The sequence below is a fragment of the Anser cygnoides genome, chromosome 17 (assembly GCF_040182565.1).
Source record: "Anser cygnoides isolate HZ-2024a breed goose chromosome 17, Taihu_goose_T2T_genome, whole genome shotgun sequence".
Taxonomy (NCBI): Eukaryota; Metazoa; Chordata; class Aves; order Anseriformes; family Anatidae; genus Anser; species Anser cygnoides.
Genome location: NC_089889.1, coordinates 14,437,308 through 14,507,407, shown reverse-complemented (window position 1 = coordinate 14,507,407; position 70,100 = coordinate 14,437,308). Strand labels below are relative to the sequence as shown.

General features: G+C 49.5%; 2 long non-coding RNA genes across 2 annotated transcripts in view; both read left to right on the top strand.

The window, feature by feature from the left end:
• The window catches only part of LOC136786552 (uncharacterized), a 15,651-nt gene extending 12,214 nt beyond the window's left edge, over positions 1–3,437 (top strand). Inside the window, exon 2 of the long non-coding RNA XR_010825527.1 lies at positions 2,312–3,437. This is a non-coding gene — a long non-coding RNA (uncharacterized lncRNA). The remainder of the gene's footprint in view (positions 1–2,311) is intronic.
• Positions 3,438–41,823: 38,386 nt separating this feature from the next.
• Positions 41,824–63,324, top strand: LOC136786556 (uncharacterized). The gene is made up of 2 exons (XR_010825543.1): positions 41,824–46,048; positions 56,937–63,324. It is a non-coding gene; the product is annotated as an uncharacterized lncRNA (long non-coding RNA).
• Positions 63,325–70,100: the final 6,776 nt, after the last annotated feature.

Below are 70,100 nucleotides of genomic sequence, written 5' to 3'. Positions count from 1 at the left end.
ACAGATGCAGCCAAATGGGAGAACCCTGAGGTCTTCATGACAAGGGATTGTCCTCTTTCTTGTGGGTCTATTCCACTGACCCGATAGGCAGGTAAAATGAATCTATGCCTCTAACCCAATAGGCAGTTAATATGTTTATTTAACGTATAAATGCTATCGCAGGTATTCCTCACCAAAGTGAAGGTGAAGGTGCAGAGCTTACCAAGGAGGTGTCCCTGTCTTGGTGGAGAAGGAGCACAGAACATCGACTGCCTCTTGTAGGTTTTCAATTTTTCTTCTCCCCCCCAACTCCCCAGCTCTCCCTTTTTTCCTCACTCTAGGGTTTTGCTGTCATTAACTTCTTTACCACTACCTCCTAACACTTTTATATCCTAAGCTTATCTGTCCCACCCTGGGATGACAATGAGCATATTTTGGGCAAAAAGTTGCGTATTATAGTCTTCTGTGTTTAGCATGTACTTCCTTAATCTCATTATCTCCTTAAGAGTTAACTTTAATGTTTATTTTATAAGGAGTGAAGAAAAAGGTTTCACTTTGGGCACCGCAGACTTCAAGATTCTGTTCTGATGCCCAAAGAGGGTTTGTCACAGCCTGGGTATGCTGCTTTTGTTCAGAACTAAGGCATGTAGGCCCAACTTTTCCAGTGTGCTCCAGGCACCTGTCAGGACCCCCTGGGGCAGGACAGCCCAGCCGTGAGCTTGAGAGAGCTGGGCCATGGACGTCCTGGCTGTGGAGCTTCTCAGGGGCACAGGTATGGTGGAACCAAAAGAGAGTGTTCAGCTCCAGGGGAAAGGGAGAGAAGTCCACCCTGTGGCACTTGGGGACTCCTGGACTCGCACATGCAGCACCTCGCTCAGGACCAAGCATGGGGACGCAGCTCCTTGGGAAGCCAAGGACAGGGACCGTGACCACATGGCAGCCCTGTGCTGTGAGGGGCAGTGCATATTGTGACCCGGAGTGGTGCTAGGCAACCGCCATGTCCCAGTGCAGGGCTGACAGGCACAGCCTCAGTCACCCCCAAGGCAGAGCTGGCCCCAGCCCAGACGTGCGGCTCCCAACAGGGTCCTGGGGCACCAGTGCAGGTGGGCTCGAGCTGGATGGTCTTTAAGGTCCCTTCCAACCCCAGGCATTGTAGGATTCTATGAGGGAGGCAGTGCACAGGGAAAATGGGGTGGGGTGCTGATGTCTGAAAAAAGCAAAGAAACAACAAAACTAAGAGGAGGATTCAAAGTAACAAAAGTGGTAGGATTGAAGGAAAGACCAAAGAAAGAAAAGGTCGTAATGCAAAGAAACACCCAAAGAAAACAAAAGGAAACAAACACTGTCTATTCCATTGTTGCAGGGTTGGGAACGTACACCGATGGACAAAAATGAACTAGAGCAACAGCCTTGGAGGAGTTTGAGGCAGCAAGCCGAGGTTTCAGCTGTGTTCGGAGAATGCCAAAAGGAAAGGCTCAAAGAGATGCTTGGAAAGAGCCTTAAGGGTCAAACAGGACCAGACCTCAACAAATGGAGAAAAAAGTGGGGAACCTCCGTGCAATTTGAGGTAATCCGTGAGAGCTACAGGACATGCAGACACAGGCAGGTAACAAATACCAGACAGGTAAACTGCTTTTCCAGAACTAACGCAGGTAAGGCAAAATTTTCACTAAGTACAATGTGGTGGAGGCAAAGTATGCTACCGGGCATGTACAAACGTCCAAAATAGCCAAAATTCTGTTACCTAGCCCAGGGGAATCCGAGTTTAGGATCCCCAAAGAAAAAATCTCTGCTGGAGGAAGCCAAATCTATTTTCTAGAAGCATGCCAAGGTGAGAAGGCAAGGGTAGCTACCAGGCATACACTTCCCTGTAAACTTGGCCAAACATGTGGTGTCCCTACCCTGAAGGGCTTTGCAGCTGGTCCCCAGAGCTAAATGTGTCTCAGGCTGAATCTCGAACATTTGCAGAAGCTTCCCTGCAGGAGGCAATGGTAGCTAGCAGGCATGCAGCTACGTCCAAAGTAGGGCCATAGTTGAGAGAGACGTAACGTGGAGGGGTCTTCAGCTGGTATTGACAAGCACTTGTTTATTTGGAGCAAGCCCAGAAGTTTTGGAAAACAAGATGAGGGAAGGGAAGTGAAGGTAACCAGGCGGGTACCTCGGTCGGAAATTGGGCAAAGTTCTCAGGTACCTAGCCTGAAGGGTTCTGTGGACCGAATTCACAAGTCCCTCTCTCTCTGGAAGAGGCCAAAACATTTCAGAAAGTATGCCTGGGAGGAGGAACGGATAGCTACTGGGCATGCACATAATTCCCAATTTGGCCAAAATTCAGGTAGCTACCCCAGACGGGTACGCTGCTTTTGTCCAGAACAGCCGCAGGGAGGCGAAACGTTTTCCTAAGTACAATCTGGCAGAGGCAAAGTATGCTACCGGGCATGTACCAACGTCCAAAGTAGCCCAAATTCTCTGTTACCTAGCCCAGGGGAATCCGAGTTTAGGATCCCCAAAGAAAAAATCTCTGTTGGAGAAAGCCAAATCTTTTGCAGAAGCATGCCGAGGTGAGAAGGCAAGGGTAGCTACGAGGCATACAGTTACGCATAAAGTTGGCCAAACTTCTGGTGTCCCTACCCTGAAGGGCTTTGCAGCTGGTCCCCAGAGCTAAATGTCTCCCAGGAATAATCCCAAACATTTTGAGAAGCTTTTGTGGAGGAAGCGATGGTTGCTAGGAGGCATGCAGCTACGTCCAAAGTAGGACCAAAGTTGAGAGAGACGTAACGTGGAGGGGTCTTCAGCTGGTATTGACAAGCATTTGTGTATTTGGAGCTAGCCCAGAAGTTTTGGAAAACAAGATGAGGGAAGGGAAGTGAAGGTACCCAGGCAGGTACTTCCGTCGGAAATTGGGCAAAGTTGTCAGGTACCTAGCCTGAAGCGATCTGAGGGCAGGATCCCAAAGTAAATCTGTATGTGGAGGTAGCCACAAGGTTTTGGCAAACCAGATCAGGCAGAGGCAAGTGAAGCCTCTTGTCATGCACCTCCGTCGAAAATTGGCCCAAGTTCTCTGGTACCTAGCCTGAAGGGTTCTGCGGTGAGAATCCACAAGTCCCTCTCTCTCTGGAAGAGGCCAAAACATTTCAGAAAGTATGCCTGGGAGGAGGAACGGGTAGCTACTGGGCATGCAGATAATTCCCAATTTGGCCAAAATTCCTGTAGCTACCCCTGACGGGTACGCTGCTTTCGTCCAGAACAGCCGCATGGAGGTGAAACGTTTTCCTAAGTACAATCTGGCGGAGGCAAAGTATGCTACCGGGCATGTACCAACCTCCAAAGTAGCCCAAATTCTGTGTTACCTAGCCCAGGGGAATCCGAGTTTAGGATCCCCAAAGAAAAAATCTCTGTTGGAGGAATCTAAATCTTTTTTCTAGAAGCATGCCGAGGTGAGAAGGCAAGGGTAGCTACCAGGCATACAGTTATGCATAAAGTTGGCCAAACTTGTGGTGTCCCTACCCTGAAGGGCTTTGCAGCTGGTCCCCAGAGCTAAATGTGTCTCAGGCAGAATCGCATACATTTTGAGAAACTTTTGTGGAGGAAGCAGAGGTAGCTAGCAGGCATGCAGCTACGTCCAAAGTAGGGCCAAAGTTGAGAGAGACGTAACGTGGAGGGGTCTTCAGCTGGTATTGACAAGCAGTTGTGTATTTGGAGCTAGCCCAGAAGTTTTGGAAAACAAGATGAGGGAAGGGAAGTGAAGGTACCCAGGCAGGTATCTCCGTCGGAAATTGGGCGAAGTTGTCAGGTACCTAGCCTGAAGCGATCTGAGGGCAGGATCCCAAAGTAAATCTGTATGTGGAGGTAGGCACAAGGTTTTGGCAAACCAGATCAGGCAGAGGGAAGAGAAGCCTCTTGGCATGCACCTCCGTCGCAAATTGGCCCAAGTTCTCAGGTACCTAGCCTGAAGGGTTCTGCGGACCGAACCCACAAGTCCCTCTCTCTCTGGAAGAGGCCAAAACATTTCAGAAAGTATGCCTGGGAGGAGGAACGGGTAGCTACTGGGCATGCACATAATTCCCAATTTGGCCAAAATTCCGGTAGCTTCCCCAGACGGGTACGGTGCTTTTATCCAGAACTGCTGCAGGGAGGCAAAACTTTTTCAAAAGTACAATGTGGCGGAGGCAAAGTATGCTACCGGGCATGTACCAACCTCCAAATTAGCCCAAATTCTCTGTTACCTAGCCCAGGGGAATCCGAGTTTAGGATCCCCAAAGAAAAAATCTCTGTTGGAGGTAGACAAAAATTTTGCAGAAGCATGCCAAGGTGAGAAGGCAAGGGTAGCTACCAGGCATACAGTCATGCATAAACTTGGCCAAACTTGTGGTGTCCCTACCCTGAAGGGCTTTGCAGCTGGTCCCCAGAGCTAAATGTGTCTCAGGCAGAATCGCATACATTTTGAGAACCTCTTGTGGAGGAAGCGATGGTTGCTAGCAGGCATGCAGCTACGTCCAAAGTAGGGCCAAAGTTGAGAGAGACGTAACGTGGAGGAGTCTTCAGCTGGTATTGACAAGCAGTTGTGTATTTGGAGCTAGCCCAGAAGTTTTGGAAAACAAGATGAGGGAAGGGAAATGAAGGTACCCAGGCAGGTACCTCCGTCGGAAATTGGGCAAAGTTGTCAGGTACCTAGCCTGAAGCGATCTGAGGGCAGGATCCCAAAGTAAATCTGTATGTGGAGGTAGCCACAAGGTTTTGGCAAACCAGATCAGGCAGAGGCAAGAGAAGCCTCTTGTCATGCACCTCCGTCGAAAATTGGCCCAAGATCTCAGGTACCTATCCTGAAGGGTTCTGCGGTGAGAATCCACAAGTCCCTCTCTCTCTGGAAGAGGCCAAAACATTTCAGAAAGTATGCCTGGGAGGAGGAACGGGTAGCTACTGGGCATGCAGATAATTCCCAATTTGGCCAAAATTCCTGTAGCTACCCCTGACGGGTACGCTGCTTTCGTCCAGAACAGCCGCATGGAGGTGAAACGTTTTCCTAAGTACAATCTGGCAGAGGCAAAGTATGCTACTGGGCATGTACCAACCTCCAAAGTAGCCCAAATTCTCTGTTACCTAGCCCAGGGGAATCCGAGTTTAGGATCCCCAAAGAAAAAATCTCTGTTGGAGGAATCCAAATCTTTTTTCTAGAAGCATGCCAAGGTGAGAAGGCAAGGGTAGCTACCAGGCATACAGTTATGCATAAAGTTGGCCAAACTTGTGGTGTCCCTACCCTGAAGGGCTTTGCAGCTGGTCCCCAGAGCTAAATGTGTCTCAGGCAGAATCGCATACATTTTGAGAAACTTTTGTGGAGGAAGCAGAGGTAGCTAGCAGGCATGCAGCTACGTCCAAAGTAGGGCCAAAGTTGAGAGAGACGTAACGTGGAGGGGTCTTCAGCTGGTATTGACAAGCAGTTGTGTATTTGGAGCTAGCCCAGAAGTTTTGGAAAACAAGATGAGGGAAGGGAAGTGAAGGTACCCAGGCAGGTACCTGCGTCGGAAATTGGGCAAAGTTGTCAGGTACCTAGCCTGAAGCGATCTGAGGGCAGGATCCCAAAGTAAATCTGTATGTGGAGGTAGCCACAAGGTTTTGGCAAACCAGATCAGGCAGAGGCAAGAGAAGCCTCTTGGCATGCACCTCCGTCGAAAATGGGCCCAAGTTCTCTGGTACCTAGCCTGAAGGGTTCTGCGGATCGAATCCACATGTCCCTCTCTCTCTGGAAGAGGCCCAAAACATTTCAGAAAGTATGCCTGGGAGGAGGAACGGTAGCTACTGGGAATGCACATAATTCCCAATTTGGCCAAAATTCCGGTAGCTACCCCAGACGGGTACGGTCCTTTTATCCAGAACTGCCGCAAGGGAGGCAAAACTTTTTCAAAAGTACAATGTGGCGGAGGCAAAGTATGCTACCGGGCATGTACCAACCTCCAAAGTAGCCCAAATTCTCTGTTACCTAGCCCAGGGGAATCCGAGTTTAGGATCCCCAAAGAAAAAATCTCTGTTGGAGGAAGCCAAATCTTTTTTGTAGAAGCATGCCGAGGTGAGAAGGCAAGGGTAGCTACCAGGCATACACTTCCCTGTAAACTTGGCCAAACTTGTGGTGTCCCTACCCTGAAGGGCTTTGCAGCTGGTTCCCAGAGCTAAATGTATCTCAGGCAGAATCCCATACATTTTGAGAAGCTTTTGTGGAGGAAGGAGAGGTATCTAGCAGGCATGCAGCTACGTCCAAAGTAGGACCAAAGTTGAGAGAGACGTAACGTGGAGGGGTCTTCAGCTGGTATTGACAAGCAGTTGTGTATTTGGAGCTAGCCCAAAAGTTTTGGAAAACGGGGGAAGGGAAGTGAAGGTACCCAGGCAGGTATCTCCGTCGGAAATTGGGCAAAGTTGTCAGGTACCTAGCCTGAAGCGATCTGAGGGCAGGATCCCAAAGTAAATCTGTATGTGGAGGTAGCCACAAGGTTTTGGCAAACCAGATCTGCCAGCTGTGTGGCATCCAGGGCAGCATTGATAGCACAGGCAGTTTGTATGTGGTCTTGGAGACTAGCTACGTGTGTCTTTATGCTGTCTGGGAGGCTACAGCTAAGGGGCAGTTAACCTTGCCAGATCAATCAGGGCTAGCTTTGGGGATCTCCGTGAGATCCTTCTCCTGCATCGCTTGTATGCAGGCTGGTTTTTGAACAGATGCAGCCAAATGGGAGAACCCTGAGGTCTTCATGAGAAGGGATTGTCCTCTTTCTTGTGGGTCTATTCCACTGACCCGATAGGCAGCTAAAATGAATCTATGCCCCTAACCCAATAGGCAGTTAATATGTTTATTTAACGTATAAATGCTATCGCAGGTATTCCTCACCAAAGTGAAGGTGAAGGTGCAGAGCTTACCAAGGAGGTGTCCCTGTCTTGGTGGAGAAGGAGCACAGAACATCGACTGCCTCTTGTAGGTTTTCAATTTTTCTTCTCCCCCCCAACTCCCCAGCTCTCCCATTTTTCCTCACTCTAGGGTTTTGCTGTCATTAACTTCTTTACCACTACCTCCTAACACTTTTATATCCTAAGCTTATCTGTCCCACCCTGGGATGACAATGAGCATATTTTGGGCAAAAAGTTGCGAATTATAGTCTTCTGTGTTTAGCATGTACTTCCTTAATCTCATTATCTCCTTAAGAGTTAACTTTAATGTTTATTTTATAAGGAGTGAAGAAAAAGGTTTCACTTTGGGCACCGCAGACTTCAAGATTCTGTTCTGATGCCCAGAGAGGGTTTGTCACAGCCTGGGTATGCTGCTTTTGTTCAGAACTAAGGCATGTAGGCCCAACTTTTCCAGTGTGCTCCAGGCACCTGTCAGGACCCCCTGGGGCAGGACAGCCCAGCCGTGAGCTTGAGAGAGCTGGGCCATGGACGTCCTGGCTGTGGAGCTTCTCAGGGGCACAGGTATGGTGGAACCAAAAGAGAGTGTTCAGCTCCAGGGGAAAGAGAGAGAAGTCCACCCTGTGGCACTTGGGGACTCCTGGACTCGCACATGCAGCACCTCGCTCAGGACCAAGCATGGGGACGCAGCTCCTTGGGAAGCCAAGGACAGGGACCGTGACCACATGGCAGCCCTGTGCTGTGAGGGGCAGTGCATATTGTGACCCAGAGTGGTGCTAGGCAACCGCCATGTCCCAGTGCAGGGCTGACAGGCACAGCCTCAGTCACCCCCAAGGCAGAGCTGGCCCCAGCCCAGACGTGCGGCTCCCAACAGGGTCCTGAGGCACCAGTGCAGGTGGGCTCGAGCTGGATGGTCTTTAAGGTCCCTTCCAACCCCAGGCATTGTAGGATTCTATGAGGGAGGCAGTGCACAGGGAAAATGGGGTGGGGTGCTGATGTCTGAAAAAAGCAAAGAAACAACAAAACTAAGTGGAGGATTCAAACTAACAAAAGTGGTAGGATTGAAGGAAAGACCAAAGAAAGAAAAGATCGTAATGCAAAGAAACACCCAAAGAAAACAAAAGGAAACAAACACTGTCTATTCCATTGTTGCAGGGTTGGGAACGTACACCGATGGACAAAAATGAACTAGAGCAACAGCCTTGGAGGAGTTTGAGGCAGCAAGCCGAGGTTTCAGCTGTGTTCAGAGAATGCCAAAAGGAAAGGCTCAAAGAGATGCTTGGAAAGAGCCTTAAGGGTCAAACAGGACCAGACCTCAACAAATGGAGAAAAAAGTGGGGAACCTCCGTGCAATTTGAGGTAATCCGTGAGAGCTACAGGACATGCAGACACAGGCAGGTAACAAATACCAGACAGGTAAGCTGCTTTTCCAGAAGTAATGCAGGTAAGGCAAAATTTTCCCTAAGTACAATGTGGTGGAGGCAAAGGTAGCTAGCGGGCATGTACCAACGTCCAAATTAGCCAGAATTCTCTGTTACCTAGCCTAGAGGGATCCGGGTTTAGGATCCTCAAAGACAAAATCTCTGTTGGAGGAAGCCAAATCTTTTTTCTAGAAGCATGCCGAGGTGAGAAGGCAAGGGTAGCTACCAGGCATAGACTTCCCTGTAAACTTGGCCAACCTTGTGGTGTCCCTACCCTGAAGGGCTTTGCAGCTGGTCCCCAGAGCTAAATGTGTCTCAGGCAGAATCCCGTACATTTTGAGAAGCTTTTGTGGAGGAAGCGATGGTTGCTAGCAGGCATGCAGCTACGTCCAAAGTAGGGCCAAAGTTGAGAGAGACGTAACGTGGAGGGGTCTTCAGCTGGTATTGACAAGCAGTTGTGTATTTGGAGCTAGCCCAAAAGTTTTGGAAAAGGAGGGAAGGGAAGTGAAGGTACCCAGGCAGGTACCTCCGTCGGAAATTGGGCAAAGTTGTCAGGTACCTAGCCTGAAGCGATCTGAGGGCAGGATCCCAAAGTAAATCTGTATGTGGAGGTAGCCACAAGGTTTTGGCAAACCAGATCAGGCAGAGGGAAGAGAAGCCTCTTGGCATGCACCTCCATCGCAAATTGGCCCAAGTTCTCAGGTACCTAGCCTGAAGGGTTCTGCGGACCGAATCCACAAGTCCCTCTCTCTCTGGAAGAGGCCAAAACATTTCAGAAAGTATGCCTGGGAGGAGGAACGGGTAGCTACTGGGCATGCACATAATTCCCAATTTGGCCAAAATTCAGGTAGCTACCCCAGACGGGTACGCTGCTTTTATCCAGAACTGCCGCAGGGAGGCAAAACTTTTTCAAAAGTACAGTCTGGCAGAGGCAAAGTATGCTACCGGGCATGTACCAACCTCCAAATTAGCCCAAATTCTCTGTTACCTAGCCCAGGGGAATCCAAGTTTAGGATCCCCAAAGAAAAAATCTCTGTTGGAGGTATACAAAAATTTTGCAGAAGCATGCCAAGGTGAGAAGGCAAGGGTAGCTACCAGGAATACAGTCATGCATAAACTTGGCCAAACTTGTGGTGTCCCTACCCTGAAGGGCTTTGCAGCTGGTACCCAGAGCTAAATGTGTCTCAGGCAGAATCCCATACATTTTGAGAACCTCTTGTGGAGGAAGCGATGGTTGCTAGCAGGCATGCAGCTACGTCCAAAGTAGGGCCAAAGTTGAGAGAGACGTAACGTGGAGGGGTCTTCAGCTGGTATTGACAAGCAGTTGTTTATTTGGAGCTAGCCCAGAAGTTTTGGAAAACAAGATGAGGGAAGGGAAGTGAAGGTACCCAGGCAGGTACCTCCGTCGGAAATTGGGCAAAGTTGTCAGGTACCTAGCCTGAAGCGATCTGAGGGCAGGATCCCAAAGTAAATCTGTATGTGGAGGTAGCCACAAGGTTTTGGCAAACCAGATGAGGCAGAGGCAAGAGAAGCTTCTTGGCATGCACCTCCATCGAAAATTGGCCCAAGTTCTTGGGTACCTAGCCTGAAGGGTTCTGCGGACCGAATCCACAAGTCCCTCTCTCTCTGGAAGAGGCCAAAACATTTCAGAAAGTATGCCTGGGAGGAGGAACGGGTAGCTACTGGGCATGCAGATAATTCCCAATTTGGCCAAAATTCCTGTAGCTACCCCTGACGGGTACGCTGCTTTTGTCCAGAACAGCCGCATGGAGGTGAAACGTTTTCCTAAGTACAATCTGGCGGAGGCAAAGTATGCTACCGGGCATGTACCAACCTCCAAAGTAGCCCAAATTCTCTGTTACCTAGCCCAGGGGAATCCGAGTTTAGGATCCCCAAAGAAAAAATCTCTGTTGGAGGAAGCCAAATCTTTTTTCTAGAAGCATGCCGAGGTGAGAAGGGAAGGGTAGCTACCAGGCATACAGTTATGCATAAACTTGGCCAAACTTGTGGTGTCCCTACCCTGAAGGGCTTTGCAGCTGGTACCCTGAGCTAAATGTGTCTCAGGCAGAATCCCATACATTTTGAGAACCTTTTCTCAGGAGGAAGCAGAGGTAGCTAGCAGGCATGCAGCTACGTCCAAAGTAGGGCCAAAGTTGAGAGAGACGTAACGTGGAGGGGTCTTCAGCTGGTATTGACAAGCAGTTGTGTATTTGGAGCTAGCCCAGAAGTTTTGGAAAACAAGATGAGGGAAGGGAAGTGAAGGTACCCAGGCAGGTATCTCCGTCGGAAATTGGGCAAAGTTGTCAGGTACCTAGCCTGAAGCGATCTGAGGGCAGGATCCCAAAGTAAATCTGTATGTGGAGGTAGCCACAAGGTTTTGGCAAACCAGATCTGCCAGCTGTGTGGCATCCAGGGCAGCATTGATAGCACAGGAAGTTTGTATGTGGTCTTGGAGACTAGCTACGTGTGTCTTTATGCTGTCTGGGAGGCTACAGCTAAGGGGCAGTTAACCTTGCCAGATCAATCAGGGCTAGCTTTGTGGATGTCCGTGAGATCCTTCTCCTGCATCGCTTGTATGCAGGCTGGTTTTTGAACAGATGCAGCCAAATGGGAGAACCCTGAGGTCTTCATGACAAGGGATTGTCCTCTTTCTTGTGGGTCTATTCCACTGACCCGATAGGCAGGTAAAATGAATCTATGCCTCTAACCCAATAGGCAGTTAATATGTTTATTTAACGTATAAATGCTATCGCAGGTATTCCTCAGCAAAGTGAAGGTGAAGGTGCAGAGCTTACCAAGGAGGTGTCCCTGTCTTGGTGGAGAAGGAGCACAGAACATCGACTGCCTCTTGTAGGTTTTCAATTTTTCTTCTCCCCCCCAACTCCCCAGCTCTCCCTTTTTTCCTCACTCTAGGGTTTTGCTGTCATTAACTTTTTTACCACTACTTCCTAACACTTTTATATCCTAAGCTTATCTGTCCCACCCTGGGATGACAATGAGCATATTTTGGGCAAAAAGTTGCGTATTATAGTCTTCTGTGTTTAGCATGTACTTCCTTAATCTCATTATCTCTTTAAGAGTTAACTTTAATGTTTATTTTATAAGGAGTGAAGAAAAAGGTTTCACTTTGGGCACGGCAGACTTCAAGATTCTGTTCTGATGCCCAAAGAGGGTTTGTCACAGCCTGGGTATGCTGCTTTTGTTCAGAACTAAGGCATGTAGGCCCAACTTTTCCAGTGTGCTCCAGGCACCTGTCAGGACCCCCTGGGGCAGGACAGCCCAGCCGTGAGCTTGAGAGAGCTGGGCCATGGACGTCCTGGCTGTGGAGCTTCTCAGGGGCACAGGTATGGTGGAACCAAAAGAGAGTGTTCAGCTCCAGGGGAAAGGGAGAGAAGTCCACCCTGTGGCACTTGGGGACTCCTGGACTCGCACATGCAGCACCTCGCTCAGGACCAAGCATGGGGACGCAGCTCCTTGGGAAGCCAAGGACAGGGACCGTGACCACATGGCAGCCCTGTGCTGTGAGTTGCAGTGCATATTGTGACCCGGAGTGGTGCTAGGCAACCGCCATGTCCCAGTGCAGGGCTGACAGGCACAGCCTCAGTCACCCCCAAGGCAGAGCTGGCCCCAGCCCAGACGTGCGGCTCCCAACAGGGTCCTGGGGCACCAGTGCAGGTGGGCTCGAGCTGGATGGTCTTTAAGGTCCCTTCCAACCCCAGGCATTGTAGGATTCTATGAGGGAGGCAGTGCACAGGGAAAATGGGGTGGGGTGCTGATGTCTGAAAAAAGCAAAGAAACAACAAAACTAAGAGGAGGATTCAAAGTAACAAAAGTGGTAGGATTGAAGGAAAGACCAAAGAAAGAAAAGGTCGTAATGCAAAGAAACACCCAAAGAAAACAAAAGGAAACAAACACTGTCTATTCCATTGTTGCAGGGTTGGGAACGTACACCGATGGACAAAAATGAACTAGAGCAACAGCCTTGGAGGAGTTTGAGGCAGCAAGCCGAGGTTTCAGCTGTGTTCGGAGAATGCCAAAAGGAAAGGCTCAAAGAGATGCTTGGAAAGAGCCTTAAGGGTCAAACAGGACCAGACCTCAACAAATGGAGAAAAAAGTGGGGAACCTCCGTGCAATTTGAGGTAATCCGTGAGAGCTACAGGACATGCAGACACAGGCAGGTAACAAATACCAGACAGGTAAACTGCTTTTCCAGAACTAACGCAGGTAAGGCAAAATTTTCACTAAGTACAATGTGGTGGAGGCAAAGTATGCTACCGGGCATGTACCAACGTCCAAAATAGCCAAAATTCTGTTACCTAGCCCAGGGGAATCCGAGTTTAGGATCCCCAAAGAAAAAATCTCTGCTGGAGGAAGCCAAATCTATTTTCTAGAAGCATGCCAAGGTGAGAAGGCAAGGGTAGCTACCAGGCATACACTTCCCTGTAAACTTGGCCAAACATGTGGTGTCCCTACCCTGAAGGGCTTTGCAGCTGGTCCCCAGAGCTAAATGTGTCTCAGGCTGAATCTCGAACATTTGCAGAAGCTTCCCTGCAGGAGGCAATGGTAGCTAGCAGGCATGCAGCTACGTCCAAAGTAGGGCCATAGTTGAGAGAGACGTAACGTGGAGGGGTCTTCAGCTGGTATTGACAAGCAGTTGTTTATTTGGAGCTAGCCCAGAAGTTTTGGAAAACAAGATGAGGGAAGGGAAGTGAAGGTAACCAGGCGGGTACCTCGGTCGGAAATTGGGCAAAGTTCTCAGGTACCTAGCCTGAAGGGTTCTGTGGACCGAATTCACAAGTCCCTCTCTCTCTGGAAGAGGCCAAAACATTTCAGAAAGTATGCCTGGGAGGAGGAACGGGTAGCTACTGGGCATGCACATAATTCCCAATTTGGCCAAAATTCAGGTAGCTACCCCAGACGGGTACGCTGCTTTTGTCCAGAACAGCCGCAGGGAGGCGAAACGTTTTCCTAAGTACAATCTGGCAGAGGCAAAGTATGCTACCGGGCATGTACCAACCTCCAAAGTAGCCCAAATTCTCTGTTACCTAGCCCAGGGGAATCCGAGTTTAGGATCCCCAAAGAAAAAATCTCTGTTGGAGAAAGCCAAATCTTTTGCAGAAGCATGCCGAGGTGAGAAGGCAAGGGTAGCTACGAGGCATACAGTTATGCATAAAGTTGGCCAAACTTGTGGTGTCCCTACCCTGAAGGGCTTTGCAGCTGGTCCCCAGAGCTAAATGTCTCCCAGGAATAATCCCAAACATTTTGAGAAGCTTTTGTGGAGGAAGCGATGGTTGCTAGCAGGCATGCAGCTACGTCCAAAGTAGGACCAAAGTTGAGAGAGACGTAACGTGGAGGGGTCTTCAGCTGGTATTGACAAGCATTTGTGTATTTGGAGCTAGCCCAGAAGTTTTGGAAAACAAGATGAGGGAAGGGAAGTGAAGGTACCCAGGCAGGTACTTCCGTCGGAAATTGGGCAAAGTTGTCAGGTACCTAGCCTGAAGCGATCTGAGGGCAGGATCCCAAAGTAAATCTGTATGTGGAGGTAGCCACAAGGTTTTGGCAAACCAGATCAGGCAGAGGCAAGTGAAGCCTCTTGGCATGCACCTCCGTCGAAAATTGGCCCAAGTTCTCTGGTACCTAGCCTGAAGGGTTCTGCGGTGAGAATCCACAAGTCCCTCTCTCTCTGGAAGAGGCCAAAACATTTCAGAAAGTATGCCTGGGAGGAGGAACGGGTAGCTACTGGGCATGCAGATAATTCCCAATTTGGCCAAAATTCCGGTAGCTACCCCTGACGGGTACGCTGCTTTCGTCCAGAACAGCCGCATGGAGGTGAAACGTTTTCCTAAGTACAATCTGGCGGAGGCAAAGTATGCTACCGGGCATGTACCAACCTCCAAAGTAGCCCAAATTCTGTGTTACCTAGCCCAGGGGAATCCGAGTTTAGGATCCCCAAAGAAAAAATCTCTGTTGGAGGAAGCCAAATCTTTTTTCTAGAAGCATGGCAAGGTGAGAAGGCAAGGGTAGCTACCAGGCATACAGTTATGCATAAAGTTGGCCAAACTTGTGGTGTCCCTACCCTGAAGGGCTTTGCAGCTGGTCCCCAGAGCTAAATGTGTCTCAGGCAGAATCGCATACATTTTGAGAAACTTTTGTGGAGGAAGCAGAGGTAGCTAGCAGGCATGCAGCTACGTCCAAAGTAGGGCCAAAGTTGAGAGAGACGTAACGTGGAGGGGTCTTCAGCTGGTATTGACAAGCAGTTGTGTATTTGGAGCTAGCCCAGAAGTTTTGGAAAACAAGATGAGGGAAGGGAAGTGAAGGTACCCAGGCAGGTATCTCCGTCGGAAATTGGGCAAAGTTGTCAGGTACCTAGCCTGAAGCGATCTGAGGGCAGGATCCCAAAGTAAATCTGTATGTGGAGGTAGCCACAAGGTTTTGGCAAACCAGATCAGGCAGAGGCAAGAGAAGCCTCTTGGGATGCACCTCCATCGAAAATTGGCCCAAGTTCTCGGGTACCTAGCCTGAAGGGTTCTGCGGAACGAATCCACAAGTCCCTCTCTCTCTGGAAGAGGCCCAAAACATTTCAGAAGGTATGCCTGGGAGGAGGAACGGGTAGCTACTGGGCATGCGCATAATTCCCAATTTGGCCAAAATTCCTGTAGCTACCCTAGACGGGTACGGTACTTTTATCAAGAACTGCTGCAGGGAGACGAAACTTTTTCAAAAGTACAATGTGGCGGAGGCAAAGGTAGCTAGCGGGCATGTACCAACGTCCAAACTAGCCCAAATTCTCTGTTACCTAGCCCAGGGGAATCCGAGTTTAGGATCCCCAAAGAAAAAATCTCTGTTGGAGGAAGCCAAATCTTTTTTCTAGAAGCATGGCAAGGTGAGAAGGCAAGGGTAGCTACCAGGCATACAGTTATGCATAAAGTTGGCCAAACTTGTGGTGTCCCTACCCTGAAGGGCTTTGCAGCTGGTACCCAGAGCTAAATGTGTCTCAGGCAGAATCCCATACATTTTGAGAAGCTTTTGTGGAGGAAGCGATGGTTGCTAGCAGGCATGCAGCTACGTCCAAAGTAGGGCCAAAGTTGAGAGAGACGTAACGTGGAGGGGTCTTCAGCTGGTATTGACAAGCACTTGTTTATTTGGAGCTAGCCCAGAAGTTTTGGAAAACAAGATGAGCGAAGGGAAGTGAAGGTACCCAGGCAGGTACCTGCGTCGGAAATTGGGCAAAGTTGTCAGGTACCTAGCCTGAAGCGATCTGAGGGCAGGATCCCAAAGTAAATCTGTATGTGGAGGTAGCCACAAAGTTTTGGCAACCAAGATAAGCGGGAGGCTAGAGAAGCCTTTTCGGATGCATCTCCATCCCAAATTGGGCAAAGTTCTTGGGTACCTAGCCTGAAGGGTTCTGCGGACCGAATCCACAAGTCCCTCTCTCTCTGGAAGAGGCCAAATCATTTCAGGAAGTATGCCTGGGAGGTGGAACGGGTAGCTACTGGGCATGCACATAATTCCCAATTTGGCCAAAATTCCGGTAGCTACCCCAGATGGGTACGCTGCTTTTGTCCAGAACTGCCGCAGGGAGGCGAAACGTTTTCCTAAGTACAATGTGGCGGAGGCAAAGTATTCTACTGGGCATGTACCAACCTCCAAAGTAGCCCAAATTCTCTGTTACCTAGCCCAGGGGATTATCCGAGTTTAGGATCCCCAAAGAAAAAATCTCTGTTGGAGGAAGCCAAATCTTTTTTCTAGAAGCATGCCGAGGTGAGAAGGCAAGGGTAGCTACCAGGCATACAGTTATGCATAAAGTTGGCCAAACTTGTGGTGTCCCTACCCTGAAGGGCTTTGCAGCTGGTCCCCAGAGCTAAATGTGTCTCAGGCAGAATCCCGTACATTTTGAGAAACTTTTGTGGAGGAAGCAGAGGTAGCTAGCAGGCATGCAGCTACGTCCAAAGTAGGGCCAAAGTTGAGAGAGACGTAACGTGGAGGGGTCTTCAGCTGGTATTGACAAGCAGTTGTGTATTTGGAGCTAGCCCAGAAGTTTTGGAAAACAAGATGAGGGAAGGGAAGTGAAGGTACCCAGGCAGGTACCTCCGTCGGAAATTGGGCAAAGTTGTCAGGTACCTAGCCTGAAGCGATCTGAGGGCAGGATCCCAAAGTAAATCTGTATGTGGAGGTAGCCACAAGGTTTTGGCAAACCAGATCTGCCAGCTGTGTGGCATCCAGGGCAGCATTGATAGCACAGGCAGTTTGTATGTGGTCTTGGAGACTAGCTACGTGTGTCTTTATGCTGTCTGGGAGGCTACAGCTAAGGGGCAGTTAACCTTGCCAGATCAATCAGGGCTAGCTTTGGGGATCTCCGTGAGATCCTTCTCCTGCATCGCTTGTATGCAGGCTGGTTTTTGAACAGATGCAGCCAAATGGGAGAACCCTGAGGTCTTCATGAGAAGGGATTGTCCTCTTTCTTGTGGGTCTATTCCACTGACCCGATAGGCAGCTAAAATGAATCTATGCCCCTAACCCAATAGGCAGTTAATATGTTTATTTAACGTATAAATGCTATCGCAGGTATTCCTCACCAAAGTGAAGGTGAAGGTGCAGAGCTTACCAAGGAGGTGTCCCTGTCTTGGTGGAGAAGGAGCACAGAACATCGACTGCCTCTTGTAGGTTTTCAATTTTTCTTCTCCCCCCCAACTCCCCAGCTCTCCCATTTTTCCTCACTCTAGGGTTTTGCTGTCATTAACTTCTTTACCACTACCTCCTAACACTTTTATATCCTAAGCTTATCTGTCCCACCCTGGGATGACAATGAGCATATTTTGGGCAAAAATTTGCGAATTATAGTCTTCTATGTTTAGCATGTACTTCCTTAATCTCATTATCTCCTTAAGAGTTAACTTTAATGTTTATTTTATAAGGAGTGAAGAAAAAGGTTTCACTTTGGGCACGGCAGACTTCAAGATTCTGTTCTGATGCCCAGAGAGGGTTTGTCACAGCCTGGGTATGCTGCTTTTGTTCAGAACTAAGGCATGTAGGCCCAACTTTTCCAGTGTGCTCCAGGCACCTGTCAGGACCCCCTGGGGCAGGACAGCCCAGCCGTGAGCTTGAGAGAGCTGGGCCATGGACGTCCTGGCTGCGGAGCTTCTCAGGGGCACAGGTATGGTGGAACCAAAAGAGAGTGTTCAGCTCCAGGGGAAAGAGAGAGAAGTCCACCCTGTGGCACTTGGGGACTCCTGGACTCGCACATGCAGCACCTCGCTCAGGACCAAGCATGGGGACGCAGCTCCTTGGGAAGCCAAGGACAGGGACCGTGACCACATGGCAGCCCTGTGCTGTGAGGGGCAGTGCATATTGTGACCCAGAGTGGTGCTAGGCAACCGCCATGTCCCAGTGCAGGGCTGACAGGCACAGCCTCAGTCACCCCCAAGGCAGAGCTGGCCCCAGCCCAGACGTGCGGCTCCCAACAGGGTCCTGAGGCACCAGTGCAGGTGGGCTCGAGCTGGATGGTCTTTAAGGTCCCTTCCAACCCCAGGCATTGTAGGATTCTGTGAGGGAGGCAGTGCACAGGGAAAATGGGGTGGGGTGCTGATGTCTGAAAAAAGCAAAGAAACAACAAAACTAAGTGGAGGATTCAAACTAACAAAAGTGGTAGGATTGAAGGAAAGACCAAAGAAAGAAAAGATCGTAATGCAAAGAAACACCCAAAGAAAACAAAAGGAAACAAACACTGTCTATTCCATTGTTGCAGGGTTGGGAACGTACACCGATGGACAAAAATGAACTAGAGCAACAGCCTTGGAGGAGTTTGAGGCAGCAAGCCGAGGTTTCAGCTGTGTTCAGAGAATGCCAAAAGGAAAGGCTCAAAGAGATGCTTGGAAAGAGCCTTAAGGGTCAAACAGGACCAGACCTCAACAAATGGAGAAAAAAGTGGGGAACCTCCGTGCAATTTGAGGTAATCCGTGAGAGCTACAGGACATGCAGACACAAGGCAGGTAACAAATACCAGACAGGTAAACTGCTTTTCCAGAACTAACGCAGGTAAGGCAAAATTTTCACTAAGTACAATGTGGTGGAGGCAAAGTATGCTACCGGGCATGTACCAACGTCCAAAATAGCCAAAATTCTGTTACCTAGCCCAGGGGAATCCGAGTTTAGGATCCCCAAAGAAAAAATCTCTGTTGGAGGAAGCCAAATCTATTTTCTAGAAGCATGCCAAGGTGAGAAGGCAAGGGTAGCTACCAGGCATACACTTCCCTGTAAACTTGGCCAAACATGTGGTGTCCCTACCCTGAAGGGCTTTGCAGCTGGTCCCCAGAGCTAAATGTGTCTCAGGCTGAATCTCGAACATTTGCAGAAGCTTCCCTGCAGGAGGCAATGGTAGCTAGCAGGCATGCAGCTACGTCCAAAGTAGGGCCATAGTTGAGAGAGACGTAACGTGGAGGGGTCTTCAGCTGGTATTGACAAGCACTTGTTTATTTGGAGCAAGCCCAGAAGTTTTGGAAAACAAGATGAGGGAAGGGAAGTGAAGGTAACCAGGCGGGTACCTCGGTCGGAAATTGGGCAAAGTTGTCAGGTACCTAGCCTGAAGGGTTCTGTGGACCGAATTCACAAGTCCCTCTCTCTCTGGAAGAGGCCAAAACATTTCAGAAAGTATGCCTGGGAGGAGGAACGGGTAGCTACTGGGCATGCACATAATTCCCAATTTGGCCAAAATTCAGGTAGCTACCCCAGACGGGTACGCTGCTTTTGTCCAGAACAGCCGCAGGGAGGCGAAACGTTTTCCTAAGTACAATCTGGCAGAGGCAAAGTATGCTACCGGGCATGTACCAACCTCCAAAGTAGCCCAAATTCTCTGTTACCTAGCCCAGGGGAATCCGAGTTTAGGATCCCCAAAGAAAAAATCTCTGTTGGAGAAAGCCAAATCTTTTGCAGAAGCATGCCGAGGTGAGAAGGCAAGGGTAGCTACGAGGCATACAGTTATGCATAACGTTGGCCAAACTTGTGGTGTCCCTACCCTGAAGGGCTTTGCAGCTGGTACCCAGAGGTAAATGTCTCCCAGGAATAATCCCAAACATTTTGAGAAGCTTTTGTGGAGGAAGCGATGGTTGCTAGGAGGCATGCAGCTACGTCCAAAGTAGGACCAAAGTTGAGAGAGACCTAACGTGGAGGGGTCTTCAGCTGGTATTGACAAGCATTTGTGTATTTGGAGCTAGCCCAGAAGTTTTGGAAAAAAAGATGAGGGAAGGGAAGTGAAGGTACCCAGGCAGGTACTTCCGTCGGAAATTGGGCAAAGTTGTCAGGTACCTAGCCTGAAGCGATCTGAGGGCAGGATCCCAAAGTAAATCTGTATGTGGAGGTAGCCACAAGGTTTTGGCAAACCAGATCAGGCAGAGGCAAGTGAAGCCTCTTGGCATGCACCTCCGTCGAAAATTGGCCCAAGTTCTCTGGTACCTAGCCTGAAGGGTTCTGCGGTGAGAATCCACAAGTCCCTCTCTCTCTGGAAGAGGCCAAAAGATTTGAGAAAGTATGCCTGGGAGGAGGAACGGGTAGCTACTGGGCATGCAGATAATTCCCAATTTGGCCAAAATTCCGGTAGCTACCCCTGACGGGTACGCTGCTTTCGTCCAGAACAGCCGCATGGAGGTGAAACGTTTTCCTAAGTACAATCTGGCGGAGGCAAAGTATGCTACCGGGCATGTACCAACCTCCAAAGTAGCCCAAATTCTGTGTTACCAAGCCCAGGGGAATCCGAGTTTAGGATCCCCAAAGAAAAAATCTCTGTTGGAGGAATCTAAATCTTTTTTCTAGAAGCATGCCGAGGTGAGAAGGCAAGGGTAGCTACCAGGCATACAGTTATGCATAAAGTTGGCCAAACTTGTGGTGTCCCTACCCTGAAGGGCTTTGCAGCTGGTCCCCAGAGCTAAATGTGTCTCAGGCAGAATCGCATACATTTTGAGAAACTTTTGTGGAGGAAGCAGAGGTAGCTAGCAGGCATGCAGCTACGTCCAAAGTAGGGCCAAAGTTGAGAGAGACGTAACGTGGAGGGGTCTTCAGCTGGTATTGACAAGCAGTTGTGTATTTGGAGCTAGCCCAGAAGTTTTGGAAAACAAGATGAGGGAAGGGAAGTGAAGGTACCCAGGCAGGTACCTCCGTCGGAAATTGGGCAAAGTTGTCAGGTACCTAGCCTGAAGCGATCTGAGGGCAGGATCCCAAAGTAAATCTGTATGTGGAGGTAGCCACAAGGTTTTGGCAAACCAGATCAGGCAGAGGCAAGAGAAGCCTCTTGGGATGCACCTCCATCGAAAATTGGCCCAAGTTCTCGGGTACCTAGCCTGAAGGGTTCTGCGGACCGAATCCACAAGTCCCTCTCTCTCTGGAAGAGGCCCAAAACATTTCAGAAGGTATGCCTGGGAGGAGGAACGGGTAGCTACTGGGCATGCGCATAATTCCCAATTTGGCCAAAATTCCTGTAGCTACCCTAGACGGGTACGGTACTTTTATCAAGAACTGCTGCAGGGAGACGAAACTTTTTCAAAAGTACAATGTGGCGGAGGCAAAGGTAGCTAGCGGGCATGTACCAACGTCCAAACTAGCCCAAATTCTCTGTTACCTAGCCCAGGGGAATCCGAGTTTAGGATCCCCAAAGAAAAAATCTCTGTTGGAGGAAGCCAAATCTTTTTTCTAGAAGCATGCCGAGGTGAGAAGGCAAGGGTAGCTACCAGGCATACAGTTATGCATAAAGTTGGCCAAACTTGTGGTGTCCCTACCCTGAAGGGCTCTGCAGCTGGTCCCCAGAGCTAAATGTGTCTCAGGCAGAATCCCATACATTTTGAGAAGCTTTTGTGGAGGAAGCGATGGTTGCTAGCAGGCATGCAGCTACGTCCAAAGTAGGGCCAAAGTTGAGAGAGACGTAACGTGGAGGGGTCTTCAGCTGGTATTGACAAGCACTTGTTTATTTGGAGCTAGCCCAGAAGTTTTGGAAAACAAGATGAGCGAAGGGAAGTGAAGGTACCCAGGCAGGTACCTGCGTCGGAAATTGGGCAAAGTTGTCAGGTACCTAGCCTGAAGCGATCTGAGGGCAGGATCCCAAAGTAAATCTGTATGTGGAGGTAGCCACAAAGTTTTGGCAACCAAGATAAGCGGGAGGCTAGAGAAGCCTTTTCGGATGCATCTCCATCCCAAATTGGGCAAAGTTCTTGGGTACCTAGCCTGAAGGGTTCTGCGGACCGAATCCACAAGTCCCTCTCTCTCTGGAAGAGGCCAAATCATTTCAGGAAGTATGCCTGGGAGGTGGAACGGGTAGCTACTGGGCATGCACATAATTCCCAATTTGGCCAAAATTCCGGTAGCTACCCCAGATGGGTACGCTGCTTTTGTCCAGAACTGCCGCAGGGAGGCGAAACGTTTTCCTAAGTACAATCTGGCGGAGGCAAAGTATTCTACTGGGCATGTACCAACCTCCAAAGTAGCCCAAATTCTCTGTTACCTAGCCCAGGGGATTATCCGAGTTTAGGATCCCCAAAGAAAAAATCTCTGTTGGAGGAAGCCAAATCTTTTTTCTAGAAGCATGCCGAGGTGAGAAGGCAAGGGTAGCTACCAGGCATACAGTTATGCATAAAGTTGGCCAAACTTGTGGTGTCCCTACCCTGAAGGGCTTTGCAGCTGGTCCCCAGAGCTAAATGTGTCTCAGGCAGAATCGCATACATTTTGAGAAACTTTTGTGGAGGAAGCAGAGGTAGCTAGCAGGCATGCAGCTACGTCCAAAGTAGGGCCAAAGTTGAGAGAGACGTAACGTGGAGGGGTCTTCAGCTGGTATTGACAAGCAGTTGTGTATTTGGAGCTAGCCCAGAAGTTTTGGAAAACAAGATGAGGGAAGGGAAGTGAAGGTACCCAGGCAGGTACCTCCGTCGGAAATTGGGCAAAGTTGTCAGGTACCTAGCCTGAAGCGATCTGAGGGCAGGATCCCAAAGTAAATCTGTATGTGGAGGTAGCCACAAGGTTTTGGCAAACCAGATCAGGCAGAGGCAAGAGAAGCCTCTTGGGATGCACCTCCATCGAAAATTGGCCCAAGTTCTCGGGTACCTAGCCTGAAGGGTTCTGCGGAACGAATCCACAAGTCCCTCTCTCTCTGGAAGAGGCCCAAAACATTTCAGAAGGTATGCCTGGGAGGAGGAACGGGTAGCTACTGGGCATGCGCATAATTCCCAATTTGGCCAAAATTCCTGTAGCTACCCTAGACGGGTACGGTACTTTTATCAAGAACTGCTGCAGGGAGACGAAACTTTTTCAAAAGTACAATGTGGCGGAGGCAAAGGTAGCTAGCGGGCATGTACCAACGTCCAAACTAGCCCAAATTCTCTGTTACCTAGCCCAGGGGAATCCGAGTTTAGGATCCCCAAAGAAAAAATCTCTGTTGGAGGAAGCCAAATCTTTTTTCTAGAAGCATGGCAAGGTGAGAAGGCAAGGGTAGCTACCAGGCATACAGTTATGCATAAACTTGGCCAAACTTGTGGTGTCCCTACCCTGAAGGGCTCTGCAGCTGGTACCCAGAGCTAAATGTGTCTCAGGCAGAATCCCATACATTTTGAGAAGCTTTTGTGGAGGAAGCGATGGTTGCTAGCAGGCATGCAGCTACGTCCAAAGTAGGGCCAAAGTTGAGAGAGACGTAACGTGGAGGGGTCTTCAGCTGGTATTGACAAGCACTTGTTTATTTGGAGCTAGCCCAGAAGTTTTGGAAAACAAGATGAGCGAAGGGAAGTGAAGGTACCCAGGCAGGTACCTGCGTCGGAAATTGGGCAAAGTTGTCAGGTACCTAGCCTGAAGCGATCTGAGGGCAGGATGCCAAAGTAAATCTGTATGTGGAGGTAGCCACAAAGTTTTGGCAACCAAGATAAGCGGGAGGCTAGAGAAGCCTTTTCGGATGCATCTCCATCCCAAATTGGGCAAAGTTCTTGGGTACCTAGCCTGAAGGGTTCTGCGGACCGAATCCACAAGTCCCTCTCTCTCTGGAAGAGGCCAAATCATTTCAGGAAGTATGCCTGGGAGGTGGAACGGGTAGCTACTGGGCATGCACATAATTCCCAATTTGGCCAAAATTCCGGTAGCTACCCCAGATGGGTACGCTGCTTTTGTCCAGAACTGCCGCAGGGAGGCGAAACGTTTTCCTAAGTACAATGTGGCGGAGGCAAAGTATTCTACTGGGCATGTACCAACCTCCAAAGTAGCCCAAATTCTCTGTTACCTAGCCCAGGGGATTATCCGAGTTTAGGATCCCCAAAGAAAAAATCTCTGTTGGAGGAAGCCAAATCTTTTTTCTAGAAGCATGCCGAGGTGAGAAGGCAAGGGTAGCTACCAGGCATACAGTTATGCATAAAGTTGGCCAAACTTGTGGTGTCCCTACCCTGAAGGGCTTTGCAGCTGGTCCCCAGAGCTAAATGTGTCTCAGGCAGAATCGCATACATTTTGAGAAACTTTTGTGGAGGAAGCAGAGGTAGCTAGCAGGCATGCAGCTACGTCCAAAGTAGGGCCAAAGTTGAGAGAGACGTAACGTGGAGGGGTCTTCATCTGGTATTGACAAGCAGTTGTGTATTTGGAGCTAGCCCAGAAGTTTTGGAAAACAAGATGAGGGAAGGGAAGTGAAGGTACCCAGGCAGGTATCTCCGTCGGAAATTGGGCAAAGTTGTCAGGTACCTAGCCTGAAGCGATCTGAGGGCAGGATCCCAAAGTAAATCTGTATGTGGAGGTAGCCACAAGGTTTTGGCAAACCAGATCAGGCAGAGGCAAGAGAAGCCTCTTGGGATGCACCTCCATCGAAAATTGGCCCAAGTTCTCGGGTACCTAGCCTGAAGGGTTCTGCGGACCGAATCCACAAGTCCCTCTCTCTCTGGAAGAGGCCCAAAACATTTCAGAAGGTATGCCTGGGAGGAGGAACGGGTAGCTACTGGGCATGCGCATAATTCCCAATTTGGCCAAAATTCCTGTAGCTACCCTAGACGGGTACGGTACTTTTATCAAGAACTGCTGCAGGGAGACGAAACTTTTTCAAAAGTACAATGTGGCGGAGGCAAAGGTAGCTAGCGGGCATGTACCAACGTCCAAACTAGCCCAAATTCTCTGTTACCTAGCCCAGGGGAATCCGAGTTTAGGATCCCCAAAGAAAAAATCTCTGTTGGAGGAAGCCAAATCTTTTTTCTAGAAGCATGGCAAGGTGAGAAGGCAAGGGTAGCTACCAGGCATACAGTTATGCATAAACTTGGCCAAACTTGTGGTGTCCCTACCCTGAAGGGCTTTGCAGCTGGTACCCAGAGCTAAATGTGTCTCAGGCAGAATCCCATACATTTTGAGAAGCTTTTGTGGAGGAAGCGATGGTTGCTAGCAGGCATGCAGCTACGTCCAAAGTAGGGCCAAAGTTGAGAGAGACGTAACGTGGAGGGGTCTTCAGCTGGTATTGACAAGCACTTGTTTATTTGGAGCTAGCCCAGAAGTTTTGGAAAACAAGATGAGCGAAGGGAAGTGAAGGTACCCAGGCAGGTACCTGCGTCGGAAATTGGGCAAAGTTGTCAGGTACCTAGCCTGAAGCGATCTGAGGGCAGGATGCCAAAGTAAATCTGTATGTGGAGGTAGCCACAAAGTTTTGGCAACCAAGATAAGCGGGAGGCTAGAGAAGCCTTTTCGGATGCATCTCCATCCCAAATTGGGCAAAGTTCTTGGGTACCTAGCCTGAAGGGTTCTGCGGACCGAATCCACAAGTCCCTCTCTCTCTGGAAGAGGCCAAATCATTTCAGGAAGTATGCCTGGGAGGTGGAACGGGTAGCTACTGGGCATGCACATAATTCCCAATTTGGCCAAAATTCCGGTAGCTACCCCAGATGGGTACGCTGCTTTTGTCCAGAACTGCCGCAGGGAGGCGAAACGTTTTCCTAAGTACAATGTGGCGGAGGCAAAGTATTCTACTGGGCATGTACCAACCTCCAAAGTAGCCCAAATTCTCTGTTACCTAGCCCAGGGGATTATCCGAGTTTAGGATCCCCAAAGAAAAAATCTCTGTTGGAGGAAGCCAAATCTTTTTTCTAGAAGCATGCCGAGGTGAGAAGGCAAGGGTAGCTACCAGGCATACAGTTATGCATAAAGTTGGCCAAACTTGTGGTGTCCCTACCCTGAAGGGCTTTGCAGCTGGTCCCCAGAGCTAAATGTGTCTCAGGCAGAATCCCATACATTTTGAGAAACTTTTGTGGAGGAAGCAGAGGTAGCTAGCAGGCATGCAGCTACGTCCAAAGTAGGGCCAAAGTTGAGAGAGACGTAACGTGGAGGGGTCTTCAGCTGGTATTGACAAGCAGTTGTGTATTTGGAGCTAGCCCAGAAGTTTTGGAAAACAAGATGAGGGAAGGGAAGTGAAGGTACCCAGGCAGGTACCTGCGTCGGAAATTGGGCAAAGTTGTCAGGTACCTAGCCTGAAGCGATCTGAGGGCAGGATCCCAAAGTAAATCTGTATGTGGAGGTAGCCACAAGGTTTTGGCAAACCAGATCTGCCAGCTGTGTGGCATCCAGGGCAGCATTGATAGCACAGGCAGTTTGTATGTGGTCTTGGAGACTAGCTACATGTGTCTTTATGCTGTCTGGGAGGCTACAGCTAAGGGGCAGTTAACCTTGCCAGATCAATCAGGGCTAGCTTTGTGGATGTCCGTGAGATCCTTCTCCTGCATCGCTTGTATGCAGGCTGGTTTTTGAACAGATGCAGCCAAATGGGAGAACCCTGAGGTCTTCATGAGAAGGGATTGTCCTCTTTCTTGTGGGTCTATTCCACTGACCCGATAGGCAGCTAAAATGAATCTATGCCCCTAACCCAATAGGCAGTTAATATGTTTATTTAACGTATAAATGCTATCGCAGGTATTCCTCACCAAAGTGAAGGTGAAGGTGCAGAGCTTACCAAGGAGGTGTCCCTGTCTTGGTGGAGAAGGAGCACAGAACATCGACTGCCTCTTGTAGGTTTTCAATTTTTCTTCTCCCCCCCAACTCCCCAGCTCTCCCTTTTTTCCTCACTCTAGGGTTTTGCTGTCATTAACTTCTTTACCACTACCTCCTAACACTTTTATATCCTAAGCTTATCTGTCCCACCCTGGGATGACAATGAGCATATTTTGGGCAAAAAGTTGCGAATTATAGTCTTCTATGTTTAGCATGTACTTCCTTAATCTCATTATCTCCTTAAGAGTTAACTTTAATGTTTATTTTATAAGGAGTGAAGAAAAAGGTTTCACTTTGGGCACCGCAGACTTCAAGATTCTGTTCTGATGCCCAGAGAGGGTTTGTCACAGCCTGGGTATGCTGCTTTTGTTCAGAACTAAGGCATGTAGGCCCAACTTTTCCAGTGTGCTCCAGGCACCTGTCAGGACCCCCTGGGGCAGGACAGCCCAGCCGTGAGCTTGAGAGAGCTGGGCCATGGACGTCCTGGCTGCGGAGCTTCTCAGGGGCACAGGTATGGTGGAACCAAAAGAGAGTGTTCAGCTCCAGGGGAAAGAGAGAGAAGTCCACCCTGTGGCACTTGGGGACTCCTGGACTCGCACATGCAGCACCTCGCTCAGGACCAAGCATGGGGACGCAGCTCCTTGGGAAGCCAAGGACAGGGACCGTGACCACATGGCAGCCCTGTGCTGTGAGGGGCAGTGCATATTGTGACCCGGAGTGGTGCTAGGCAACCGCCATGTCCCAGTGCAGGGCTGACAGGCACAGCCTCAGTCACCCCCAAGGCAGAGCTGGCCCCAGCCCAGACGTGCGGCTCCCAACAGGGTCCTGGGGCACCAGTGCAGGTGGGCTCGAGCTGGATGGTCTTTAAGGTCCCTTCCAACCCCAGGCATTGTAGGATTCTATGAGGGAGGCAGTGCACAGGGAAAATGGGGTGGGGTGCTGATGTCTGAAAAAAGCAAAGAAACAACAAAACTAAGTGGAGGATTCAAACTAACAAAAGTGGTAGGATTGAAGGAAAGACCAAAGAAAGAAAAGGTCGTAATGCAAAGAAACACCCAAAGAAAACACAAGGAAACAAACACTGTCTATTCCATTGTTGCAGGGTTGGGAACGTACACCGATGGACAAAAATGAACTAGAGCAACAGCCTTGGAGGAGTTTGAGGCAGCAAGCCGAGGTTTCAGCTGTGTTCAGAGAATGCCAAAAGGAAAGGCTCAAAGAGATGCTTGGAAAGAGCCTTAAGGGTCAAACAGGACCAGACCTCAACAAATGGAGAAAAAAGTGGGGAACCTCCGTGCAATTTGAGGTAATCCGTGAGAGCTACAGGACATGCAGACACAGGCAGGTAACAAATACCAGACAGGTAAGCTGCTTTTCCAGAAGTAATGCAGGTAAGGCAAAATTTTCCCTAAGTACAATGTGGTGGAGGCAAAGGTAGCTAGCGGGCATGTACCAACCTCCAAAGTAGCCAGAATTCTCTGTTACCTAGCCTAGAGGGATCCGGGTTTAGGATCCTCAAAGACAAAATCTCTGTTGGAGGAAGCCAAATCTTTTTTCTAGAAGCATGCCGAGGTGAGAAGGCAAGGGTAGCTACCAGGCATACACTTCCCTGTAAACTTGACCAAACTTGTGGTGTCCCTACCCTGAAGGGCTTTGCAGCTGGTCCCCAGAGCTAAATGTGTCTCAGGCAGAATCCCGTACATTTTGAGAAGCTTTTGTGGAGGAAGCGATGGTTGCTAGCAGGCATGCAGCTACGTCCAAAGTAGGGCCAAAGTTGAGAGAGACGTAACGTGGAGGGGTCTTCAGCTGGTATTGACAAGCAGTTGTGTATTTGGAGCTAGCCCAAAAGTTTTGGAAAAGGAGGGAAGGGAAGTGAAGGTACCCAGGCAGGTACCTCGGTCCCAAATTGGGCAAAGTTGTCAGGTACCTAGCCTGAAGCGATCTGAGGGCAGGATCGCAAGGTAAATCTGTATGTGGAGGTAGGCACAAGGTTTTGGCAAACCAGATCAGGCAGAGGGAAGAGAAGCCTCTTGGCATGCACCTCCATCGCAAATTGGCCCAAGTTCTCAGGTACCTAGCCTGAAGGGTTCTGCGGACCGAATCCACAAGTCCCTCTCTCTCTGGAAGAGGCCAAAACATTTCAGAAAGTATGCCTGGGAGGAGGAACGGGTAGCTACTGGGCATGCACATAATTCCCAATTTGGCCAAAATTCAGGTAGCTACCCCAGACGGGTACGCTGCTTTTATCCAGAACTGCCGCAGGGAGGCGAAACGTTTTCCTAAGTACAATCTGGCAGAGGCAAAGTATGCTACCGGGCATGTACCAACCTCCAAATTAGCCCAAATTCTCTGTTACCTAGCCCAGGGGAATCCAAGTTTAGGATCCCCAAAGAAAAAATCTCTGTTGGAGGTATACAAAAATTTTGCAGAAGCATGCCAAGGTGAGAAGGCAAGGGTAGCTACCAGGAATACAGTCATGCATAAACTTGGCCAAACTTGTGGTGTCCCTACCCTGAAGGGCTTTGCAGCTGGTCCCCAGAGCTAAATGTGTCTCAGGCAGAATCCCATACATTTTGAGAACCTCTTGTGGAGGAAGCGATGGTTGCTAGCAGGCATGCAGCTACGTCCAAAGTAGGGCCAAAGTTGAGAGAGACGTAACGTGGAGGGGTCTTCAGCTGGTATTGACAAGCAGTTGTGTATTTGGAGCTAGCCCAGAAGTTTTGGAAAACAAGATGAGGGAAGGGAAGTGAAGGTACCCAGGCAGGTACCTCCGTCGGAAATTGGGCAAAGTTGTCAGGTACCTAGCCTGAAGCGATCTGAGGGCAGGATCCCAAAGTAAATCTGTATGTGGAGGTAGCCACAAGGTTTTGGCAAACCAGATGAGGCAGAGGCAAGAGAAGCTTCTTGGCATGCACCTCCATCGAAAATTGGCCCAAGTTCTTGGGTACCTAGCCTGAAGGGTTCTGCGGACCGAATCCACAAGTCCCTCTCTCTCTGGAAGAGGCCAAAACATTTCAGAAAGTATGCCTGGGAGGAGGAACGGGTAGCTACTGGGCATGCACATAATTCCCAATTTGGCCAAAATTCCGGTAGCTACCCCTGACGGGTACGCTGCTTTTGTCCAGAACAGCCGCATGGAGGTGAAACGTTTTCCTAAGTACAATCTGGCGGAGGCAAAGTATGCTACCGGGCATGTACCAACCTCCAAAGTAGCCCAAATTCTCTGTTACCTAGCCCAGGGGAATCCGAGTTTAGGATCCCCAAAGAAAAAATCTCTGTTGGAGGAAGCCAAATCTTTTTTCTAGAAGCATGCCGAGGTGAGAAGGGAAGGGTAGCTACCAGGCATACAGTTATGCATAAACTTGGCCAAACTTGTGGTGTCCCTACCCTGAAGGGCTTTGCAGCTGGTACCCTGAGCTAAATGTGTCTCAGGCAGAATCCCATACATTTTGAGAACCTTTTCTCAGGAGGAAACAGAGGTAGCTAGCAGGCATGCAGCTACGTCCAAAGTAGGGCCAAAGTTGAGAGAGACGTAACGTGGAGGGGTCTTCAGCTGGTATTGACAAGCAGTTGTGTATTTGGAGCTAGCCCAGAAGTTTTGGAAAACAAGATGAGGGAAGGGAAGTGAAGGTACCCAGGCAGGTACCTCCGTCGGAAATTGGGCAAAGTTGTCAGGTACCTAGCCTGAAGCGATCTGAGGGCAGGATCCCAAAGTAAATCTGTATGTGGAGGTAGCCACAAGGTTTTGGCAAACCAGATCTGCCAGCTGTGTGGCATCCAGGGCAGCATTGATAGCACAGGAAGTTTGTATGTGGTCTTGGAGACTAGCTACGTGTGTCTTTATGCTGTCTGGGAGGCTACAGCTAAGGGGCAGTTAACCTTGCCAGATCAATCAGGGCTAGCTTTGTGGATGTCCGTGAGATCCTTCTCCTGCATCGCTTGTATGCAGGCTGGTTTTTGAACAGATGCAGCCAAATGGGAGAACCCTGAGGTCTTCATGACAAGGGATTGTCCTCTTTCTTGTGGGTCTATTCCACTGACCCGATAGGCAGGTAAAATGAATCTATGCCTCTAACCCAATAGGCAGTTAATATGTTTATTTAACGTATAAATGCTATTGCAGGTATTCCTCACCAAAGTGAAGGTGAAGGTGCAGAGCTTACCAAGGAGGTGTCCCTGTCTTGGTGGAGAAGGAGCACAGAACATCGACTGCCTCTTGTAGGTTTTCAATTTTTCTTCTCCCCCCCAACTCCCCAGCTCTCCCTTTTTTCCTCACTCTAGGGTTTTGCTGTCATTAACTTTTTTACCACTACCTCCTAACACTTTTATATCCTAAGCTTATCTGTCCCACCCTGGGATGACAATGAGCATATTTTGGGCAAAAAGTTGCGTATTATAGTCTTCTGTGTTTAGCATGTACTTCCTTAATCTCATTATCTCCTTAAGAGTTAACTTTAATGTTTATTTTATAAGGAGTGAAGAAAAAGGTTTCACTTTGGGCACGGCAGACTTCAAGATTCTGTTCTGATGCCCAAAGAGGGTTTGTCACAGCCTGGGTATGCTGCTTTTGTTCAGAACTAAGGCATGTAGGCCCAACTTTTCCAGTGTGCTCCAGGCACCTGTCAGGACCCCCTGGGGCAGGACAGCCCAGCCGTGAGCTTGAGAGAGCTGGGCCATGGACGTCCTGGCTGCGGAGCTTCTCAGGGGCACAGGTATGGTGGAACCAAAAGAGAGTGTTCAGCTCCAGGGGAAAGAGAGAGAAGTCCACCCTGTGGCACTTGGGGACTCCTGGACTCGCACATGCAGCACCTCGCTCAGGACCAAGCATGGGGACGCAGCTCCTTGGGAAGCCAAGGACAGGGACCGTGACCACATGGCAGCCCTGTGCTGTGAGGGGCAGTGCATATTGTGACCCAGAGTGGTGCTAGGCAACCGCCATGTCCCAGTGCAGGGCTGACAGGCACAGCCTCAGTCACCCCCAAGGCAGAGCTGGCCCCAGCCCAGACGTGCGGCTCCCAACAGGGTCCTGGGGCACCAGTGCAGGTGGGCTCGAGCTGGATGGTCTTTAAGGTCCCTTCCAACCCCAGGCATTGTAGGATTCTATGAGGGAGGCAGTGCACAGGGAAAATGGGGTGGGGTGCTGATGTCTGAAAAAAGCAAAGAAACAACAAAACTAAGAGGAGGATTCAAAGTAACAAAAGTGGTAGGATTGAAGGAAAGACCAAAGAAAGAAAAGGTCGTAATGCAAAGAAACACCCAAAGAAAACAAAAGGAAACAAACACTGTCTATTCCATTGTTGCAGGGTTGGGAACGTACACCGATGGACAAAAATGAACTAGAGCAACAGCCTTGGAGGAGTTTGAGGCAGCAAGCCGAGGTTTCAGCTGTGTTCGGAGAATGCCAAAAGGAAAGGCTCAAAGAGATGCTTGGAAAGAGCCTTAAGGGTCAAACAGGACCAGACCTCAACAAATGGAGAAAAAAGTGGGGAACCTCCGTGCAATTTGAGGTAATCCGTGAGAGCTACAGGACATGCAGACACAGGCAGGTAACAAATACCAGACAGGTAAACTGCTTTTCCAGAACTAACGCAGGTAAGGCAAAATTTTCACTAAGTACAATGTGGTGGAGGCAAAGTATGCTACCGGGCATGTACCAACGTCCAAAATAGCCAAAATTCTGTTACCTAGCCCAGGGGAATCCGAGTTTAGGATCCCCAAAGAAAAAATCTCTGTTGGAGGAAGCCAAATCTATTTTCTAGAAGCATGCCAAGGTGAGAAGGCAAGGGTAGCTACCAGGCATACACTTCCCTGTAAACTTGGCCAAACCTGTGGTGTCCCTACCCTGAAGGGCTTTGCAGCTGGTCCCCAGAGCTAAATGTGTCTCAGGCTGAATCTCGAACATTTGCAGAAGCTTCCCTGCAGGAGGCAATGGTAGCTAGCAGGCATGCAGCTACGTCCAAAGTAGGGCCATAGTTGAGAGAGACGTAACGTGGAGGGGTCTTCAGCTGGTATTGACAAGCAGTTGTTTATTTGGAGCAAGCCCAGAAGTTTTGGAAAACAAGATGAGGGAAGGGAAGTGAAGGTAACCAGGCGGGTACCTCGGTCGGAAATTGGGCAAAGTTCTCAGGTACCTAGCCTGAAGGGTTCTGTGGACCGAATTCACAAGTCCCTCTCTCTCTGGAAGAGGCCAAAACATTTCAGAAAGTATGCCTGGGAGGAGGAACGGGTAGCTACTGGGCATGCACATAATTCCCAATTTGGCCAAAATTCAGGTAGCTACCCCAGACGGGTACGCTGCTTTTGTCCAGAACTGCCGCAGGGAGGCGAAACGTTTTCCTAAGTACAATCTGGCAGAGGCAAAGTATGCTACCGGGCATGTACCAACCTCCAAAGTAGCCCAAATTCTCTGTTACCTAGCCCAGGGGAATCCGAGTTTAGGATCCCCAAAGAAAAAATCTCTGTTGGAGAAAGCCAAATCTTTTGCAGAAGCATGCCGAGGTGAGAAGGCAAGGGTAGCTACGAGGCATACAGTTATGCATAAAGTTGGCCAAACTTGTGGTGTCCCTACCCTGAAGGGCTTTGCAGCTGGTACCCAGAGGTAAATGTCTCCCAGGAATAATCCCAAACATTTTGAGAAGCTTTTGTGGAGGAAGCGATGGTTGCTAGGAGGCATGCAGCTACGTCCAAAGTAGGACCAAAGTTGAGAGAGACCTAACGTGGAGGGGTCTTCAGCTGGTATTGACAAGCATTTGTGTATTTGGAGCTAGCCCAGAAGTTTTGGAAAACAAGATGAGGGAAGGGAAGTGAAGGTACCCAGGCAGGTACTTCCGTCGGAAATTGGGCAAAGTTGTCAGGTACCTAGCCTGAAGCGATCTGAGGGCAGGATCCCAAAGTAAATCTGTATGTGGAGGTAGCCACAAGGTTTTGGCAAACCAGATCAGGCAGAGGCAAGTGAAGCCTCTTGGCATGCACCTCCGTCGAAAATTGGCCCAAGTTCTCTGGTACCTAGCCTGAAGGGTTCTGCGGTGAGAATCCACAAGTCCCTCTCTCTCTGGAAGAGGCCAAAACATTTCAGAAAGTATGCCTGGGAGGAGGAACGGGTAGCTACTGGGCATGCAGATAATTCCCAATTTGGCCAAAATTCCGGTAGCTACCCCTGACGGGTACGCTGCTTTTGTCCAGAACTGCCGCAGGGAGGCGAAACGTTTTCCTAAGTACAATGTGGCGGAGGCAAAGTATTCTACTGGGCATGTACCAACCTCCAAAGTAGCCCAAATTCTCTGTTACCTAGCCCAGGGGATTATCCGAGTTTAGGATCCCCAAAGAAAAAATCTCTGTTGGAGGAAGCCAAATCTTTTTTCTAGAAGCATGCCGAGGTGAGAAGGCAAGGGTAGCTACCAGGCATACAGTTATGCATAAAGTTGGCCAAACTTGTGGTGTCCCTACCCTGAAGGGCTTTGCAGCTGGTCCCCAGAGCTAAATGTGTCTCAGGCAGAATCGCATACATTTTGAGAAACTTTTGTGGAGGAAGCAGAGGTAGCTAGCAGGCATGCAGCTACGTCCAAAGTAGGGCCAAAGTTGAGAGAGACGTAACGTGGAGGGGTCTTCAGCTGGTATTGACAAGCAGTTGTGTATTTGGAGCTAGCCCAGAAGTTTTGGAAAACAAGATGAGGGAAGGGAAGTGAAGGTACCCAGGCAGGTACCTCCGTCGGAAATTGGGCAAAGTTGTCAGGTACCTAGCCTGAAGCGATCTGAGGGCAGGATCCCAAAGTAAATCTGTATGTGGAGGTAGCCACAAAGTTTTGGCAACCAAGATAAGCGGGAGGCTAGAGAAGCCTTTTCGGATGCATCTCCATCCCAAATTGGGCAAAGTTCTTGGGTACCTAGCCTGAAGGGTTCTGCGGACCGAATCCACAAGTCCCTCTCTCTCTGGAAGAGGCCAAATCATTTCAGGAAGTATGCCTGGGAGGTGGAACGGGTAGCTACTGGGCATGCACATAATTCCCAATTTGGCCAAAATTCCGGTAGCTACCCCAGATGGGTACGCTGCTTTTGTCCAGAACTGCCGCAGGGAGGCGAAACGTTTTCCTAAGTACAATGTGGCGGAGGCAAAGTATTCTACTGGGCATGTACCAACCTCCAAAGTAGCCCAAATTCTCTGTTACCTAGCCCAGGGGATTATCCGAGTTTAGGATCCCCAAAGAAAAAATCTCTGTTGGAGGAAGCCAAATCTTTTTTCTAGAAGCATGCCGAGGTGAGAAGGCAAGGGTAGCTACCAGGCATACAGTTATGCATAAAGTTGGCCAAACTTGTGGTGTCCCTACCCTGAAGGGCTTTGCAGCTGGTCCCCAGAGCTAAATGTGTCTCAGGCAGAATCGCATACATTTTGAGAAACTTTTGTGGAGGAAGCAGAGGTAGCTAGCAGGCATGCAGCTACGTCCAAAGTAGGGCCAAAGTTGAGAGAGACGTAACGTGGAGGGGTCTTCAGCTGGTATTGACAAGCAGTTGTGTATTTGGAGCTAGCCCAGAAGTTTTGGAAAACAAGATGAGGGAAGGGAAGTGAAGGTACCCAGGCAGGTATCTCCGTCGGAAATTGGGCAAAGTTGTCAGGTACCTAGCCTGAAGCGATCTGAGGGCAGGATCCCAAAGTAAATCTGTATGTGGAGGTAGCCACAAGGTTTTGGCAAACCAGATCAGGCAGAGGCAAGAGAAGCCTCTTGGGATGCACCTCCATCGAAAATTGGCCCAAGTTCTCGGGTACCTAGCCTGAAGGGTTCTGCGGAACGAATCCACAAGTCCCTCTCTCTCTGGAAGAGGCCCAAAACATTTCAGAAGGTATGCCTGGGAGGAGGAACGGGTAGCTACTGGGCATGCGCATAATTCCCAATTTGGCCAAAATTCCTGTAGCTACCCTAGACGGGTACGGTACTTTTATCAAGAACTGCTGCAGGGAGACGAAACTTTTTCAAAAGTACAATGTGGCGGAGGCAAAGGTAGCTAGCGGGCATGTACCAACGTCCAAACTAGCCCAAATTCTCTGTTACCTAGCCCAGGGGAATCCGAGTTTAGGATCCCCAAAGAAAAAATCTCTGTTGGAGGAAGCCAAATCTTTTTTCTAGAAGCATGCCGAGGTGAGAAGGCAAGGGTAGCTACCAGGCATACAGTTATGCATAAAGTTGGCCAAACTTGTGGTGTCCCTACCCTGAAGGGCTTTGCAGCTGGTACCCAGAGCTAAATGTGTCTCAGGCAGAATCCCATACATTTTGAGAAGCTTTTGTGGAGGAAGCGATGGTTGCTAGCAGGCATGCAGCTACGTCCAAAGTAGGGCCAAAGTTGAGAGAGACGTAACGTGGAGGGGTCTTCAGCTGGTATTGACAAGCAGTTGTTTATTTGGAGCTAGCCCAGAAGTTTTGGAAAACAAGATGAGCGAAGGGAAGTGAAGGTACCCAGGCAGGTACCTGCGTCGGAAATTGGGCAAAGTTGTCAGGTACCTAGCCTGAAGCGATCTGAGGGCAGGATCCCAAAGTAAATCTGTATGTGGAGGTAGCCACAAAGTTTTGGCAACCAAGATAAGCGGGAGGCTAGAGAAGCCTTTTCGGATGCATCTCCATCCCAAATTGGGCAAAGTTCTTGGGTACCTAGCCTGAAGGGTTCTGCGGACCGAATCCACAAGTCCCTCTCTCTCTGGAAGAGGCCAAATCATTTCAGGAAGTATGCCTGGGAGGTGGAACGGGTAGCTACTGGGCATGCAGATAATTCCCAATTTGGCCAAAATTCCGGTAGGTACCCCAGATGGGTACGCTGCTTTTGTCCAGAACTGCCGCAGGGAGGCGAAACGTTTTCCTAAGTACAATGTGGCGGAGGCAAAGTATTCTACTGGGCATGTACCAACCTCCAAAGTAGCCCAAATTCTCTGTTACCTAGCCCAGGGGATTATCCGAGTTTAGGATCCCCAAAGAAAAAATCTCTGTTGGAGGAAGCCAAATCTTTTTTCTAGAAGCATGCCGAGGTGAGAAGGCAAGGGTAGCTACCAGGCATACAGTTATGCATAAAGTTGGCCAAACTTGTGGTGTCCCTACCCTGAAGGGCTTTGCAGCTGGTCCCCAGAGCTAAATGTGTCTCAGGCAGAATCGCATACATTTTGAGAAACTTTTGTGGAGGAAGCAGAGGTAGCTAGCAGGCATGCAGCTACGTCCAAAGTAGGGCCAAAGTTGAGAGAGACGTAACGTGGAGGGGTCTTCATCTGGTATTGACAAGCAGTTGTGTATTTGGAGCTAGCCCAGAAGTTTTGGAAAACAAGATGAGGGAAGGGAAGTGAAGGTACCCAGGCAGGTATCTCCGTCGGAAATTGGGCAAAGTTGTCAGGTACCTAGCCTGAAGCGATCTGAGGGCAGGATCCCAAAGTAAATCTGTATGTGGAGGTAGCCACAAGGTTTTGGCAAACCAGATCTGCCAGCTGTGTGGCATCCAGGGCAGCATTGATAGCACAGGCAGTTTGTATGTGGTCTTGGAGACTAGCTACGTGTGTCTTTATGCTGTCTGGGAGGCTACAGCTAAGGGGCAGTTAACCTTGCCAGATCAATCAGGGCTAGCTTTGGGGATGTCCGTGAGATCCTTCTCCTGCATCGCTTGTATGCAGGCTGGTTTTTGAACAGATGCAGCCAAATGGGAGAACCCTGAGGTCTTCATGAGAAGGGATTGTCCTCTTTCTTGTGGGTCTATTCCACTGACCCGATAGGCAGCTAAAATGAATCTATGCCCCTAACCCAATAGGCAGTTAATATGTTTATTTAACGTATAAATGCTATCGCAGGTATTCCTCACCAAAGTGAAGGTGAAGGTGCAGAGCTTACCAAGGAGGTGTCCCTGTCTTGGTGGAGAAGGAGCACAGAACATCGACTGCCTCTTGTAGGTTTTCAATTTTTCTTCTCCCCCCCAACTCCCCAGCTCTCCCTTTTTTCCTCACTCTAGGGTTTTGCTGTCATTAACTTCTTTACCACTACCTCCTAACACTTTTATATCCTAAGCTTATCTGTCCCACCCTGGGATGACAATGAGCATATTTTGGGCAAAAAGTTGCGAATTATAGTCTTCTATGTTTAGCATGTACTTCCTTAATCTCATTATCTCCTTAAGAGTTAACTTTAATGTTTATTTTATAAGGAGTAAAGAAAAAGGTTTCACTTTGGGCACCGCAGACTTCAAGATTCTGTTCTGATGCCCAAAGAGGGTTTGTCACAGCCTGGGTATGCTGCTTTTGTTCAGAACTAAGGCATGTAGGCCCAACTTTTCCAGTGTGCTCCAGGCACCTGTCAGGACCCCCTGGGGCAGGACAGCCCAGCCGTGAGCTTGAGAGAGCTGGGCCATGGACGTCCTGGCTGCGGAGCTTCTCAGGGGCACAGGTATGGTGGAACCAAAAGAGAGTGTTCAGCTCCAGGGGAAAGAGAGAGAAGTCCGCCCTGTGGCACTTGGGGACTCCTGGACTCGCACATGCAGCACCTCGCTCAGGACCAAGCATGGGGACGCAGCTCCTTGGGAAGCCAAGGACAGGGACCGTGACCACACGGCAGCCCTGTGCTGTGAGGGGCAGTGCATATTGTGACCCAGAGTGGTGCTAGGCAACCGCCATGTCCCAGTGCAGGGCTGACAGGCACAGCCTCAGTCACCCCCAAGGCAGAGCTGGCCCCAGCCCAGACGTGCGGCTCCCAACAGGGTCCTGGGGCACCAGTGCAGGTGGGCTCGAGCTGGATGGTCTTTAAGGTCCCTTCCAACCCCAGGCATTGTAGGATTCTATGAGGGAGGCAGTGCACAGGGAAAATGGGGTGGGGTGCTGATGTCTGAAAAAAGCAAAGAAACAACAAAACTAAGTGGAGGATTCAAACTAACAAAAGTGGTAGGATTGAAGGAAAGACCAAAGAAAGAAAAGATCGTAATGCAAAGAAACACCCAAAGAAAACAAAAGGAAACAAACACTGTCTATTCCATTGTTGCAGGGTTGGGAACGTACACCGATGGACAAAAATGAACTAGAGCAACAGCCTTGGAGGAGTTTGAGGCAGCAAGCCGAGGTTTCAGCTGTGTTCAGAGAATGCCAAAAGGAAAGGCTCAAAGAGATGCTTGGAAAGAGCCTTAAGGGTCAAACAGGACCAGACCTCAACAAATGGAGAAAAAAGTGGGGAACCTCCGTGCAATTTGAGGTAATCCGTGAGAGCTACAGGACATGCAGACACAGGCAGGTAACAAATACCAGACAGGTAAGCTGCTTTTCCAGAAGTAATGCAGGTAAGGCAAAATTTTCCCTAAGTACAATGTGGTGGAGGCAAAGGTAGCTAGCGGGCATGTACCAACGTCCAAATTAGCCAGAATTCTCTGTTACCTAGCCTAGAGGGATCCGGGTTTAGGATCCTCAAAGACAAAATCTCTGTTGGAGGAAGCCAAATCTTTTTTCTAGAAGCATGCCGAGGTGAGAAGGCAAGGGTAGCTACCAGGCATAGACTTCCCTGTAAACTTGGCCAACCTTGTGGTGTCCCTACCCTGAAGGGCTTTGCAGCTGGTCCCCAGAGCTAAATGTGTCTCAGGCAGAATCCCGTACATTTTGAGAAGCTTTTGTGGAGGAAGCGATGGTTGCTAGCAGGCATGCAGCTACGTCCAAAGTAGGGCCAAAGTTGAGAGAGACGTAACGTGGAGGGGTCTTCAGCTGGTATTGACAAGCAGTTGTGTATTTGGAGCTAGCCCAAAAGTTTTGGAAAAGGAGGGAAGGGAAGTGAAGGTACCCAGGCAGGTACCTCGGTCCCAAATTGGGCAAAGTTGTCAGGTACCTAGCCTGAAGCGATCTGAGGGCAGGATCGCAAGGTAAATCTGTATGTGGAGGTAGGCACAAGGTTTTGGCAAACCAGATCAGGCAGAGGGAAGAGAAGCCTCTTGGCATGCACCTCCATCGCAAATTGGCCCAAGTTCTCAGGTACCTAGCCTGAAGGGTTCTGCGGACCGAATCCACAAGTCCCTCTCTCTCTGGAAGAGGCCAAAACATTTCAGAAAGTATGCCTGGGAGGAGGAACGGGTAGCTACTGGGCATGCACATAATTCCCAATTTGGCCAAAATTCAGGTAGCTACCCCAGACGGGTACGCTGCTTTTATCCAGAACTGCCGCAGGGAGGCAAAACTTTTTCAAAAGTACAGTCTGGCAGAGGCAAAGTATGCTACCGGGCATGTACCAACCTCCAAAGTAGCCCAAATTCTCTGTTACCTAGCCCAGGGGAATCCGAGTTTAGGATCCCCAAAGAAAAAATCTCTGTTGGAGGAAGCCAAATCTTTTTTCTAGAAGCATGCCGAGGTGAGAAGGCAAGGGTAGCTACCAGGCATACAGTTATGCATAAACTTGGCCAAACTTGTGGTGTCCCTACCCTGAAGGGCTTTGCAGCTGGTACCCTGAGCTAAATGTGTCTCAGGCAGAATCCCATACATTTTGAGAACCTTTTCTCAGGAGGAAGCAGAGGTAGCTAGCAGGCATGCAGCTACGTCCAAAGTAGGGCCAAAGTTGAGAGAGACGTAACGTGGAGGGGTCTTCAGCTGGTATTGACAAGCAGTTGTGTATTTGGAGCTAGCCCAGAAGTTTTGGAAAACAAGATGAGGGAAGGGAAGTGAAGGTACCCAGGCAGGTACCTCCGTCGGAAATTGGGCAAAGTTGTCAGGTACCTAGCCTGAAGAGATCTGAGGGCAGGATCCCAAAGTAAATCTGTATGTGGAGGTAGCCACAAGGTTTTGGCAAACCAGATCTGCCAGCTGTGTGGCATCCAGGGCAGCATTGATAGCACAGGAAGTTTGTATGTGGTCTTGGAGACTAGCTACGTGTGTCTTTATGCTGTCTGGGAGGCTACAGCTAAGGGGCAGTTAACCTTGCCAGATCAATCAGGGCTAGCTTTGTGGATGTCCGTGAGATCCTTCTCCTGCATCGCTTGTATGCAGGCTGGTTTTTGAACAGATGCAGCCAAATGGGAGAACCCTGAGGTCTTCATGACAAGGGATTGTCCTCTTTCTTGTGGGTCTATTCCACTGACCCGATAGGCAGGTAAAATGAATCTATGCCTCTAACCCAATAGGCAGTTAATATGTTTATTTAACGTATAAATGCTATCGCAGGTATTCCTCACCAAAGTGAAGGTGAAGGTGCAGAGCTTACCAAGGAGGTGTCCCTGTCTTGGTGGAGAAGGAGCACAGAACATCGACTGCCTCTTGTAGGTTTTCAATTTTTCTTCTCCCCCCCAACTCCCCAGCTCTCCCTTTTTTCCTCACTCTAGGGTTTTGCTGTCATTAACTTTTTTACCACTACCTCCTAACACTTTTATATCCTAAGCTTATCTGTCCCACCCTGGGATGACAATGAGCATATTTTGGGCAAAAAGTTGCGAATTATAGTCTTCTGTGTTTAGCATGTACTTCCTTAATCTCATTATCTCCTTAAGAGTTAACTTTAATGTTTATTTTATAAGGAGTGAAGAAAAAGGTTTCACTTTGGGCACCGCAGACTTCAAGATTCTGTTCTGATGCCCAAAGAGGGTTTGTCACAGCCTGGGTATGCTGCTTTTGTTCAGAACTAAGGCATGTAGGCCCAACTTTTCCAGTGTGCTCCAGGCACCTGTCAGGACCCCCTGGGGCAGGACAGCCCAGCCGTGAGCTTGAGAGAGCTGGGCCATGGACGTCCTGGCTGCGGAGCTTCTCAGGGGCACAGGTATGGTGGAACCAAAAGAGAGTGTTCAGCTCCAGGGGAAAGAGAGAGAAGTCCACCCTGTGGCACTTGGGGACTCCTGGACTCGCACATGCAGCACCTCGCTCAGGACCAAGCATGGGGACGCAGCTCCTTGGGAAGCCAAGGACAGGGACCGTGACCACATGGCAGCCCTGTGCTGTGAGGGGCAGTGCATATTGTGACCCAGAGTGGTGCTAGGCAACCGCCATGTCCCAGTGCAGGGCTGACAGGCACAGCCTCAGTCACCCCCAAGGCAGAGCTGGCCCCAGCCCAGACGTGCGGCTCCCAACAGGGTCCTGGGGCACCAGTGCAGGTGGGCTCGAGCTGGATGGTCTTTAAGGTCCCTTCCAACCCCAGGCATTGTAGGATTCTATGAGGGAGGCAGTGCACAGGGAAAATGGGGTGGGGTGCTGATGTCTGAAAAAAGCAAAGAAACAACAAAACTAAGTGGAGGATTCAAACTAACAAAAGTGGTAGGATTGAAGGAAAGACCAAAGAAAGAAAAGGTCGTAATGCAAAGAAACACCCAAAGAAAACAAAAGGAAACAAACACTGTCTATTCCATTGTTGCAGGGTTGGGAACGTACACCGATGGACAAAAATGAACTAGAGCAACAGCCTTGGAGGAGTTTGAGGCAGCAAGCCGAGGTTTCAGCTGTGTTCAGAGAATGCCAAAAGGAAAGGCTCAAAGAGATGCTTGGAAAGAGCCTTAAGGGTCAATCAGGACCAGACCTCAACAAATGGAGAAAAAAGTGGGGAACCTCCGTGCAATTTGAGGTAATCCGTGAGAGCTACAGGACATGCAGACACAGGCAGGTAACAAATACCAGACAGGTAAGCTGCTTTTCCAGAACTAACGCAGGTAAGGCAAAATTTTCACTAAGTACAATGTGGTCAATGTGGTGGAGGCAAAGTATGCTACCGGGCATGTACCAACGTCCAAAATAGCCAAAATTCTGTTACCTAGCCCAGGGGAATCCGAGTTTAGGATCCCCAAAGAAAAAATCTCTGTTGGAGGAAGCCAAATCTATTTTCTAGAAGCATGCCAAGGTGAGAAGGCAAGGGTAGCTACCAGGCATACACTTCCCTGTAAACTTGGCCAAACTTGTGGTGTCCCTACCCTGAAGGGCTTTGCAGCTGGTACCCTGAGCTAAATGTGTCTCAGGCTGAATCTCGAACATTTGCAGAAGCTTCCCTGCAGGAGGCAATGGTAGCTAGCAGGCATGCAGCTACGTCCAAAGTAGGGCCATAGTTGAGAGAGACGTAACGTGGAGGGGTCTTCAGCTGGTATTGACAAGCACTTGTTTATTTGGAGCAAGCCCAGAAGTTTTGGAAAACAAGATGAGCGAAGGGAAGTGAAGGTAACCAGGCGGGTACCTCGGTCGGAAATTGGGCAAAGTTCTCAGGTACCTAGCCTGAAGGGTTCTGTGGACCGAATTCACAAGTCCCTCTCTCTCTGGAAGAGGCCAAAACATTTCAGAAAGTATGCCTGGGAGGAGGAACGGGTAGCTACTGGGCATGCACATAATTCCCAATTTGGCCAAAATTCAGGTAGCTACCCCAGACGGGTACGCTGCTTTTGTCCAGAACAGCCGCAGGGAGGCGAAACGTTTTCCTAAGTACAATCTGGCAGAGGCAAAGTATGCTACCGGGCATGTACCAACCTCCAAAGTAGCCCAAATTCTCTGTTACCTAGCCCAGGGGAATCCGAGTTTAGGATCCCCAAAGAAAAAATCTCTGTTGGAGAAAGCCAAATCTTTTGCAGAAGCATGCCGAGGTGAGAAGGCAAGGGTAGCTATGAGGCATACAGTTATGCATAAACTTGGCCAAACTTGTGGTGTCCCTACCCTGAAGGGCTTTGCAGCTGGTACCCAGAGGTAAATGTCTCCCAGGAATAATCCCAAACATTTTGAGAAGCTTTTGTGGAGGAAGCGATGGTTGCTAGGAGGCATGCAGCTACATCCAAAGTAGGGCCAAAGTTGAGAGAGACCTAACGTGGAGGGGTCTTCAGCTGGTATTGACAAGCATTTGTGTATTTGGAGCTAGCCCAGAAGTTTTGGAAAACAAGATGAGGGAAGGGAAGTGAAGGTACCCAGGCAGGTACCTCCGTCGGAAATTGGGCAAAGTTGTCAGGTACCTAGCCTGAAGCGATCTGAGGGCAGGATCCCAAAGTAAATCTGTATGTGGAGGTAGCCACAAGGTTTTGGTAACCAAGATAAGCGGGAGGCAAGAGAAGCCTCTTGGCATGTACCTCCGTCGAAAATTGGCCCAAGTTCTTGGGTACCTATCCTGAACGGTTCTGCGGACCAAACTCACAAGTCCCTCCCTCTCTGGAATAGGCCACAACATTTCAGAAAGTATGCCTGGGAGGAGGAACGGGTAGCTACTGGGCATGCGCATAATTCCCAATTTGGCCAAAATTCCTGTAGCTACCCTAGACGGGTACGGTACTTTTATCAAGAACTGCTGCAGGGAGACGAAACTTTTTCAAAAGTACAATGTGGCGGAGGCAAAGGTAGCTAGCGGGCATGTACCAACGTCCAAACTAGCCCAAATTCTCTGTTACCTAGCCCAGGGGAATCCGAGTTTAGGATCCCCAAAGAAAAAATCTCTGTTGGAGGAAGCCAAATCTTTTTTCTAGAAGCATGGCAAGGTGAGAAGGCAAGGGTAGCTACCAGGCATACAGTTATGCATAAAGTTGGCCAAACTTGTGGTGTCCCTACCCTGAAGGGCTTTGCAGCTGGTACCCAGAGCTAAATGTGTCTCAGGCAGAATCCCATACATTTTGAGAAGCTTTTGTGGAGGAAGCGATGGTTGCTAGCAGGCATGCAGCTACGTCCAAAGTAGGGCCAAAGTTGAGAGAGACGTAACGTGGAGGGGTCTTCAGCTGGTATTGACAAGCACTTGTTTATTTGGAGCTAGCCCAGAAGTTTTGGAAAACAAGATGAGCGAAGGGAAGTGAAGGTACCCAGGCAGGTACCTCGGTCCCAAATTGGGCAAAGTTGTCAGGTACCTAGCCTGAAGCGATCTGAGGGCAGGATCCCAAAGTAAATCTGTATGTGGAGGTAGGCACAAGGTTTTGGCAAACCAGATCAGGCAGAGGCAAGAGAAGCCTCTTGGCATGCACCTCCGTCGCAAATTGGCCCAAGTTCTCAGGTACCTAGCCTGAAGGGTTCTGCGGACCGAACCCACAAGTCCCTCTCTCTCTGGAAGAGGCCAAAACATTTCAGAAAGTATGCCTGGGAGGAGGAACGGGTAGCTACTGGGCATGCAGATAATTCCCAATTTGGCCAAAATTCCGGTAGCTTCCCCAGACGGGTACGGTGCTTTTATCCAGAACTGCCGCAGGGAGGCAAAACTTTTTCAAAAGTACAATGTGGCGGAGGCAAAGTATGCTACCGGGCATGTACCAACCTCCAAAGTAGCCCAAATTCTCTGTTACCTAGCCCAGGGGAATCCGAGTTTAGGATCCCCAAAGAAAAAATCTCTGTTGGAGGTAGACAAAAATTTTGCAGAAGCATGCCAAGGTGAGAAGGCAAGGGTAGCTACCAGGCATACAGTCATGCATAAACTTGGCCAAACTTGTGGTGTCCCTACCCTGAAGGGCTTTGCAGCTGGTCCCCAGAGCTAAATGTGTCTCAGGCAGAATCGCATACATTTTGAGAACCTCTTGTGGAGGAAGCGATGGTTGCTAGCAGGCATGCAGCTACGTCCAAAGTAGGGCCAAAGTTGAGAGAGACGTAACGTGGAGGAGTCTTCAGCTGGTATTGACAAGCAGTTGTGTATTTGGAGCTAGCCCAGAAGTTTTGGAAAACAAGATGAGCGAAGGGAAGTGAAGGTACCCAGGCAGGTACCTCCGTCGGAAATTGGGCAAAGTTGTCAGGTACCTAGCCTGAAGCGATCTGAGGGCAGGATCCCAAAGTAAATCTGTATGTGGAGGTAGCCACAAGGTTTTGGCAAACCAGATCAGGCAGAGGCAAGAGAAGCCTCTTGTCATGCACCTCCGTCGAAAATTGGCCCAAGATCTCAGGTACCTATCCTGAAGGGTTCTGCGGTGAGAATCCACAAGTCCCTCTCTCTCTGGAAGAGGCCAAAACATTTCAGAAAGTATGCCTGGGAGGAGGAACGGGTAGCTACTGGGCATGCAGATAATTCCCAATTTGGCCAAAATTCCTGTAGCTACCCCTGACGGGTACGCTGCTTTCGTCCAGAACAGCCGCAGGGAGGTGAAACGTTTTCCTAAGTACAATCTGGCGGAGGCAAAGTATGCTACTGGGCATGTACCAACCTCCAAAGTAGCCCAAATTCTCTGTTACCTAGCCCAGGGGAATCCGAGTTTAGGATCCCCAAAGAAAAAATCTCTGTTGGAGGAAGCCAAATCTTTTTTCTAGAAGCATGCCAAGGTGAGAAGGCAAGGGTAGCTACCAGGCATACAGTTATGCATAAAGTTGGCCAAACTTGTGGTGTCCCTACCCTGAAGGGCTTTGCAGCTGGTCCCCAGAGCTAAATGTGTCTCAGGCAGAATCGCATACATTTTGAGAAACTTTTGTGGAGGAAGCAGAGGTAGCTAGCAGGCATGCAGCTACGTCCAAAGTAGGGCCAAAGTTGAGAGAGACGTAACGTGGAGGGGTCTTCAGCTGGTATTGACAAGCAGTTGTGTATTTGGAGCTAGCCCAGAAGTTTTGGAAAACAAGATGAGGGAAGGGAAGTGAAGGTACCCAGGCAGGTACCTGCGTCGGAAATTGGGCAAAGTTGTCAGGTACCTAGCCTGAAGCGATCTGAGGGCAGGATCCCAAAGTAAATCTGTATGTGGAGGTAGCCACAAGGTTTTGGCAAACCAGATCAGGCAGAGGCAAGAGAAGCCTCTTGGCATGCACCTCCGTCCCAAATTGGGCAAAGTTCTCTGGTACCTAGCCTGAAGGGTTCTGCGGATCGAATCCACATGTCCCTCTCTCTCTGGAAGAGGCCCAAAACATTTCAGAAAGTATGCCTGGGAGGAGGAACGGGTAGCTACTGGGCATGCACATAATTCCCAATTTGGCCAAAATTCCTGTAGCTACCCCAGACGGGTACGGTGCTTTTATCCAGAACTGCCGCAGGGAGGCAAAACTTTTTCAAAAGTACAATCTGGCGGAGGCAAAGTATGCTACCGGGCATGTACCAACCTCCAAAGTAGCCCAAATTCTCTGTTACCTAGCCCAGGGGAATCCGAGTTTAGGATCCCCAAAGAAAAAATCTTTGTTGGAGGTATACAAAAATTTTGCAGAAGCATGCCAAGGTGAGAAGGCAAGGGTAGCTACCAGGCATACAGTCATGCATAAAGTTGGCCAAACTTGTGGTGTCCCTACCCTGAAGGGCTTTGCAGCTGGTACCCAGAGCTAAATGTGTCTCAGGCAGAATCCCATACATTTTGAGAACCTCTTGTGGAGGAAGCGATGGTTGCTAGCAGGCATGCAGCTACGTCCAAAGTAGGGCCAAAGTTGAGAGAGACGTAACGTGGAGGGGTCTTCAGCTGGTATTGACAAGCAGTTGTTTATTTGGAGCTAGCCCAGAAGTTTTGGAAAACAAGATGAGGGAAGGGAAGTGAAGGTACCCAGGCAGGTACCTCCGTCGGAAATTGGGCAAAGTTGTCAGGTACCTAGCCTGAAGCGATCTGAGGGCAGGATCCCAAAGTAAATCTGTATGTGGAGGTAGCCACAAGGTTTTGGCAAACCAGATCAGGCAGAGGCAAGAGAAGCCTCTTGGCATGCACCTCCGTCGCAAATTGGCCCAAGATCTCAGGTACCTAGCCTGAAGGGTTCTGCGGTGAGAATCCACAAGTCCCTCTCTCTTTGGAAGAGGCCAAAACATTTCAGAAAGTATGCCTGGGAGGAGGAACGGGTAGCTACTGGGCATGCAGATAATTCCCAATTTGGCCAAAATTCCTGTAGTTACCCCTGACGGGTACGCTGCTTTCGTCCAGAACAGCCGCATGGAGGTGAAACGTTTTCCTAAGTACAATCTGGCGGAGGCAAAGTATGCTACCGGGCATGTACCAACCTCCAAAGTAGCCCAAATTCTCTGTTACCTAGCCCAGGGGAATCCGAGTTTAGGATCCCCAAAGAAAAAATCTCTGTTGGAGGAAGCCAAATCTTTTTTCTAGAAGCATGCCGAGGTGAGAAGGGAAGGGTAGCTACCAGGCATACAGTTATGCATAAAGTTGGCCAAACTTGTGGTGTCCCTACCCTGAAGGGCTTTGCAGCTGGTACCCTGAGCTAAATGTGTCTCAGGCAGAATCCCATACATTTTGAGAACCTTTTCTCAGGAGGAAGCAGAGGTAGCTAGCAGGCATGCAGCTACGTCCAAAGTAGGGCCAAAGTTGAGAGAGACGTAACGTGGAGGGGTCTTCAGCTGATATTGACAAGCAGTTGTGTATTTGGAGCTAGCCCAGAAGTTTTGGAAAACAAGATGAGGAAGGGAAGTGAAGGTACCCAGGCAGGTACCTGCGTCGGAAATTGGGCAAAGTTGTCAGGTACCTAGCCTGAAGCGATCTGAGGGCAGGATCCCAAAGTAAATCTGTATGTGGATGTAGCCACAAGGTTTTGGCAAACCAGATCTGCCAGCTGTGTGGCATCCAGGGCAGCATTGATAGCACAGGCAGTTTGTATGTGGTCTTGGAGACTAGCTACATGTGTCTTTATGCTGTCTGGGAGGCTACAGCTAAGGGGCAGTTAACCTTGCCAGATCAATCAGGGCTAGCTTTGGGGATCTCCGTGAGATCCTTCTCCTGCATCGCTTGTATGCAGGCTGGTTTTTGAACAGATGCAGCCAAATGGGAGAACCCTGAGGTCTTCATGAGAAGGGATTGTCCTCTTTCTTGTGGGTCTATTCCACTGACCCGATAGGCAGCTAAAATGAATCTATGCCCCTAACCCAATAGGCAGTTAATATGTTTATTTAACGTATAAATGCTATCGCAGGTATTCCTCAGCAAAGTGAAGGTGAAGGTGCAGAGCTTACCAAGGAGGTGTCCCTGTCTTGGTGGAGAAGGAGCACAGAACATCGACTGCCTCTTGTAGGTTTTCAATTTTTCTTCTCCCCCCCAACTCCCCAGCTCTCCCTTTTTTCCTCACTCTAGGGTTTTGCTGTCATTAACTTCTTTACCACTACCTCCTAACACTTTTATATCCTAAGCTTATCTGTCCCACCCTGGGATGACAATGAGCATATTTTGGGCAAAAAGTTGCGAATTATAGTCTTCTATGTTTAGCATGTACTTCCTTAATCTCATTATCTCCTTAAGAGTTAACTTTAATGTTTATTTTATAAGGAGTGAAGAAAAAGGTTTCACTTTGGGCACCGCAGACTTCAAGATTCTGTTCTGATGCCCAGAGAGGGTTTGTCACAGCCTGGGTATGCTGCTTTTGTTCAGAACTAAGGCATGTAGGCCCAACTTTTCCAGTGTGCTCCAGGCACCTGTCAGGACCCCCTGGGGCAGGACAGCCCAGCCGTGAGCTTGAGAGAGCTGGGCCATGGACGTCCTGGCTGCGGAGCTTCTCAGGGGCACAGGTATGGTGGAACCAAAAGAGAGTGTTCAGCTCCAGGGGAAAGAGAGAGAAGTCCACCCTGTGGCACTTGGGGACTCCTGGACTCGCACATGCAGCACCTCGCTCAGGACCAAGCATGGGGACGCAGCTCCTTGGGAAGCCAAGGACAGGGACCGTGACCACATGGCAGCCCTGTGCTGTGAGGGGCAGTGCATATTGTGACCCAGAGTGGTGCTAGGCAACCGCCATGTCCCAGTGCAGGGCTGACAGGCACAGCCTCAGTCACCCCCAAGGCAGAGCTGGCCCCAGCCCAGACGTGCGGCTCCCAACAGGGTCCTGGGGCACCAGTGCAGGTGGGCTCGAGCTGGATGGTCTTTAAGGTCCCTTCCAACCCCAGGCATTGTAGGATTCTATGAGGGAGGCAGTGCACAGGGAAAATGGGGTGGGGTGCTGATGTCTGAAAAAAGCAAAGAAACAACAAAACTAAGTGGAGGATTCAAACTAACAAAAGTGGTAGGATTGAAGGAAAGACCAAAGAAAGAAAAGGTCGTAATGCAAAGAAACACCCAAAGAAAACAAAAGGAAACAAACACTGTCTATTCCATTGTTGCAGGGTTGGGAACGTACACCGATGGACAAAAATGAACTAGAGCAACAGCCTTGGAGGAGTTTGAGGCAGCAAGCCGAGGTTTCAGCTGTGTTCAGAGAATGCCAAAAGGAAAGGCTCAAAGAGATGCTTGGAAAGAGCCTTAAGGGTCAAACAGGACCAGACCTCAACAAATGGAGAAAAAAGTGGGGAACCTCCGTGCAATTTGAGGTAATCCGTGAGAGCTACAGGACATGCAGACACAGGCAGGTAACAAATACCAGACAGGTAAGCTGCTTTTCCAGAAGTAATGCAGGTAAGGCAAAATTTTCCCTAAGTACAATGTGGTGGAGGCAAAGGTAGCTAGCGGGCATGTACCAACGTCCAAATTAGCCAGAATTCTCTGTTACCTAGCCTAGAGGGATCCGGGTTTAGGATCCTCAAAGACAAAATCTCTGTTGGAGGAAGCCAAATCTTTTTTCTAGAAGCATGCCGAGGTGAGAAGGCAAGGGTAGCTACCAGGCATAGACTTCCCTGTAAACTTGACCAAACTTGTGGTGTCCCTACCCTGAAGGGCTTTGCAGCTGGTCCCCAGAGCTAAATGTGTCTCAGGCAGAATCCCGTACATTTTGAGAAGCTTTTGTGGAGGAAGCGATGGTTGCTAGCAGGCATGCAGCTACGTCCAAAGTAGGGCCAAAGTTGAGAGAGACGTAACGTGGAGGGGTCTTCAGCTGGTATTGACAAGCAGTTGTGTATTTGGAGCTAGCCCAAAAGTTTTGGAAAAGGAGGGAAGGGAAGTGAAGGTACCCAGGCAGGTACCTCCGTCGGAAATTGGGCAAAGTTGTCAGGTACCTAGCCTGAAGCGATCTGAGGGCAGGATCGCAAGGTAAATCTGTATGTGGAGGTAGGCACAAGGTTTTGGCAAACCAGATCAGGCAGAGGGAAGAGAAGCCTCTTGGCATGCACCTCCATCGCAAATTGGCCCAAGTTCTCAGGTACCTAGCCTGAAGGGTTCTGCGGTGAGAATCCACAAGTCCCTCTCTCTCTGGAAGAGGCCAAAACATTTCAGAAAGTATGCCTGGGAGGAGGAACGGGTAGCTACTGGGCATGCACATAATTCCCAATTTGGCCAAAATTCAGGTAGCTACCCCAGACGGGTACGCTGCTTTTATCCAGAACTGCCGCAGGGAGGCAAAACTTTTTCAAAAGTACAGTCTGGCAGAGGCAAAGTATGCTACCGGGCATGTACCAACCTCCAAATTAGCCCAAATTCTCTGTTACCTAGCCCAGGGGAATCCAAGTTTAGGATCCCCAAAGAAAAAATCTCTGTTGGAGGTATACAGAAATTTTGCAGAAGCATGCCAAGGTGAGAAGGCAAGGGTAGCTACCAGGAATACAGTCATGCATAAACTTGGCCAAACTTGTGGTGTCCCTACCCTGAAGGGCTTTGCAGCTGGTACCCAGAGCTAAATGTGTCTCAGGCAGAATCCCATACATTTTGAGAACCTCTTGTGGAGGAAGCGATGGTTGCTAGCAGGCATGCAGCTACGTCCAAAGTAGGGCCAAAGTTGAGAGAGACGTAACGTGGAGGGGTCTTCAGCTGGTATTGACAAGCAGTTGTTTATTTGGAGCTAGCCCAGAAGTTTTGGAAAACAAGATGAGGGAAGGGAAGTGAAGGTACCCAGGCAGGTACCTCCGTCGGAAATTGGGCAAAGTTGTCAGGTACCTAGCCTGAAGCGATCTGAGGGCAGGATCCCAAAGTAAATCTGTATGTGGAGGTAGCCACAAGGTTTTGGCAAACCAGATGAGGCAGAGGCAAGAGAAGCTTCTTGGCATGCACCTCCATCGAAAATTGGCCCAAGTTCTTGGGTACCTAGCCTGAAGGGTTCTGCGGACCGAATCCACAAGTCCCTCTCTCTCTGGAAGAGGCCAAAACATTTCAGAAAGTATGCCTGGGAGGAGGAACGGGTAGCTACTGGGCATGCAGATAATTCCCAATTTGGCCAAAATTCCTGTAGCTACCCCTGACGGGTACGCTGCTTTTGTCCAGAACAGCCGCATGGAGGTGAAACGTTTTCCTAAGTACAATCTGGCGGAGGCAAAGTATGCTACCGGGCATGTACCAACCTCCAAAGTAGCCCAAATTCTCTGTTACCTAGCCCAGGGGAATCCGAGTTTAGGATCCCCAAAGAAAAAATCTCTGTTGGAGGAAGCCAAATCTTTTTTCTAGAAGCATGCCGAGGTGAGAAGGGAAGGGTAGCTACCAGGCATACAGTTATGCATAAACTTGGCCAAACTTGTGGTGTCCCTACCCTGAAGGGCTTTGCAGCTGGTACCCTGAGCTAAATGTGTCTCAGGCAGAATCCCATACATTTTGAGAACCTTTTCGCAGGAGGAAGCAGAGGTAGCTAGCAGGCATGCAGCTACGTCCAAAGTAGGGCCAAAGTTGAGAGAGACGTAACGTGGAGGGGTCTTCAGCTGGTATTGACAAGCATTTGTGTATTTGGAGCTAGCCCAGAAGTTTTGGAAAACAAGATGAGGGAAGGGAAGTGAAGGTACCCAGGCAGGTACTTCCGTCGGAAATTGGGCAAAGTTGTCAGGTACCTAGCCTGAAGCGATCTGAGGGCAGGATCCCAAAGTAAATCTGTATGTGGAGGTAGCCACAAGGTTTTGGCAAACCAGATCAGGCAGAGGCAAGTGAAGCCTCTTGGCATGCACCTCCGTCGAAAATTGGCCCAAGTTCTCTGGTACCTAGCCTGAAGGGTTCTGCGGTGAGAATCCACAAGTCCCTCTCTCTCTGGAAGAGGCCAAAACATTTCAGAAAGTATGCCTGGGAGGAGGAACGGGTAGCTACTGGGCATGCAGATAATTCCCAATTTGGCCAAAATTCCGGTAGCTACCCCTGACGGGTACGCTGCTTTCGTCCAGAACAGCCGCATGGAGGTGAAACGTTTTCCTAAGTACAATCTGGCGGAGGCAAAGTATGCTACCGGGCATGTACCAACCTCCAAAGTAGCCCAAATTCTGTGTTACCTAGCCCAGGGGAATCCGAGTTTAGGATCCCCAAAGAAAAAATCTCTGTTGGAGGAATCTAAATCTTTTTTCTAGAAGCATGCCGAGGTGAGAAGGCAAGGGTAGCTACCAGGCATACAGTTATGCATAAAGTTGGCCAAACTTGTGGTGTCCCTACCCTGAAGGGCTTTGCAGCTGGTCCCCAGAGCTAAATGTGTCTCAGGCAGAATCGCATACATTTTGAGAAACTTTTGTGGAGGAAGCAGAGGTAGCTAGCAGGCATGCAGCTACGTCCAAAGTAGGGCCAAAGTTGAGAGAGACGTAACGTGGAGGGGTCTTCAGCTGGTATTGACAAGCAGTTGTGTATTTGGAGCTAGCCCAGAAGTTTTGGAAAACAAGATGAGGGAAGGGAAGTGAAGGTACCCAGGCAGGTATCTCCGTCGGAAATTGGGCAAAGTTGTCAGGTACCTAGCCTGAAGCGATCTGAGGGCAGGATCCCAAAGTAAATCTGTATGTGGAGGTAGCCACAAGGTTTTGGCAAACCAGATCAGGCAGAGGCAAGAGAAGCCTCTTGGGATGCACCTCCATCGAAAATTGGCCCAAGTTCTCGGGTACCTAGCCTGAAGGGTTCTGCGGACCGAATCCACAAGTCCCTCTCTCTCTGGAAGAGGCCCAAAACATTTCAGAAGGTATGCCTGGGAGGAGGAACGGGTAGCTACTGGGCATGCGCATAATTCCCAATTTGGCCAAAATTCCTGTAGCTACCCTAGACGGGTACGGTACTTTTATCAAGAACTGCTGCAGGGAAACGAAACTTTTTCAAAAGTACAATGTGGCGGAGGCAAAGGTAGCTAGCGGGCATGTACCAACGTCCAAACTAGCCCAAATTCTCTGTTACCTAGCCCAGGGGAATCCGAGTTTAGGATCCCCAAAGAAAAAATCTCTGTTGGAGGAAGCCAAATCTTTTTTCTAGAAGCATGGCAAGGTGAGAAGGCAAGGGTAGCTACCAGGCATACAGTTATGCATAAACTTGGCCAAACTTGTGGTGTCCCTACCCTGAAGGGCTTTGCAGCTGGTACCCAGAGCTAAATGTGTCTCAGGCAGAATCGCATACATTTTGAGAAACTTTTGTGGAGGAAGTGATGGTTGCTAGCAGGCATGCAGCTACGTCCAAAGTAGGGCCAAAGTTGAGAGAGACGTAACGTGGAGGGGTCTTCAGCTGGTATTGACAAGCACTTGTTTATTTGGAGCTAGCCCAGAAGTTTTGGAAAACAAGATGAGCGAAGGGAAGTGAAGGTACCCAGGCAGGTACCTGCGTCGGAAATTGGGCAAAGTTGTCAGGTACCTAGCCTGAAGCGATCTGAGGGCAGGATCCCAAAGTAAATCTGTATGTGGAGGTAGCCACAAAGTTTTGGCAACCAAGATAAGCGGGAGGCTAGAGAAGCCTTTTCGGATGCATCTCCATCCCAAATTGGGCAAAGTTCTTGGGTACCTAGCCTGAAGGGTTCTGCGGACCGAATCCACAAGTCCCTCTCTCTCTGGAAGAGGCCAAATCATTTCAGGAAGTATGCCTGGGAGGTGGAACGGGTAGCTACTGGGCATGCAGATAATTCCCAATTTGGCCAAAATTCCGGTAGCTACCCCAGATGGGTACGCTGCTTTTGTCCAGAACTGCCGCAGGGAGGCGAAACGTTTTCCTAAGTACAATGTGGCGGAGGCAAAGTATTCTACTGGGCATGTACCAACCTCCAAAGTAGCCCAAATTCTCTGTTACCTAGCCCAGGGGATTATCCGAGTTTAGGATCCCCAAAGAAAAAATCTCTGTTGGAGGAAGCCAAATCTTTTTTCTAGAAGCATGCCGAGGTGAGAAGGCAAGGGTAGCTACCAGGCATACAGTTATGCATAAACTTGGCCAAACTTGTGGTGTCCCTACCCTGAAGGGCTTTGCAGCTGGTACCCAGAGCTAAATGTGTCTCAGGCAGAATCGCATACATTTTGAGAAACTTTTGTGGAGGAAGCAGAGGTAGCTAGCAGGCATGCAGCTACGTCCAAAGTAGGGCCAAAGTTGAGAGAGACGTAACGTGGAGGGGTCTTCAGCTGGTATTGACAAGCAGTTGTGTATTTGGAGCTAGCCCAGAAGTTTTGGAAAACAAGATGAAGGAAGGGAAGTGAAGGTACCCAGGCAGGTACCTCCGTCGGAAATTGGGCAAAGTTGTCAGGTACCTAGCCTGAAGCGATCTGAGGACAGGATCCCAAAGTAAATCTGTATGTGGAGGTAGCCACAAGGTTTTGGCAAACCAGATCTGCCAGCTGTGTGGCATCCAGGGCAGCATTGATAGCACAGGCAGTTTGTATGTGGTCTTGGAGACTAGCTACGTGTGTCTTTATGCTGTCTGGGAGGCTACAGCTAAGGGGCAGTTAACCTTGCCAGATCAATCAGGGCTAGCTTTGGGGATCTCCGTGAGATCCTTCTCCTGCATCGCTTGTATGCAGGCTGGTTTTTGAACAGATGCAGCCAAATGGGAGAACCCTGAGGTCTTCATGAGAAGGGATTGTCCTCTTTCTTGTGGGTCTATTCCACTGACCCGATAGGCAGCTAAAATGAATCTATGCCCCTAACCCAATAGGCAGTTAATATGTTTATTTAACGTATAAATGCTATCGCAGGTATTCCTCACCAAAGTGAAGGTGAAGGTGCAGAGCTTACCAAGGAGGTGTCCCTGTCTTGGTGGAGAAGGAGCACAGAACATCGACTGCCTCTTGTAGGTTTTCAATTTTTCTTCTCCCCCCCAACTCCCCAGCTCTCCCATTTTTCCTCACTCTAGGGTTTTGCTGTCATTAACTTCTTTACCACTACCTCCTAACACTTTTATATCCTAAGCTTATCTGTCCCACCCTGGGATGACAATGAGCATATTTTGGGCAAAAAGTTGCGAATTATAGTCTTCTATGTTTAGCATGTACTTCCTTAATCTCATTATCTCCTTAAGAGTTAACTTTAATGTTTATTTTATAAGGAGTGAAGAAAAAGGTTTCACTTTGGGCACCGCAGACTTCAAGATTCTGTTCTGATGCCCAGAGAGGGTTTGTCACAGCCTGGGTATGCTGCTTTTGTTCAGAACTAAGGCATGTAGGCCCAACTTTTCCAGTGTGCTCCAGGCACCTGTCAGGACCCCCTGGGGCAGGACAGCCCAGCCGTGAGCTTGAGAGAGCTGGGCCATGGACGTCCTGGCTGCGGAGCTTCTCAGGGGCACAGGTATGGTGGAACCAAAAGAGAGTGTTCAGCTCCAGGGGAAAGAGAGAGAAGTCCACCCTGTGGCACTTGGGGACTCCTGGACTCGCACATGCAGCACCTCGCTCAGGACCAAGCATGGGGACGCAGCTCCTTGGGAAGCCAAGGACAGGGACCGTGACCACATGGCAGCCCTGTGCTGTGAGGGGCAGTGCATATTGTGACCCAGAGTGGTGCTAGGCAACCGCCATGTCCCAGTGCAGGGCTGACAGGCACAGCCTCAGTCACCCCCAAGGCAGAGCTGGCCCCAGCCCAGACGTGCGGCTCCCAACAGGGTCCTGGGGCACCAGTGCAGGTGGGCTCGAGCTGGATGGTCTTTAAGGTCCCTTCCAACCCCAGGCATTGTAGGATTCTATGAGGGAGGCAGTGCACAGGGAAAATGGGGTGGGGTGCTGATGTCTGAAAAAAGCAAAGAAACAACAAAACTAAGTGGAGGATTCAAACTAACAAAAGTGGTAGGATTGAAGGAAAGACCAAAGAAAGAAAAGATCGTAATGCAAAGAAACACCCAAAGAAAACAAAAGGAAACAAACACTGTCTATTCCATTGTTGCAGGGTTGGGAACGTACACCGATGGACAAAAATGAACTAGAGCAACAGCCTTGGAGGAGTTTGAGGCAGCAAGCCGAGGTTTCAGCTGTGTTCAGAGAATGCCAAAAGGAAAGGCTCAAAGAGATGCTTGGAAAGAGCCTTAAGGGTCAAACAGGACCAGACCTCAACAAACGGAGAAAAAAGTGGGGAACCTCCGTGCAATTTGAGGTAATCCGTGAGAGCTACAGGACATGCAGACACAGGCAGGTAACAAAAACCAGACAGGTAAACTGCTTTTCCAGAACTAACGCAGGTAAGGCAAAATTTTCACTAAGTACAATGTGGTGGAGGCAAAGTATGCTACCGGGCATGTACCAACGTCCAAAATAGCCAGAATTCTGTTACCTAGCCCAGGGGAATCCGAGTTTAGGATCCCCAAAGAAAAAATCTCTGCTGGAGGAAGCCAAATCTATTTTCTAGAAACATGCCAAGGTGAGAAGGCAAGGGTAGCTACCAGGCATAGACTTCCCTGTAAACTTGGCCAAACATGTGGTGTCCCTACCCTGAAGGGCTTTGCAGCTGGTCCCCAGAGCTAAATGTGTCTCAGGCTGAATCTCGAACATTTGCAGAAGCTTCCCTGCAGGAGGCAATGGTAGCTAGCAGGCATGCAGCTACGTCCAAAGTAGGGCCATAGTTGAGAGAGACGTAACGTGGAGGGGTCTTCAGCTGGTATTGACAAGCACTTGTTTATTTGGAGCAAGCCCAGAAGTTTTGGAAAACAAGATGAGGGAAGGGAAGTGAAGGTAACCAGGCGGGTACCTCGGTCGGAAATTGGGCAAAGTTCTCAGGTACCTAGCCTGAAGGGTTCTGTGGACCGAATTCACAAGTCCCTCTCTCTCTGGAAGAGGCCAAAACATTTCAGAAAGTATGCCTGGGAGGAGGAACGGGTAGCTACTGGGCATGCACATAATTCCCAATTTGGCCAAAATTCAGGTAGCTACCCCAGACGGGTACGCTGCTTTTGTCCAGAACAGCCGCAGGGAGGCGAAACGTTTTCCTAAGTACAATCTGGCAGAGGCAAAGTATGCTACCGGGCATGTACCAACCTCCAAAGTAGCCCAAATTCTCTGTTACCTAGCCCAGGGGAATCCGAGTTTAGGATCCCCAAAGAAAAAATCTCTGTTGGAGAAAGCCAAATCTTTTGCAGAAGCATGCCGAGGTGAGAAGGCAAGGGTAGCTACGAGGCATACAGTTATGCATAACGTTGGCCAAACTTGTGGTGTCCCTACTCTGAAGGGCTTTGCAGCTGGTACCCAGAGGTAAATGTCTCCCAGGAATAATCCCAAACATTTTGAGAAGCTTTTGTGGAGGAAACGATGGTTGCTAGGAGGCATGCAGCTACGTCCAAAGTCGGACCAAAGTTGAGAGAGACGTAACGTGGAGGGGTCTTCAGCTGGTATTGACAAGCATTTGTGTATTTGGAGCTAGCCCAGAAGTTTTGGAAAACAAGATGAGGGAAGGGAAGTGAAGGTACCCAGGCAGGTACTTCCGTCGGAAATTGGGCAAAGTTGTCAGGTACCTAGCCTGAAGCGATCTGAGGGCAGGATCCCAAAGTAAATCTGTATGTGGAGGTAGCCACAAGGTTTTGGCAAACCAGATCAGGCAGAGGCAAGTGAAGCCTCTTGGCATGCACCTCCATCGAAAATTGGCCCAAGTTCTCTGGTACCTAGCCTGAAGGGTTCTGCGGTGAGAATCCACAAGTCCCTCTCTCTCTGGAAGAGGCCAAAACATTTCAGAAAGTATGCCTGGGAGGAGGAACGGGTAGCTACTGGGCATGCAGATAATTCCCAATTTGGCCAAAATTCCGGTAGCTACCCCTGACGGGTACGCTGCTTTCGTCCAGAACAGCCGCATGGAGGTGAAACGTTTTCCTAAGTACAATCTGGCGGAGGCAAAGTATGCTACCGGGCATGTACCAACCTCCAAAGTAGCCCAAATTCTGTGTTACCTAGCCCAGGGGAATCCGAGTTTAGGATCCCCAAAGAAAAAATCTCTGTTGGAGGAATCTAAATCTTTTTTCTAGAAGCATGCCGAGGTGAGAAGGCAAGGGTAGCTACCAGGCATACAGTTATGCATAAAGTTGGCCAAACTTGTGGTGTCCCTACCCTGAAGGGCTTTGCAGCTGGTCCCCAGAGCTAAATGTGTCTCAGGCAGAATCGCATACATTTTGAGAAACTTTTGTGGAGGAAGCAGAGGTAGCTAGCAGGCATGCAGCTACGTCCAAAGTAGGGCCAAAGTTGAGAGAGACGTAACGTGGAGGGGTCTTCAGCTGGTATTGACAAGCAGTTGTGTATTTGGAGCTAGCCCAGAAGTTTTGGAAAACAAGATGAGGGAAGGGAAGTGAAGGTACCCAGGCAGGTACCTCCGTCGGAAATTGGGCAAAGTTGTCAGGTACCTAGCCTGAAGCGATCTGAGGGCAGGATCCCAAAGTAAATCTGTATGTGGAGGTAGCCACAAGGTTTTGGCAAACCAGATCAGGCAGAGGCAAGAGAAGCCTCTTGGGATGCACCTCCATCGAAAATTGGCCCAAGTTCTCGGGTACCTAGCCTGAAGGGTTCTGCGGAACGAATCCACAAGTCCCTCTCTCTCTGGAAGAGGCCCAAAACATTTCAGAAGGTATGCCTGGGAGGAGGAACGGGTAGCTACTGGGCATGCGCATAATTCCCAATTTGGCCAAAATTCCTGTAGCTACCCTAGACGGGTACGGTACTTTTATCAAGAACTGCTGCAGGGAGACGAAACTTTTTCAAAAGTACAATGTGGCGGAGGCAAAGGTAGCTAGCGGGCATGTACCAACGTCCAAACTAGCCCAAATTCTCTGTTACCTAGCCCAGGGGAATCCGAGTTTAGGATCCCCAAAGAAAAAATCTCTGTTGGAGGAAGCCAAATCTTTTTTCTAGAAGCATGGCAAGGTGAGAAGGCAAGGGTAGCTACCAGGCATACAGTTATGCATAAACTTGGCCAAACTTGTGGTGTCCCTACCCTGAAGGGCTCTGCAGCTGGTACCCAGAGCTAAATGTGTCTCAGGCAGAATCCCATACATTTTGAGAAGCTTTTGTGGAGGAAGCGATGGTTGCTAGCAGGCATGCAGCTACGTCCAAAGTAGGGCCAAAGTTGAGAGAGACGTAACGTGGAGGGGTCTTCAGCTGGTATTGACAAGCACTTGTTTATTTGGAGCTAGCCCAGAAGTTTTGGAAAACAAGATGAGCGAAGGGAAGTGAAGGTACCCAGGCAGGTACCTGCGTCGGAAATTGGGCAAAGTTGTCAGGTACCTAGCCTGAAGCGATCTGAGGGCAGGATCCCAAAGTAAATCTGTATGTGGAGGTAGCCACAAAGTTTTGGCAACCAAGATAAGCGGGAGGCTAGAGAAGCCTTTTCGGATGCATCTCCATCCCAAATTGGGCAAAGTTCTTGGGTACCTAGCCTGAAGGGTTCTGCGGACCGAATCCACAAGTCCCTCTCTCTCTGGAAGAGGCCAAATCATTTCAGGAAGTATGCCTGGGAGGTGGAACGGGTAGCTACTGGGCATGCACATAATTCCCAATTTGGCCAAAATTCCGGTAGCTACCCCAGATGGGTACGCTGCTTTTGTCCAGAACTGCCGCAGGGAGGCGAAACGTTTTCCTAAGTACAATGTGGCGGAGGCAAAGTATTCTACTGGGCATGTACCAACCTCCAAAGTAGCCCAAATTCTCTGTTACCTAGCCCAGGGGATTATCCGAGTTTAGGATCCCCAAAGAAAAAATCTCTGTTGGAGGAAGCCAAATCTTTTTTCTAGAAGCATGCCGAGGTGAGAAGGCAAGGGTAGCTACCAGGCATACAGTTATGCATAAAGTTGGCCAAACTTGTGGTGTCCCTACCCTGAAGGGCTTTGCAGCTGGTCCCCAGAGCTAAATGTGTCTCAGGCAGAATCGCATACATTTTGAGAAACTTTTGTGGAGGAAGCAGAGGTAGCTAGCAGGCATGCAGCTACGTCCAAAGTAGGGCCAAAGTTGAGAGAGACGTAACGTGGAGGGGTCTTCAGCTGGTTTTGACAAGCAGTTGTGTATTTGGAGCTAGCCCAGAAGTTTTGGAAAACAAGATGAGGGAAGGGAAGTGAAGGTACCCAGGCAGGTATCTCCGTCGGAAATTGGGCAAAGTTGTCAGGTACCTAGCCTGAAGCGATCTGAGGGCAGGATCCCAAAGTAAATCTGTATGTGGAGGTAGCCACAAGGTTTTGGCAAACCAGATCAGGCAGAGGCAAGAGAAGCCTCTTGGGATGCACCTCCATCGAAAATTGGCCCAAGTTCTCGGGTACCTAGCCTGAAGGGTTCTGCGGACCGAATCCACAAGTCCCTCTCTCTCTGGAAGAGGCCCAAAACATTTCAGAAGGTATGCCTGGGAGGAGGAACGGGTAGCTACTGGGCATGCGCATAATTCCCAATTTGGCCAAAATTCCTGTAGCTACCCTAGACGGGTACGGTACTTTTATCAAGAACTGCTGCAGGGAGACGAAACTTTTTCAAAAGTACAATGTGGCGGAGGCAAAGGTAGCTAGCGGGCATGTACCAACGTCCAAACTAGCCCAAATTCTCTGTTACCTAGCCCAGGGGAATCCGAGTTTAGGATCCCCAAAGAAAAAATCTCTGTTGGAGGAATCTAAATCTTTTTTCTAGAAGCATGCCGAGGTGAGAAGGCAAGGGTAGCTACCAGGCATACAGTTATGCATAAAGTTGGCCAAACTTGTGGTGTCCCTACCCTGAAGGGCTTTGCAGCTGGTCCCCAGAGCTAAATGTGTCTCAGGCAGAATCGCATACATTTTGAGAAACTTTTGTGGAGGAAGCAGAGGTAGCTAGCAGGCATGCAGCTACGTCCAAAGTAGGGCCAAAGTTGAGAGAGACGTAACGTGGAGGGGTCTTCAGCTGGTATTGACAAGCAGTTGTGTATTTGGAGCTAGCCCAGAAGTTTTGGAAAACAAGATGAGGGAAGGGAAGTGAAGGTACCCAGGCAGGTACCTCCGTCGGAAATTGGGCAAAGTTGTCAGGTACCTAGCCTGAAGCGATCTGAGGGCAGGATCCCAAAGTAAATCTGTATGTGGAGGTAGCCACAAAGTTTTGGCAACCAAGATAAGCGGGAGGCTAGAGAAGCCTTTTCGGATGCATCTCCATCCCAAATTGGGCAAAGTTCTTGGGTACCTAGCCTGAAGGGTTCTGCGGACCGAATCCACAAGTCCCTCTCTCTCTGGAAGAGGCCAAATCATTTCAGGAAGTATGCCTGGGAGGTGGAACGGGTAGCTACTGGGCATGCACATAATTCCCAATTTGGCCAAAATTCCGGTAGCTACCCCAGATGGGTACGCTGCTTTTGTCCAGAACTGCCGCAGGGAGGCGAAACGTTTTCCTAAGTACAATGTGGCGGAGGCAAAGTATTCTACTGGGCATGTACCAACCTCCAAAGTAGCCCAAATTCTCTGTTACCTAGCCCAGGGGATTATCCGAGTTTAGGATCCCCAAAGAAAAAATCTCTGTTGGAGGAAGCCAAATCTTTTTTCTAGAAGCATGCCGAGGTGAGAAGGCAAGGGTAGCTACCAGGCATACAGTTATGCATAAAGTTGGCCAAACTTGTGGTGTCCCTACCCTGAAGGGCTTTGCAGCTGGTCCCCAGAGCTAAATGTGTCTCAGGCAGAATCGCATACATTTTGAGAAACTTTTGTGGAGGAAGCAGAGGTAGCTAGCAGGCATGCAGCTACGTCCAAAGTAGGGCCAAAGTTGAGAGAGACGTAACGTGGAGGGGTCTTCAGCTGGTATTGACAAGCAGTTGTGTATTTGGAGCTAGCCCAGAAGTTTTGGAAAACAAGATGAGGGAAGGGAAGTGAAGGTACCCAGGCAGGTATCTCCGTCGGAAATTGGGCAAAGTTGTCAGGTACCTAGCCTGAAGCGATCTGAGGGCAGGATCCCAAAGTAAATCTGTATGTGGAGGTAGCCACAAGGTTTTGGCAAACCAGATCAGGCAGAGGCAAGAGAAGCCTCTTGGGATGCACCTCCATCGAAAATTGGCCCAAGTTCTCGGGTACCTAGCCTGAAGGGTTCTGCGGAACGAATCCACAAGTCCCTCTCTCTCTGGAAGAGGCCCAAAACATTTCAGAAGGTATGCCTGGGAGGAGGAACGGGTAGCTACTGGGCATGCGCATAATTCCCAATTTGGCCAAAATTCCTGTAGCTACCCTAGACGGGTACGGTACTTTTATCAAGAACTGCTGCAGGGAGACGAAACTTTTTCAAAAGTACAATGTGGCGGAGGCAAAGGTAGCTAGCGGGCATGTACCAACGTCCAAAGTAGCCCAAATTCTCTGTTACCTAGCCCAGGGGAATCCGAGTTTAGGATCCCCAAAGAAAAAATCTCTGTTGGAGGAAGCCAAATCTTTTTTCTAGAAGCATGGCAAGGTGAGAAGGCAAGGGTAGCTACCAGGCATACAGTTATGCATAAACTTGGCCAAACTTGTGGTGTCCCTACCCTGAAGGGCTTTGCAGCTGGTCCCCAGAGCTAAATGTGTCTCAGGCAGAATCCCATACATTTTGAGAAGCTTTTGTGGAGGAAGCGATGGTTGCTAGCAGGCATGCAGCTACGTCCAAAGTAGGGCCAAAGTTGAGAGAGACGTAACGTGGAGGGGTCTTCAGCTGGTATTGACAAGCACTTGTTTATTTGGAGCTAGCCCAGAAGTTTTGGAAAACAAGATGAGCGAAGGGAAGTGAAGGTACCCAGGCAGGTACCTGCGTCGGAAATTGGGCAAAGTTGTCAGGTACCTAGCCTGAAGCGATCTGAGGGCAGGATCCCAAAGTAAATCTGTATGTGGAGGTAGCCACAAAGTTTTGGCAACCAAGATAAGCGGGAGGCTAGAGAAGCCTTTTCGGATGCATCTCCATCCCAAATTGGGCAAAGTTCTTGGGTACCTAGCCTGAAGGGTTCTGCGGACCGAATCCACAAGTCCCTCTCTCTCTGGAAGAGGCCAAATCATTTCAGGAAGTATGCCTGGGAGGTGGAACGGGTAGCTACTGGGCATGCACATAATTCCCAATTTGGCCAAAATTCCGGTAGCTACCCCAGATGGGTACGCTGCTTTTGTCCAGAACTGCCGCAGGGAGGCGAAACGTTTTCCTAAGTACAATGTGGCGGAGGCAAAGTATTCTACTGGGCATGTACCAACCTCCAAAGTAGCCCAAATTCTCTGTTACCTAGCCCAGGGGATTATCCGAGTTTAGGATCCCCAAAGAAAAAATCTCTGTTGGAGGAAGCCAAATCTTTTTTCTAGAAGCATGCCGAGGTGAGAAGGCAAGGGTAGCTACCAGGCATACAGTTATGCATAAAGTTGGCCAAACTTGTGGTGTCCCTACCCTGAAGGGCTTTGCAGCTGGTCCCCAGAGCTAAATGTGTCTCAGGCAGAATCGCATACATTTTGAGAAACTTTTGTGGAGGAAGCAGAGGTAGCTAGCAGGCATGCAGCTACGTCCAAAGTAGGGCCAAAGTTGAGAGAGACGTAACGTGGAGGGGTCTTCAGCTGGTATTGACAAGCAGTTGTGTATTTGGAGCTAGCCCAGAAGTTTTGGAAAACAAGATGAGGGAAGGGAAGTGAAGGTACCCAGGCAGGTATCTCCGTCGGAAATTGGGCAAAGTTGTCAGGTACCTAGCCTGAAGCGATCTGAGGGCAGGATCCCAAAGTAAATCTGTATGTGGAGGTAGCCACAAGGTTTTGGCAAACCAGATCTGCCAGCTGTGTGGCATCCAGGGCAGCATTGATAGCACAGGCAATTTGTATGTGGTCTTGGAGACTAGCTACATGTGTCTTTATGCTGTCTGGGAGGCTACAGCTAAGGGGCAGTTAACCTTGCCAGATCAATCAGGGCTAGCTTTGGGGATCTCCGTGAGATCCTTCTCCTGCATCGCTTGTATGCAGGCTGGTTTTTGAACAGATGCAGCCAAATGGGAGAACCCTGAGGTCTTCATGAGAAGGGATTGTCCTCTTTCTTGTGGGTCTATTCCACTGACCCGATAGGCAGCTAAAATGAATCTGTGCCCCTAACCCAATAGGCAGTTAATATGTTTATTTAACGTATAAATGCTATCGCAGGTATTCCTCACCAAAGTGAAGGTGAAGGTGCAGAGCTTACCAAGGAGGTGTCCCTGTCTTGGTGGAGAAGGAGCACAGAACATCGACTGCCTCTTGTAGGTTTTCAATTTTTCTTCTCCCCCCCAACTCCCCAGCTCTCCCATTTTTCCTCACTCTAGGGTTTTGCTGTCATTAACTTCTTTACCACTACCTCCTAACACTTTTATATCCTAAGCTTATCTGTCCCACCCTGGGATGACAATGAGCATATTTTGGGCAAAAAGTTGCGAATTATAGTCTTCTATGTTTAGCATGTACTTCCTTAATCTCATTATCTCCTTAAGAGTTAACTTTAATGTTTATTTTATAAGGAGTGAAGAAAAAGGTTTCACTTTGGGCACGGCAGACTTCAAGATTCTGTTCTGATGCCCAGAGAGGGTTTGTCACAGCCTGGGTATGCTGCTTTTGTTCAGAACTAAGGCATGTAGGCCCAACTTTTCCAGTGTGCTCCAGGCACCTGTCAGGACCCCCTGGGGCAGGACAGCCCAGCCGTGAGCTTGAGAGAGCTGGGCCATGGACGTCCTGGCTGCGGAGCTTCTCAGGGGCACAGGTATGGTGGAACCAAAAGAGAGTGTTCAGCTCCAGGGGAAAGAGAGAGAAGTCCACCCTGTGGCACTTGGGGACTCCTGGACTCGCACATGCAGCACCTCGCTCAGGACCAAGCATGGGGACGCAGCTCCTTGGGAAGCCAAGGACAGGGACCGTGACCACATGGCAGCCCTGTGCTGTGAGGGGCAGTGCATATTGTGACCCAGAGTGGTGCTAGGCAACCGCCATGTCCCAGTGCAGGGCTGACAGGCACAGCCTCAGTCACCCCCAAGGCAGAGCTGGCCCCAGCCCAGACGTGCGGCTCCCAACAGGGTCCTGAGGCACCAGTGCAGGTGGGCTCGAGCTGGATGGTCTTTAAGGTCCCTTCCAACCCCAGGCATTGTAGGATTCTATGAGGGAGGCAGTGCACAGGGAAAATGGGGTGGGGTGCTGATGTCTGAAAAAAGCAAAGAAACAACAAAACTAAGTGGAGGATTCAAACTAACAAAAGTGGTAGGATTGAAGGAAAGACCAAAGAAAGAAAAGATCGTAATGCAAAGAAACACCCAAAGAAAACAAAAGGAAACAAACACTGTCTATTCCATTGTTGCAGGGTTGGGAACGTACACCGATGGACAAAAATGAACTAGAGCAACAGCCTTGGAGGAGTTTGAGGCAGCAAGCCGAGGTTTCAGCTGTGTTCAGAGAATGCCAAAAGGAAAGGCTCAAAGAGATGCTTGGAAAGAGCCTTAAGGGTCAAACAGGACCAGACCTCAACAAATGGAGAAAAAAGTGGGGAACCTCCGTGCAATTTGAGGTAATCCGTGAGAGCTACAGGACATGCAGACACAGGCAGGTAACAAATACCAGACAGGTAAGCTGCTTTTCCAGAAGTAATGCAGGTAAGGCAAAATTTTCCCTAAGTACAATGTGGTGGAGGCAAAGGTAGCTAGCGGGCATGTACCAACGTCCAAATTAGCCAGAATTCTCTGTTACCTAGCCTAGAGGGATCCGGGTTTAGGATCCTCAAAGACAAAATCCCTGTTGGAGGAAGCCAAATCTTTTTTCTAGAAGCATGCCGAGGTGAGAAGGCAAGGGTAGCTACCAGGCATAGACTTCCCTGTAAACTTGGCCAACCTTGTGGTGTCCCTACCCTGAAGGGCTTTGCAGCTGGTCCCCAGAGCTAAATGTGTCTCAGGCAGAATCCCGTACATTTTGAGAAGCTTTTGTGGAGGAAGCGATGGTTGCTAGCAGGCATGCAGCTACGTCCAAAGTAGGGCCAAAGTTGAGAGAGACGTAACGTGGAGGGGTCTTCAGCTGGTATTGACAAGCAGTTGTGTATTTGGAGCTAGCCCAGAAGTTTTGGAAAAGGAGGGAAGGGAAGTGAAGGTACCCAGGCAGGTACCTGCGTCGGAAATTGGGCAAAGTTGTCAGGTACCTAGCCTGAAGCGATCTGAGGGCAGGATCCCAAAGTAAATCTGTATGTGGAGGTAGCCACAAGGTTTTGGCAAACCAGATGAGGCAGAGGTAAGAGAAGCTTCTTGGCATGCACCTCCATCGAAAATTGGCCCAAGTTCTTGGGTACCTAGCCTGAAGGGTTCTGCGGACCGAATCCACAAGTCCCTCTCTCTCTGGAAGAGGCCAAAACATTTCAGAAAGTATGCCTGGGAGGAGGAACGGGTAGCTACTGGGCATGCAGATAATTCCCAATTTGGCCAAAATTCCTGTAGCTACCCCTGACGGGTACGCTGCTTTTGTCCAGAACAGCCGCATGGAGGTGAAACGTTTTCCTAAGTACAATGTGGCGGAGGCAAAGTATGCTACCGGGCATGTACCAACCTCCAAAGTAGCCCAAATTCTCTGTTACCTAGCCCAGGGGAATCCGAGTTTAGGATCCCCAAAGAAAAAATCTCTGTTGGAGGAAGCCAAATCTTTTTTCTAGAAGCATGCCGAGGTGAGAAGGCAAGGGTAGCTACCAGGCATACAGTTATGCATAAACTTGGCCAAACTTGTGGTGTCCCTACCCTGAAGGGCTTTGCAGCTGGTACCCTGAGCTAAATGTGTCTCAGGCAGAATCCCATACATTTTGAGAACCTTTTCTCAGGAGGAAGCAGAGGTAGCTAGCAGGCATGCAGCTACGTCCAAAGTAGGGCCAAAGTTGAGAGAGACGTAACGTGGAGGGGTCTTCAGCTGGTATTGACAAGCAGTTGTGTATTTGGAGCTAGCCCAGAAGTTTTGGAAAACAAGATGAGGGAAGGGAAGTGAAGGTACCCAGGCAGGTACCTGCGTCGGAAATTGGGCAAAGTTGTCAGGTACCTAGCCTGAAGCGATCTGAGGGCAGGATCCCAAAGTAAATCTGTATGTGGAGGTAGCCACAAGGTTTTGGCAAACCAGATCTGCCAGCTGTGTGGCATCCAGGGCAGCATTGATAGCACAGGAAGTTTGTATGTGGTCTTGGAGACTAGCTACATGTGTCTTTATGCTGTCTGGGAGGCTACAGCTAAGGGGCAGTTAACCTTGCCAGATCAATCAGGGCTAGCTTTGTGGATGTCCGTGAGATCCTTCTCCTGCATCGCTTGTATGCAGGCTGGTTTTTGAACAGATGCAGCCAAATGGGAGAACCCTGAGGTCTTCATGAGAAGGGATTGTCCTCTTTCTTGTGGGTCTATTCCACTGACCCGATAGGCAGGTAAAATGAATCTATGCCTCTAACCCAATAGGCAGTTAATATGTTTATTTAACGTATAAATGCTATCGCAGGTATTCCTCACCAAAGTGAAGGTGAAGGTGCAGAGCTTACCAAGGAGGTGTCCCTGTCTTGGTGGAGAAGGAGCACAGAACATCGACTGCCTCTTGTAGGTTTTCAATTTTTCTTCTCCCCCCCAACTCCCCAGCTCTCCCTTTTTTCCTCACTCTAGGGTTTTGCTGTCATTAACTTTTTTACCACTACCTCCTAACACTTTTATATCCTAAGCTTATCTGTCCCACCCTGGGATGACAATGAGCATATTTTGGGCAAAAAGTTGCGTATTATAGTCTTCTGTGTTTAGCATGTACTTCCTTAATCTCATTATCTCCTTAAGAGTTAACTTTAATGTTTATTTTATAAGGAGTGAAGAAAAAGGTTTCACTTTGGGCACCGCAGACTTCAAGATTCTGTTCTGATGCCCAGAGAGGGTTTGTCACAGCCTGGGTATGCTGCTTTTGTTCAGAACTAAGGCATGTAGGCCCAACTTTTCCAGTGTGCTCCAGGCACCTGTCAGGACCCCCTGGGGCAGGACAGCCCAGCCGTGAGCTTGAGAGAGCTGGGCCATGGACGTCCTGGCTGTGGAGCTTCTCAGGGGCACAGGTATGGTGGAACCAAAAGAGAGTGTTCAGCTCCAGGGGAAAGAGAGAGAAGTCCACCCTGTGGCACTTGGGGACTCCTGGACTCGCACATGCAGCACCTCGCTCAGGACCAAGCATGGGGACGCAGCTCCTTGGGAAGCCAAGGACAGGGACCGTGACCACATGGCAGCCCTGTGCTGTGAGGGGCAGTGCATATTGTGACCCAGAGTGGTGCTAGGCAACCGCCATGTCCCAGTGCAGGGCTGACAGGCACAGCCTCAGTCACCCCCAAGGCAGAGCTGGCCCCAGCCCAGACGTGCGGCTCCCAACAGGGTCCTGGGGCACCAGTGCAGGTGGGCTCGAGCTGGATGGTCTTTAAGGTCCCTTCCAACCCCAGGCATTGTAGGATTCTATGAGGGAGGCAGTGCACAGGGAAAATGGGGTGGGGTGCTGATGTCTGAAAAAAGCAAAGAAACAACAAAACTAAGAGGAGGATTCAAAGTAACAAAAGTGGTAGGATTGAAGGAAAGACCAAAGAAAGAAAAGGTCGTAATGCAAAGAAACACCCAAAGAAAACAAAAGGAAACAAACACTGTCTATTCCATTGTTGCAGGGTTGGGAACGTACACCGATGGACAAAAATGAACTAGAGCAACAGCCTTGGAGGAGTTTGAGGCAGCAAGCCGAGGTTTCAGCTGTGTTCAGAGAATGCCAAAAGGAAAGGCTCAAAGAGATGCTTGGAAAGAGCCTTAAGGGTCAAACAGGACCAGACCTCAACAAATGGAGAAAAAAGTGGGGAACCTCCGTGCAATTTGAGGTAATCCGTGAGAGCTACAGGACATGCAGACACAAGGCAGGTAACAAATACCAGACAGGTAAACTGCTTTTCCAGAACTAACGCAGGTAAGGCAAAATTTTCCCTAAGTACAATGTGGTGGAGGCAAAGTATGCTACCGGGCATGTACCAACGTCCAAAATAGCCAAAATTCTGTTACCTAGCCCAGGGGAATCCGAGTTTAGGATCCCCAAAGAAAAAATCTCTGTTGGAGGAAGCCAAATCTATTTTCTAGAAGCATGCCAAGGTGAGAAGGCAAGGGTAGCTACCAGGCATACACTTCCCTGTAAACTTGGCCAAACATGTGGTGTCCCTACCCTGAAGGGCTTTGCAGCTGGTCCCCAGAGCTAAATGTGTCTCAGGCTGAATCTCGAACTCAGGCTTTGCAGAAGCTTCCCTGCAGGAGGCAATGGTAGCTAGCAGGCATGCAGCTACGTCCAAAGTAGGGCCATAGTTGAGAGAGACGTAACGTGGAGGGGTCTTCAGCTGGTATTGACAAGCACTTGTTTATTTGGAGCAAGCCCAGAAGTTTTGGAAAACAAGATGAGGGAAGGGAAGTGAAGGTAACCAGGCGGGTACCTCGGTCGGAAATTGGGCAAAGTTCTCAGGTACCTAGCCTGAAGGGTTCTGTGGACCGAATTCACAAGTCCCTCTCTCTCTGGAAGAGGCCAAAACATTTCAGAAAGTATGCCTGGGAGGAGGAACGGGTAGCTACTGGGCATGCACATAATTCCCAATTTGGCCAAAATTCAGGTAGCTACCCCAGACGGGTACGCTGCTTTTGTCCAGAACAGCCGCAGGGAGGCGAAACGTTTTCCTAAGTACAATCTGGCAGAGGCAAAGTATGCTACCGGGCATGTACCAACCTCCAAAGTAGCCCAAATTCTGTGTTACCTAGCCCAGGGGAATCCGAGTTTAGGATCCCCAAAGAAAAAATCTCTGTTGGAGAAAGCCAAATCTTTTGCAGAAGCATGCCGAGGTGAGAAGGCAAGGGTAGCTACGAGGCATACAGTTATGCATAAACTTGGCCAAACTTGTGGTGTCCCTACCCTGAAGGGCTTTGCAGCTGGTACCCAGAGGTAAATGTCTCCCAGGAATAATCCCAAACATTTTGAGAAGCTTTTGTGGAGGAAGCGATGGTTGCTAGGAGGCATGCAGCTACGTCCAAAGTAGGACCAACGTTGAGAGAGACCTAACGTGGAGGGGTCTTCAGCTGGTATTGACAAGCATTTGTGTATTTGGAGCTAGCCCAGAAGTTTTGGAA